The sequence below is a fragment of the Populus trichocarpa genome, chromosome 5, assembly GCF_000002775.5.
Source record: "Populus trichocarpa isolate Nisqually-1 chromosome 5, P.trichocarpa_v4.1, whole genome shotgun sequence".
Taxonomy (NCBI): Eukaryota; Viridiplantae; Streptophyta; class Magnoliopsida; order Malpighiales; family Salicaceae; genus Populus; species Populus trichocarpa.
In genome coordinates, this window is record NC_037289.2 from 6253187 (window position 1) to 6314201 (window position 61015).

At 32.2% G+C, this 61015-nt stretch overlaps 7 protein-coding genes and 1 non-coding gene across 15 annotated transcripts; 2 read left to right on the plus strand and 6 right to left on the minus strand.

Annotated features, from left to right (window-relative positions):
* Positions 1-4112: 4112 nt before the first annotated feature.
* On the minus strand, positions 4113-8099 carry LOC7456298 (protein PHYTOCHROME KINASE SUBSTRATE 4). The gene has a single exon (XM_002310604.4). The coding sequence runs from the start codon at positions 5944-5946 to the stop codon at positions 4291-4293; it is 1656 nt and encodes a 551-aa protein (XP_002310640.3). The 5' UTR covers positions 5947-8099; the 3' UTR covers positions 4113-4290.
* Positions 8100-8251: 152 nt separating this feature from the next.
* Positions 8252-10120, minus strand: LOC127903879 (prefoldin subunit 5). The gene is made up of 4 exons (XM_052453371.1): positions 9840-10120; positions 9602-9705; positions 9424-9501; positions 8252-8643 (listed from the first exon to the last, which is right to left on the minus strand). Exons 1-4 carry the CDS (start codon positions 10048-10050, stop codon positions 8560-8562), a joined length of 477 nt encoding a protein of 158 aa, XP_052309331.1. The 5' UTR covers positions 10051-10120; the 3' UTR covers positions 8252-8559.
* A 71-nt stretch (positions 10121-10191) lies between these two features.
* TRNAT-UGU (transfer RNA threonine (anticodon UGU)) lies at positions 10192-10263 on the plus strand. Its single transcript has one exon. It is a non-coding gene; the product is annotated as a tRNA-Thr (tRNA).
* A 6134-nt stretch (positions 10264-16397) lies between these two features.
* Positions 16398-18466, minus strand: LOC7457173 (transcription factor TCP21). The gene has a single exon (XM_002310606.4). It carries the CDS (start codon positions 18259-18261, stop codon positions 17443-17445), a length of 819 nt encoding a protein of 272 aa, XP_002310642.2. The 5' UTR covers positions 18262-18466; the 3' UTR covers positions 16398-17442.
* Positions 18467-31644: 13178 nt separating this feature from the next.
* On the minus strand, positions 31645-34501 carry LOC7486365 (uncharacterized). Its single transcript, XM_002307122.4, has 3 exons — positions 34230-34501; positions 33952-34117; positions 31645-32057 (listed from the first exon to the last, which is right to left on the minus strand). Exons 1-3 carry the CDS (start codon positions 34288-34290, stop codon positions 31805-31807), a joined length of 480 nt encoding a protein of 159 aa, XP_002307158.2. The 5' UTR covers positions 34291-34501; the 3' UTR covers positions 31645-31804.
* A 4136-nt stretch (positions 34502-38637) lies between these two features.
* Positions 38638-44325, minus strand: LOC7456300 (E3 ubiquitin-protein ligase RING1-like). 8 transcript variants are annotated; one of them, XR_008059358.1, is made up of 3 exons: positions 43314-44325; positions 43151-43214; positions 38638-38861 (listed from the first exon to the last, which is right to left on the minus strand). XR_008059358.1 is itself a non-coding variant. In XM_024600418.2 (2 exons), exon 1 carries the CDS (start codon positions 44225-44227, stop codon positions 43343-43345), a length of 885 nt encoding a protein of 294 aa, XP_024456186.2. In that variant the 5' UTR covers positions 44228-44324; the 3' UTR covers positions 38638-38861; positions 43314-43342. The 8 variants fall into 8 exon arrangements, 2 of the variants coding, with proteins under 2 accessions (XP_024456186.2, XP_024456187.2); XR_008059357.1 differs by having other exon boundaries at positions 38638-38885; XR_002981657.2 differs by having other exon boundaries at positions 43151-43223.
* Positions 44326-46866: 2541 nt separating this feature from the next.
* LOC7486367 (putative pentatricopeptide repeat-containing protein At5g08310, mitochondrial) lies at positions 46867-49868 on the minus strand. The gene has a single exon (XM_024601124.2). It carries the CDS (start codon positions 49785-49787, stop codon positions 47283-47285), a length of 2505 nt encoding a protein of 834 aa, XP_024456892.2. The 5' UTR covers positions 49788-49868; the 3' UTR covers positions 46867-47282.
* A 5213-nt stretch (positions 49869-55081) lies between these two features.
* LOC7486368 (sugar transport protein 10) lies at positions 55082-57314 on the plus strand. The gene is made up of 4 exons (XM_002306340.4): positions 55082-55305; positions 55414-55739; positions 55848-56477; positions 56593-57314. Exons 1-4 carry the CDS (start codon positions 55173-55175, stop codon positions 57040-57042), a joined length of 1539 nt encoding a protein of 512 aa, XP_002306376.1. The 5' UTR covers positions 55082-55172; the 3' UTR covers positions 57043-57314.
* Positions 57315-61015: the final 3701 nt, after the last annotated feature.

The window sequence follows — 61015 nt, forward strand, 5'->3', positions numbered from 1 at the left end:
AAAATAATTCTATTTATTGACGTGGCTCCCTATCATGATCAAGATAACAATCACAATCTTGTTTATAATCCTAATATATTTTACCATTATATGGGCCAAACAAGATTTAATAGTCTGTTGATATTAATTGTGTTACAAACAACAAATCTTTCTTCATACCTAAGACATGATAAATATCTTGAAGATGTACCTCATCAGAGTTATAATAAGGTGTAATTGTCATCTTACCAATATATAAGTTATTTGTAGTTTTGAGTTATTAGTTATCACCATCACATAAATTTTTTTGTGCCCTGTTAAATGTTGTGACTTTTGTTTATCATATATCATTTTCATAATTGATTTTATCTTTAATTATCATTGTCATTGCTAATTCTTCATCTTTTATGATAAATTATGATAAATGATGCTTTAACATCCCATTCATCTTCAATCTGCCTTTCTAAACTTGAAATAATATCTCTTTTTTTTTTTGTAGGCTTTTTGAACGAACAATCTCTCATCATATGACCACCAATAGCAGCATTGTTTTTTGTAGGTTTTTTGAACCAACAATCTCTCCTCATATGACCGCTATTCTCACATTTATAACATGTCTTCAAATCTTCTATCATTGCCATAATTCTTTGAAGCTCATCATTAATGAAAGCCTTCCTTTCTTGTCCTTGGATGTCCCAACTATGGATTCTATCCTTACAAGTATACCACTAATTGCTCTTGCCATTATTGGTGTTGAGTGCTTTCTCTTTACCCTTCAACAGGATCCTTACAAGTATACCACTAATTACTCTTGCCATTATTGGTGTAGAGTGCTTTCTCTTCACCCATCAACAAGATTCCCGCCATCTGTTTGGATATATTTTCTTGACCATCAAGTAGATTTTCAAACTCAACAAAATTGTGATATTAGAGTCTTAAACCATAACGATTATTCTTTTCATCATTATTTAACTAATAGATGCTTCAGGTTATAATTTAAATTTCTCGAGAAGTTTCAATATGATATCATTCTTCCTTGATAATCAAGAGGCTAGCAAGGGTGTGTTATGCCTCTTTTAATTTTGATGTTGTAGCATCCTGAATGTGCTCCGGCATATCTTCTTCAATTGTGGTCTTCAAGGTTCAAGGGAAACATTGTTTTACTAGCTTTCATCTTTCACTTGCGCAGGATAGATCTTAGCGTGTTGACCATGTATTGTCATTTTGATTGTTAAGCTTTTCGATCCCTTCAACAATCTAAAGATCTCCCATGTATGCTGCTGTAAAAATAAAGGAAAGAAAGAAAGCTAATGCTAGGTGTGACTGCTATTTTGGCTATTGGACGACCAAAAATTTTAATGTTGCTGTAATGTTTTATGCTGCTGCTGCTTTGTCTTGCGTCCAAGTTGTTGTGTTGCGAATTTGTTGCTGCTGGTCTTCTGCGTGTTGCTGCTAGAACTGGAGAACCATGGCTGCTGTGAACTACTGGACTGTTGTGGGAGGTCTACTGCTGCCACTTCTGAACACTACTATTGATTCTGATGTCAGGAACGTGATCTACAATTGGATCGTCCTGAGAGATCTATTGTTGCTACTGGTATTCTTCCAAGAAACAAACAGATGATGTGTTTGTTTTACTGATGCTACAAGATTTTGTTGCTGCAAATTAAGAAGGATGATAGTGCGTGGGGTTATTCTCCTTCAAGCTGTTGCTGGCTTGTTTTTGAGAGGTCTGTCAAAGACACTACTGCTTCGTGAGCGCCTTGTTTTTTTCCTCCACAGCAGCTATTATTAGACTCACAAATCCTACACTTGTATCTTTATCCAACTAAGAAGAGAAGTAAAGGAATGCTTGGCAAATCATCAAAGCTTATACAGATCAGGGCATTTCATGACGAAAATCATGTTTTGCTTTTTTAGTGTTTCCAAAATAAACTATACCTAAACCGTATAGGGAAATGGATGCCAGGCATGTCATGTAGTCATACTTCACCCCTGCCATCACGTTCAAAATTCAGAAATTGAGTTTCAAATTCCCTATCATATTGAACTTGAGTTTCACTTTCAAGGCCAAACATTCTGCAGTGAAATCAACTTCAAAATTAACAAATTCATGAAAAAAATGTATTTTATTAGATGTTTCGGCATAGAAAGAGAGGCTTACTCAAAAAAAAAAAGCTCGCTACTCCAATAATATATTCAAAAGGTAAAGAGTGTTACAACAAAATTAGAAAAGAGAAGGACCGGTCTCCTTTATCATACAAGTCCTTAAGGCCAAGCCAGCTGGTCTACACAAAACCTAGGCTCCTGCACTTGATCTTCAATCCCTGACTCATACTTGTTGCTATCCTTTGGCAATGGTTTCTGATTAGCAGTGGAAGACATAGCAGCAGCACAAGAAGTGGTAAAGGAAGAAGAAGCTAACGTGGACACAAAAGCCCGGTTTGTGTTTTGAGGACGAACAAGTTGTGACAACAAAAGCACAAGAGAAGCCATGGAACAATAAGCAAAGATTTTTCTTTTTGGTAAGGAAACGAATTCTGGGAATGAAGGTTTCATGGGTTTGTCACGTATTTTATACAACGATGAAACAACGTAGCCCCCTGGTTTTGGCCAGTCGTAACAGGCGTGTCTCTGTTTTAAAAACCGGGTATGGTTTCTGTGGATGGTTTTGCTTTTTGCCTCCACTCAAGGCTTTGAATAATGGGTCGGTTTCCAGTAAACCACAGAAGAAGTTTCTAATGTGTCCAAAACCATGGGCCTTCTAGTCCTCTGATAGTTGCTGTTTTGGAGTTTCGCATCATTGCTTGTGTCAGGTTCGCATTCACAGGTTCAGGGTCGAGCTGACACATAAGGCAATCTGCTTGGCCCAATAGTTGCCTTCGATTCGGGCAACAACGATGAAGTTTTAAGGAAAAATGGGTCTAACATGAAAAACTAGAGCAGGGTTGACCTAAATGGGATGGTTTGTCATCTTTAAAAGGCGTTTAATTACTATATGTAGAGATAAAAGTGATCTAACATAGAAGCCGAGATCCAATAAAAGATGGAGATGAAGTTGCTTTTGGTTATGTGTATAAATTAGAATAAATTTCTTTATATTTTGTTTTGTAATATTTAAAATAATAAATAATATCATTATTTTTTACTTTAGCTTATAACAAGCATTATTATTATTATTATTGAACTAACTTCAAATGAAAATTTCTTCACTCATCAAAATCATGTTAAAAAAATTATAATCATCATAAAAAAAAGATAATTCACTGTAAAAAAATGAAATTATAATTTATTCAGTCATTAAATTATTTCTTGAAATATTTTAATAATAAAATTAAACTAGCATAAATTTAAAATATAAAATAGTTGAAAATGAAAGATAATAATTTCTTCACAAATGCATATTTTTGTTATCTTTCAATCCCCACCTCTTCATCATTAAATCTAATTATTTTAATAGCATGATCAGTTTTTATTATATCAATTTCTCTATATTATATGTGTTTTGATTATTATATCAATTTCTCAATAATAATATTCATTATCTTTCATAATATTAAAAAAACTCACTCATTGGATAAAAACAAATTCTTCTTATAATTTTTAATCTAAATTCTTCTTTAATTAATTGATTTTACTCAATTCATAAAAAAACTAATTTACTAATAGACTCATTTTTTAATTATTATAAATTATTAAATTGTATAAAATAATTTATTTATTATTTATTGTTTTGATTTTTTTCATATCGATATTATGAAATAAAAAAATCAATTTTTTAATGCAATTACATTCTTAATAAATATTTTTTTTAAATATATATATGAAAATGAATACAAAAAAAAGAAACCCAGACACTTGGGCTTGAATATTGCCCCATTGTCTAGGCTGGAAAAAATTAACACACGAGTCATTCATCATTTTCATTGTGTTTTTCCGTCTCTCCTTGATTTATGGATTTCATTATCGGGTTTTAATCAACTTATCAATCATCTATGAAAATATTAATGTTTGGCATTATTTTTCATAATTTAATGATCGATGGTGTTGAATTAGGTTTTCTAAAAAAAATGTAGAAAACCACGAGAAAAATTGTTTCTATACGAACCTCTAATTAGTTATAGGCTGTAACGTTGTAATTGTTCGTTTATTTACTCAGAGAAAGTATGAACTCCCATCAACAATCAATCAAAAAAGGTCACAAAAAGAAAGAAAGAAAGAAAAGAGAAAAGGAGAAAGAAAGAGTATCTGCTTAGGGAACTGATGAACATGGAAGCAAGCAATTTACCATCACAGCTTGCTTCCTATGACCTATGTTGCAAAGGGTAAAGACAATCGAGCAGAGTGAAACCTAGCAAGTGGTGGCTTGTTCATCACAGCTGGCCTACTTCCCACATGCCTCACTGTGGAGCTTGCTACTCTTTGTCCCTCTTCAGGCACACATTTCACCGGATGTGGCCCTACACTAACCGCCTTCTCGCACCGACAACTCATCAACAACGCTCCATTCCCTCCTCTGTTCTTCCCACCGCCGCTATTCTTTTCATCCTCGCGGCCACGCATCATTGCCGTTTCATCAACTTCTGATGCACTGACTGAGAAGTTAGTAACACTTCCTCTGTCAAACCCTTCTGCTGTTGTCACACTCCAGTCTATGCTAGCCTCGCTTGGCGCATAACATTCTGTTGGTGCAATTGATGGTGTTCTAGGTTCATCAAGACTTCGTCTACAATACAAATCCCCTCCATTTGTTGCAGCTAATCGCCTTGTGTTAAAGCTAGGAGCATCATCAAGGGAATCGCGATGATTAGGATACATTGCATATGATGTTGTCTGAGTTGAGAAACTCTCAATCTCGAACAAGTCTGAACTTGCATCACTTGCCATATCGTCGTCCATGACTGTGAAGCTTTGACGTCGCTGAAGATCAGAAGTTGACTTTGTTGGAATAGGACCTTCAGCTGGCCGAAAAACTTCCAACGACTCGCGCGGTGGATCCTCAAGAGGAGGGTTATATGTAGTTGATGGCAACACCAGTTTCATGGGAGGTGGGGTTTGGCTCAGTATAGGAAAACTGAACCCAGCAGTAGTATCAGTACTAAATGGTCTTGCCGAGGCCACTACACGTTGGTGGCTTAAGCCTGAAGGAAATCGGCTGTTGTCTGCCAAGATTCGATGAGTATTAGGAATCGCATCACGCCTTTCGAGCTTGCCATCTGCCGACATTCTATGAGAACTGGGGATTACTTCACGTCTTTCGAGCCAGTCCGGTGTAGCCGAACTTTTTTCAATAGGATTTTCTACAGGGGTAGGAATCTGAATCTGCTTTTTGAGATCCACAGAGAGTCCTTTAGTGTGACTTATCCGTGATAGGGTTCTTGGTTCTGATAGCTTTTCCTCGATTTGAACAGATTTCTTACCTGAACATGGACATTTTCTCCTAAGAAGCCATTTTGTACCAGACCCTTTTCTCTTGTCATCATTTCGAGGTGGGTTTCGCATAGAGACAGCGATAGCACCTGGTGGATTAGACAATAAACCAGCCTGGCTATTCCAACTAGCTTCAGATGAAGCGGTTGGTGTTGCGTGGAAAGAACGAGCTCTATAATTCCTGCCATATCCATCAACCGAAGACGAGGCAGACGACAATCTAGGAAGCGAAGAGAAATCATATCGCTCGGATACGCGTTCAAGTTTAGCATTAACTGGAGAAACTCTCCTGCTCAATTTGGTGTCACCGCCACTTTCATTGAAGTACTTCTGTGCATCGAAAATGCTTATCTCAGAATCATCAACTTGAGTAATCTGTTCTGGCATCGGTCTGAGATAGGAAGAAAAGGATGCATCTCTAACAGTTGATTTCTGTGGATAAGAAATGCAAGGATGAGTAGATTCAATGATGCCAAAAATGGGCTGCGGAGCTATGTTTCCTGCAGTAATAGTTTTCATCACTTTCGATCTTTCCATACTAAAATTCACACGCTTTCAAGCAATATTCAGATCCAAAAGCACAGAAAAGTATGGGAGAGAAACAGAAATAATGATAGCACGGGCTGCCTCTGAAATTCCCTTAGTTCTACTATATGTAGAGAGAAACAACACCTACTTTGTCCACAACATGAATCAATGATGAAGCAGTAAAATGTTTCCACCTGTTCTTAAGTTACAAACGTACATTCCATCTACCCTTCTACAGGGGAGGGGGTATAATAAAATAGTGGTCTCCACACCCTCTTATGGAGCATTGCACCCGGTCCCACCCAACATATCTACAAAGTCTCTACATCCACGCCTATATCTAGCCGAAGCTCTAGAGACTCCACGCGGCATGAGAATCAGTCATAGATTCAGCACCAATCCTTGCCTATGACGATGCTCTAGCCTTAATACTTTCTTAAAAGAAAAAAAAACATGCATATGGAAAAAACATAAACATGTTTGGATTACCAAACGCTACCAGCAACGAGAACATTAACCGTCTTGACCATAACCCAAGCAGTTACTACAATCTTTTACGACAAAGGCCAGCCTATCTAGTCATCTACCAAGCACAAAATGTACAAAAACAAAAGGCATATCATGTTAGATTGAAGGTTTATCATGCCCTACATACACGGCTACCAAAATCAATCAACGTCTCTAGGGATTGGGTTTGAACCACAAGGACAGTGTGCAATAATGTCATCATAATGTCTTCCATCAACCCTTCTTCCTAAATGTCAAATAAACCTGACCCTCCACAGTTCATATCCACATTCCTCTACCGCTGGTGTCTACTGTCACTTGTGGAAATTGCCTCCAAGACCAGCAACAATAACTCCACCAAATGATCTAGTGTCCACATGATAAGAGAGACATAATTTACAGACACGCATACAAAAGAAGCAACGAAGAGGGGTGGTTTAACTATAATACTATAGGACAGAAATTGTTTTGGAAGTTTATTCAACCAGGGATTGTCCCAAATCTTTGTCTGTTTATCTAATCACTTCTTCATTTAACTGGGAAAGAAAAATGGATTCTTCCCCTGATTTGTAACTAGAAACTTCTCTTTTCTAAGATGCAATGGCTTTGAATTTAAAATGTCTGTCTTGATATTGTTTTGTTTCAGTACAATTAACTTCTCTTTTTCATTTCAACAGTTAAGAGGATGCCGTTTAGGGTCGGCTTTTAAAACTAAATCCTTTCTTAATCGAGGTCTTAACTTTGCAAATTCGAGTCCTAAACCTCATTTATTTGAGGGATTTAGTTTCTCTGGATGTAGAAGGAAAATCAAAACAAAAGGGGTCCATTGGTCAATCCATTGTTAAGGACCTTCGCTGTTGAGGTATTAGTGGGTGTATTCATGTCTCACTTTAGGGTTGCAAACAAGGTTGAACCTGAACTCACTTCTTTACTAAAGGAGCCAAACTTGAACATGGATTCTCATGTTAAACATGCCTAGACTTCGTACGGGATTGATTAGGGAACCAGGCTCGAGTTAATAAGAAATTTAAGGATATATGATAGAATGATCCCAAGTTCTGCACATATTGAGCCCTGTAATCAAGTGATTACAACCGAGTCACAATCTCTTTCAATCCAACATCAATTAGTTTAATGAAACAAAAAAAAACAAACAAAAAGAATAAAAGAAGCTGAGGCATGATCCAGATAACTGCACAACCAAGAAACAATGCTCCTACTGAGCATATAATTATTATTTATACACAAATTGTTGCATTAGGTTCTTGATTAGGTCAGATAAAGCAAAATTAACTTCGCAATTCCAATACATCACTTGTGGTCTTGTGGAACAGTCAAGATTCTGTTCTGAGATTGTCTGTTATAAATATTACTTTTTAAAATGCTTTTTATTTAGAGATATATTAAAATAATATTTTTTATTTTATTTTTACATTAACAAATTAAAAGAGTCCAAAGACACAAAAAAAAGAAGTAATTGAAGCTAACAAAAAATACTCAAAAAAATTTGAAAAGCACATCCAACACGGCGTAAGTTGCAAGTGTGAGGAGTTGAAATTTGGCCCCACTAAGGCAAAATATACATAGATCCAATAAAAGCTCTTGGACCACAACCTTTCTATTAGGCAAGCAGGATTAGTTAGAAGTTCAGCACATTAGTAAATTTCAAATAGATCAAAAAAGAAAGAAATCAATACAGTATGAAGCATTCATTTTTTGCCAGACAGAGAAAATCTGTGGAGAACTGGTCAATAAGGGAAATTAAACTAATGGCAAAGCAAAGTCATAAAAGTCATAACACACCATCTGAAATAAAAGATTCATTAAACAGATCAGCATGCCTTCAAATTATTGAACTGCGAGGATACCTCAATGACCTCCCTATTAACAAGATTGGATATTATCATCACTAACTTCATATTATTTTCAGCGTAATTGGTTAATCCAAGGTTGGTCTCATTTGAATTGAGAAAACTTCTCCTCACTCCTCAATGAGAAAGAAAAAAAATTGGTGAGCACTTACGTCACCTCTAATGCAGTTTTACAGAGCAGTACCTTTACACAACGCTGGAAATTCAACAACCTAACAAAAAGGGTGCAGAGATTCTGAAAATCTTAAGTTGTAGGAGCCAACTGCCTCAGTTTTGCCTGTAAGATTGCCCCTGCTTCATCTGCTACAGTCTTCTTTTTAGTTGCAAGCTGTAATTTAAGCATTTCAAATTTAGCAATCCCATCACTGAATGACTAGCAAGTAGCAGCGATGGTGATATCAAACCATTGAAAAAGATTGAAGCCTCAATTTCAAAGAAGAAAAGAAAATGCATTCTAAACCCTTGAATTAGTATTATTATGTTTAACTTGATGGACTACTTTCTTCCCAGCATGCTTATTTTGACACGGGATTAATGACAATCAAAATTTCTGCAAGTGTGGTCCTAAATAGAAAACTTGCCAGCTCTCCAATCTTATGCAAAATGCAACAGTGGCCAAATGCTGGTATGGTTTGGTGTCAGAAGACCAGTATACAGGGAGTTCGAATTCATTCCAATTTAAATCACATGACCGCAGCACAATCCTTCAAAATTGCTGCAATTCTTGTAAGTTGGGACATGAACTGACATTATAGAAGGGACATGAAGAAACATGGAGAAACCAGGAGTAGAAAGGTGCAACTAAATATGGTGAAAATGGATTTAAGCTGACAAATACTTTGGGAAAAGACTGGCAGGCAATTAGCATTGCATGGTTCAATCAACAGTTATGATGCGCTATGCAGGTATAGCACCATACCAACAATCAGTAAAGCACCCTATCAAACTGCTAAAAAGCAGTTCCTTCTAAAAGACTACTGCACTCCCCAAACACAATTAGCATCAAAAGAACAGGTTTAAAGAAACCAAATTAAGTGCCCAGTGCTACTATTTCCAAATGTGAACAATTCCGCAACATCCTTAACACAAAGATTGATTGAAAACATACCTCAATAAGCTGATCAAAATTAGACTTCAACAAGTTAATCTTGCGCTCGCAATAATCTTTCCCTTCATTCATTGTTTTCTGTTAACAAAACCAACAGGCAACCAATCAGTGAAGTTAAAACAATCCAATCCGATGCTAAACCACTAAAAAAAAAAGCAGCAAGCTGTAACCAACTAACCTCAACAAAATATCCAGTTCCAATATCAACAAGAACTTTATCAGCATCATCAAGTGTACCAGGTACATAAAGTGAAGCAGTTAATGGCACCAACATCTTCTTTCCTAATATTTCAAAAAAAAAAACCCACAACCCAAACCCACAAAAACAAATCATAAAGATTCAATCTTTGACTTATAAAACAAACAAAGATCCAAAGACCTCGAAGCTTTAAGTGAAAAGGAAATAAAGGGTTTACCTTGGGGACGGAGAGAGAGGTCATGAAGTGAAGTGGCGGTGATTTCAAGACGACCAGTGGCTGTCTTGATGTTGTTAAGGCTGTCTTGTAAGAGATTGACTTCAAGATCTGTTTGTTCTTTTAATGCTTTTAGTTGTTCTACACTCATTTTCTCCATCTCAGATGCTCTCAACACCGCTGGACTGGTAGCTCCTCCTTTGGATGATGCCATGGTGATGGTTGTTGCCTCCAATGTTTCTCCTGTTGCTTACTCCTTGTTGTGGTGATGCCACTTGTCCCTTGAGGCCCAGTTTTGACGGGGCCCAATTTAATATAATAACACAAATTTTTATTTGAAAAACAGTAGTCAGGTGCCCCTATAGCTCAGTGGTACAGCGTCAGTATTGTAAACTGAAGGTCTGTAGTTCGATCCTGCATGGGGGCATTGAGTATTTAGAAAGAGTTTTGTAGTTGTTGTTTTTAAAAATTTATTTATCTTACAAATATATTAAAATAATATTTTTTATTTTTTAAAAATAATAATTTTAAACAAAAAAATTTAAACTTATGAAAAACAAAATTTCAAACGCGTTCCCAGACAGCTCCTAAATTTTCCAGAAACAAAGACAATGAAAATGGAGAAGACAAAAAAGAATAACATTGCATTTGGTGGTGTTTTATAAGACACTGTAATTGTATTTGTATATTGATTAATGGTGGACAAGACAATAAAAAAATATTTTATCATTAATATGTATTATTCTCAAACTTACATATTTAAAAAAATAAAAAAAAAATTACTTTAGTTTATATTGTGTTGAAATTAATAATGGTATAATAACTCTAATTATAAAACTCAGATTGACCTGATTGTTCAACCCGAGACCCTACTGCTTTGGGTTTTGGACATGTTTAGATTTAAGAAAAAAATAGAGAAAAATTTAGCATGGCTTGACCGGATCAAAAACTTAGGTCGACCTATGATTTGGTTGACCTAGGATAAAAACTCAAATAAAACTCAGTCTTTTATTTCGAGAATATAATCTTTGATCAAAATAACATTATTTTGATCATTTTTAAAAGAATTTTTTTTAGTTAACCCGAGTTGACCCTCGTGACCCGTGACTTGTTCCAGATTGGGTTTTAAAACTATGATCATAATTATTTTTATTATTGCATGCCTTAGTTGAACAATTCTAAAATTAAGAGCTTTTTACATGGATATTTTAGAGATAAAATATAATAAATATTGTCCCTGAATACATGTTTTTTTTGCACTTATTGTTTTGAAAGTATAAAAATCTACTCCAAAATTATCCTAAAGACATATTTATTTTTATATTACAAATATAAAAATAAATATTTATCTCTTTAATCAAACATAATAATTATGAAGATCATAATACAATAATTTTTTATTTTTTTATTATTTAAAATCAGTTAAATCCTTCTTGATAATAAAGAATTGCAAATTGAGAATCCAATTGTTTCCCCTTGATTATTTATTTTCTATCTTAGAAAAGAATAAACGGGTTTTTAAATAGAGTTTGTATTTACTTAAAGATTTTTTCTAAGAATTCCAATCTAACTAATTGTTGCCTTTTTTAATTTGATAAAATAATAAATAGATTTTTTTTATCCAAATGCTTTTTTATTTAAAAAATAAATAGAGTTTGTGTATAAATAGGAAACTTAATTATGTTTTTTTTATTGTAGAAAAGAATAAACAGGTTTTGTAATAGAGTTTGTATTTAACTGAAATTTTTTAATTTAATTAAAAATCAATTAAATATGTTTTCATAAAAAAAACACTTACAAATTAATAAAAACATTTTTTTTATAAAATGTGTATACCAATAGAAAATGGCATAGATGTATTTTATCTACCACATTCATATTGCATACAAACATAATTTTATTTTACATGAACGAACAAAATATTTTCTTTTAAAGAGTCTATTTAATAACATTATAGATCAATATATATACCAACACAACAAGATTTTCCAACATCATTATTCCCTACGAACTTTTATCCTCTTACATTTTTACATGTAAGTTGAGCAACCATAGAATTCTAACATGCTAAAGTATTTTCTTAAAAGAAGAAAAAAAGACTTTTTATATATGTTAGGTATAAAACAAAAGGTGAGGAATTCTAATTTACGGCCTATTTTAAGTTAGTAAATTGCTATATATTTTGTAAATTTTATCAAAAGTTCCAGAATAAATGTGAAATTTATGATGGGAATTTCAAGGGAAATATTACCTTCCTTTAGAGATTTGTTTTTTGTTATAATCTCCAAGCCAACAATTGCTTATGTATAAAATTATACATATCTCTCATTGTTTATTTTTACTCCTTTTTTTTTATATTTGTTTATGTAATTATACATATTTCATTGTTGTTTTATATATATATATATATATATATATATATATATATATATATATATATATATATAATTCCAACTATAAAATTTATAGGTTTGTATAATCCATTTACATTCATAGTCACATTTAGTTGAGCCAAACATATCCTATTTTGTTCTATGAGTTGTTCACTTGTCTTTTCCATCTCAGCAACCATCTATTTTTGAACTCTTTTCAGCAAACTCTCGTCAAATTCATGTGATGAATAACTTCAACTAGAATCTGGCATGCCTAAAGTTGAAACCGTATGGTTTATCCTATGTTCTTAGATAGATACCGTAGGCAAACCAAAAACTCGATTTCTATCAAGTCCATCACTTACAACAATCTTTAACCATATTTGAGGATCATGAGGAGGGTGGGTGGAACCATATTTATCAACCATATTGATGTTATGTCTCTCTTATAAAACAAAAAAAATTATAATTCAAAATTCAATTACATTTTATATTATTGATGCTAATAAACAATCTTAACATCTTAAACCAATGCTAACTATCGAAACACTTATAATGAACAATTTCATTTTTTTATCGACAAACTTTGTTCTCCTTTTTTTCCTTATCTCTATTCTCTATATGAGTTTCATATAACTCTATTAGAGTCAGTTCTCATCCAAGTTGATTTTCCTATAAATTAAATAGTTTGTTAAAAGTCTCACTAATAAACATGTAATTAAAACTTCAAGAAAAGAAATAAAATATATAACAATGAGCTCTAACTAGGCGTTTTGCATGGTGGATAAATAGAATTTCTCCCTCGGTGTGTTTGCTTATCGAACCATGAGTTTTTTTATTTCTATTTTGTGCATCGGATCTTGAGCATTTTGTAAAATTTTCTGAAACTACAAATTCAAAATACGTTACTCAATCATGATCTATGATATACTTTGGTTTATATCTTTTTTACCTTTCCATGTCATCTGACTCGTCCTTCTTAATTATTTATTTGTGAGCATCATACAAATATTTATTATAAATAAATTATGTAAGAAAATAAATGAATATAAGTTTACAATAATATAACATTAATTGATTTAAATTTACCTAGTCACATTATGGTTTTTTCATACTCTCCTGACAAGCATTTCATAGCTCTTATGCCATCAAAATCTTTTATTAATTGATTCATACATGAATTAGTTTTAAAAAATTTAAAAACCAGTCACTCAAATTAGAGGTTATTTATCTAACCTTAAAATTTCGCCGCCAAGCATCTACCATATACATCCATTTAGGATGGTCATGAAGTTGAATCCATTAAAACAACAATTCTTCAAATGATCACTCTATCATAGAGGTAATGAAATGAGTAGCTTTAATATTAGTAAACCTGAAAATTATTTTAATAAAGCTATTTTCATACAGTTATAAAACTTAAAATAACTCTATAAAAATAAATAACATCATGAGACAAAACAACTACATTGAGAGGTTACCCTTTCATTCAGTTATTTATTTGCTTGAAATGGAATCTATCAAATAAGATATGCTTAATATGTTGTCTTTAGTAGTTGAGCCTTGATCGGTAACTTCTATATTAGGTACCTTTTCATAATCATTTCGTAGATTCATAGCATGATCACTGAAACTAATACTTGATGAAGCAGGAGCTCTCTTGTTTGACTTGGACTTGTTTTTTTCTTGAATACATGGTAACTAAAAGTAAACAATGAACACAATTCAAAAAATAAATCATACTATCAAACACAAATTCAATTATTTATTAACAATGAATAATAATTAACCTATACAAATCAACTAATAACTTTATAACCTATCATTTTTAAAATTTCAAAATAAATCTCCAACTTAACCATAAAATTGATACAAAATAATTGGTGCCCATTAAATTACCTATCATTTCTTCAATCTAGCACATCTAAGTTATAAAATCACACTCAATTTTATCAAATGACAAATTAAATTTATTTCCTCCAAATCTAAAACAAATCCTAAAAAAAAATCATACATTAATACAACAAAATTATCATTATAAACAAGTAAAATACTTAAATATACAAGCAAATTACAAATACTACAAACAAATTTCAATAAATTAACTTAAAACATAAGTGTGTTAAAACATGAATGAGTGGGTGTGCTTACTGGATGAAGTGAAGCTTTAAAAGAAATGAAGTCGGGGAGGGGGTGGGGGCTTAGGCTTTTGAAGAGATGTTGTGTTGATATCTTAATTCCTCTTAAAATCACTGATGAAATTTATGTTGGCAATTCTATCAGTAATTTGACATGTCAACAATGCCAACCTAATTACGGATTGAGGTTTTTGTTTTATTCCATTGTTGTTTTCATCTGAAATTATTGATGAGAATTTTTTTTCGCAATTCTTGTTGGTGTTTTTTTTTTTATTATTATTATTTTTCTGATTTCCAAGTAGTGGAATATACAGGGTTTATTAATCTTTGTTTAATTAATTGCAAAAAAAAAAAGATAGGTTAGGACTCCATATGATCACTTGTTATTAAAACAAAATACATCTATTAAAAACATTGTTTGTTCGTTGTTACAACTACGTTTGCATCAACTTCCAAAGCACACGGCGCTTGGAAAGGGCTTACTGTTTATAGGGTCTCTTCAAGCCATCATTTGATAATTTTGTATGAGCCCTCTGCCACCGGACTCAAACCTACTTATCCTCGATTTAACTTGTCTGAGGCCAAGCCGAGAAGAATTGAAGCAGAAGCATCAACCAAGAGAGAAACGAACAGATCTTTGAAGGTTGCCCATATTTGCAAAGGGATTGTGTTAGTTTGGTAGCTACTATGGGTCCATGATCATCAGCCGTTGGTTTTCTCTTGAGGCCCATCAACAATGGCCTTTGCCCTCTCAATTATAGTCTTGCTTGATGCTTGATGCATCTCACATGGACACTCATTGTCTTAGCTAAACCAGGTCTAATAAATTATATTCTGAGCTGGTTCAATGTGACAGGATCATACCATTTTTCTTCAAGCATTAAATATGTAGGACCCTCTCAATAATTAGTATATCTTATCATTCTAAGCCTTTTTGGTTTGCACTAATCCAAAACAACTAAGTACAGATATTGACATGACAAATGGATCTTGTTCTTCCCACCTTTTTAAAGTCTTCACTGTTCCCGCTAATTATTTTGTTGCATCTGCTAACCCATGATTTATTCTCCTCTTTTTGTCCTAAAATGCAACTACACGGAGTCTGATACTGTATCAACAGTTGTCCCTCATTTTAATATTCGATTGCTGCGCCCAACCTGAACCCACTACCTTAAAACCAGCCAAGCCATGGAATCCTTGGAAGCTGAAACTACATCAGAGAGACAACAGCATTGCCCCCTGACAGCATGGCTTCGAATGAAATGATCGCCAAGGGGGGTTTGCGAATAGGAGATGCCATTTAAGCGTATATTCATGACTGGGAAATGCAGATGGGTTTCGTCAGGCAAACCTCGAATAAATGGAGCAACATGGGATCCATTAACCAGGCATGTCACACACACCGAAACACACCCGTAATCCCAGACACCCAACTCCCCAACTGTTCTTCGTTAATAATGGTGATATGATGCTCCGAACAGAAATGCATTTGGTCAACAACTACCGGTTTTCATTAAGGATACATGAAAATGATGTGATGTAGCATCTTACAGTCGATACAAGAGATGGATCCGAGCAGTAAACAGTCAAGAAAACTTGGGATGATGATACATGGATGACTACTTGAACAGAAAAATGAAATCCTTGAAGAAAACCTGCCTCCCACAGCAAACAAACCAGTTGAACTTGTAAATGATATGATTCGACCTGTAACTCAAATCTATCACAACTGTCCACTAACAAAACTAGCTAGCATGAACTGTCCACCTCCTCGTTAATTAGTGCATGGTGTAACTCACTAGTTTCACACAAACTTTTCAAAATTGCTCACAATAATCGCTTCAAACGAGTTTCATGAATCGCTGGATTCCCTTTGGAAGAGTTCCATGAATCGTTGGATTGAAGGACATATCAAATACGAAGAAGAAAAAACGACCCGAGAAGGTCAAATTAAGGAATGCAGATTAAAATTATTGATAGCACAATCTGTTGATATATAAATTGCGCATAAGGCAATGGCACACAAGGGGGGAAGCGAGCGACAAATTGAATTGAGAGAAACAATTGGGTTTCTTATTCACACAACAGGCACCCCGAAAAACAATTCACTTACATACATGGAACACACATTATTCTCACACTAATTAATCTGAGAAATGGCTAAGATTACTGATAAAAAAAGTTTCAAAACAGAGGCCTTACAAAGACGCACAGGAGTTTTTCCCACGCACAGCAGTCTCCTTTGAGATCAGTACACCAACACATACCCTGAAAGTGGAAGGGAGCAAGAAACAGTTTCCAACCACCATGGCAAATCACAATCTACAGACCAAAACCATCACTGTTGTCATCTCACCGGAACACAAATTGCATCAATCAATATCAACTCTTTATCAACCATTGCAGCAAAGGGAAATTCAACAAATTTGGGGAGACTGAAGTCCAAATTCACACAGGCATCGTCAGATTAAATATAAAGCAAGCAGAATGACACATGGAAAACTCCACTTTCGATTGCAGTGATCAATTCAAGGTACATGCACCCATTTACTGAAACATAACATAACAATGCTTCCAACCCACATTTACAAGCATTGTGTCACACCAGAGAAAAGAAACCTACATGGTTTCCAAATTAGGAAGAACTTACTAATTGCATAAAGCACTCAAACTTCTCAAATTAGCCACAAACTTTGACAAGTTTTTCTCAACATAAGAACACAAAGCCTGATGTAGATTTGCAGCAGACTCCCTAAATCCATTAAGAAAAAAACACCTTTGCAGATTCAGCCACAGAATCTGAACCACAATTCTTCACTCCCTTCCTCCTCCAACAAACCCCCCCAAAAACTAAACAATTTGAACCCTAAAAACCCTAATTAATCTCCAAACAAACTTACTAAAAGAACCCCCTAATTAAATCATTCGTCCATTGCTTAAATTCTCCCAACTCCTAAACCCTAACCCTAATTTTCACTAAATTCTTCTCATCCTTCTTCACACACAAGCGAAAAAAAAAGGGCACAATTTAACATAACAACATACTCATAATATATACCATACAACAACACCACCAAGATCCAATTTTTTCCACCTTCAACGCTGATCCTCCTCTCTCCTTCCTGAACTCCCAGACCCACCCGACAATGAAGCCAACAAATTCAAATGACCAGGAAGATAATTCCCCAATCTAGCCGCCGACGCTTCTCCCATGGCAGCAGCGGCGGCAGCATGCTGCTGGTGCATAAACAGCGACGACTGCTGCACCGCCGTCGGCTGCACAACCATTTCCGGCGGTGCAGCAGCAAACCCCCAAAAATCAGCCCTTGCAGGCAAAGCCCAGAACCCGCCAGACCCCGCTGCGGCTGTTGCTGTGGGCCCCATTAAAGACCCGATAGTGGGGCCCACAGGAACCCCACCATCATCCTTCCCACCATTTCCATCCTCCTCTGGCCGCATCCTTTTTCCAAGTATAAAGGGCGCAGGGCCTAACAAAGGCTTATGGTCCAAAGAAGCAGCTGAATGAACATTATTGCTGGAAAGCGAAGATATTGAATTAGAATTACCACCAGCACGAACCGAAACAGAAACAGTAGAAAAACTAGCAGGAGTAGTTCCGGTCCCAGTAGCAGCAATAATCGAAGGCTCAGCTTGACGAAGAAGCCATTCGATAGTTTGTCCATCAGACTTGTGACCCAATTCACGAGTCAACTGAAAAACTCTAGCAGCACAAATGATCGGCATCCGAATCCTCCTTCCACGACCATCAACCTTGCTATGACGGTCTTTAGAAGGTGGTTTTTTAACAGCTAAAGCTCCATTAGTAGCTCCTCCTCCTCCACCACCTCCCGGCGGCTGGTTTCTTTGTGGGTCTATCAAAGCTCCGTTATTGACAGCACCACTGTTGTCTGACATGGTGAGAGAGTGTGGGAAGCAAAAATGGTGGGTTTTTGGAGAGAAAGGAGGGATTTTGAGGTGTTTAGAGAGAGAGAGAGGGTTTTTGGGGGAGGGAAAGAGAGCTAATCATTGAGCGGCAGGAGCTGGTGGAGACAGGAAGGAGGGCACATGGGTGGTGGGGTCCATTTGCATACACATACACAGCCTTCACAGCTCACACACACCCTCTAACCCCTTTGGTTTATTTCCTCTGCGGTGTGTTTGTTTGGTGGATTTTAAAACTTTTTTTAAAAACAAATTATTTACTTTAAATTATTATTTATATATATATTTTTAGTCCATTTTGATGTATTAATATCAAAAATAAAATTTAAAAATAAAAAAATAATTTTATATATCTTTAAATAAAAAATACTTTGAAAATAAACTACTATCACAATATCAAACATGCTCAAAAAAGTTACTTTGTCTCATTACTTAGACTATAGGTTTGACAAATTAAATCGATTAATTCAAGTTTTTTTTTTTTTTTACTCGTTAATTTTTTTCTTCAATTTCATCATTATATTGGTTGGAAGTTAGGTTTCGTGATTTGTTTCATTTTATTTTCTATGAGATTATTCTTGTCTTGTGACTTGGGTCACAAGTTTGACATGTTAAACCAGATTAACTCAAGTTTTTTTATGTTTTTTTTCTAATTGAATTTTTTTCTTCAATTACATCTTTCAACACCATGTTAATTAGGAATTGAGAATTGTAATTTTTTTAATTTTCTTTCTATTAGATTATCTTTATCTCATGACTTAGATCATGGGTTTGATATTTTAATCTGAGTTAAATAAGGTCATTTTTCTAAATTTATTTTTTAACTTTATCTTTCAATATTGAGTTTATTGAAAATTGAGTTTCAAAATTTATTTTTAATTGCTTTATATAGAGTTATCATGGTCTTATGACCCAACATATGGATTGACAGTTAACTTGGGTTGACCCAAATCGATCTAATATATTGTCGTCTCAATATTTATATAAAAAAATCTCATCTTAAATATTTATTTTGAGTCAGACTATATTTTTTTTCGGTTACCTGAGTTGCTTTTATACCTGCTAAATTGGCCTGGTCATATCAAGTCAATCCAAGTTTAAAAAATATTTGTACTAAAAAAACATTAGTAAAGCCTAAACATTTTTTTTATGTTAAGAAAAATATTTGATATGACCAATAACAAAGCAACAGGCTAAGGATCTAATTAACATATACTAAAAGACCTTGACATTTTACAGTAGTAATGAAAAATAAAATACTTTGGCCTTTTACAATTTGGTTACCAAGGTTTTTTTTTTCAATTTCATTCTTTAATGTTGGATTTAATGGGTATTGAACTTCATAATTTTTTTCAATTTACTTCCTATAGAATTATCCTGGTCTTAATACCCAAGTTTGGCAGGTTGACTCGGTTCACTTTTTTTGTTTTTTTTTAATTTATTTTTTTCAACTTCATCCTTCAACATTGAGTTGGTTAAGAATTCGACTTCATATTTTTTGTATTTTCTTTCTATAAGGTTATCACAGTCTTATAACTCAGGTCACGAGTTTGGCGAGTTAGCCAGGTTGGCTCACCTTTTCTTTTCATAAAAAAATGTCATCCACCATTTAAAAAAAAATAACATAGGGCCATCCACATGGTACTGACCTCGCAAACCCGTCTACCTCTAGCCCTCAGTCTATTGGGTCGGGCTCTTACCTCGACCCTTTTTTATTTTATTTTTCTTTTGATTTTTTTTCTTGTTTTGTGTAGATTTAAATGCATTACAAAAAAAAAAGAAGTTAACATTATATTTCACTTATCATTGAATTTTGTCATGTTTCTCAAATAATATTATAGGTTTTCATTGGAATGTTAACATTTTTCTCTAATTACTACGTGCCTAATATGAAAAGAAACTCATGGTATTCAATTAACATAAAATTTATATATTTTTTAAGATTTTTAATACATTTTTTTTATATAATTTTATCATATTTATATATATATAAAATATCTTCAATCATATATAAAATACTAAGACTTTATTTTATTATGTTTTTTAATTTTTCTTTAAGACTATGTTGGATTTTTGTTTAAAAAGCAGTGCTTGTGATTTACAAAGCGTCTCGGTTTTGTGTTAGTTCTTGGTTTTGAGAGTGTCTAACTTTTATCGTGTTATTAAATAAAATATTGTTTTAGAAAGATTATGTCATTAAGGTCGGTTTAGTTTATGACTCGAGTCACGAATTTGATATTTTAGCTTGGATTGACTCGGGTCGATTGAAGATATCGTTGTCTCGATATTTGAAAACAATTACTTTGTATACATTAAATGTTGAGTTCATAACCAAATTCTTTCTTGTACATAGAAAATACATTAGTAACATTTGCATATTTTTCTTATGTTTTAAAAAAATTATTCAACCTGCTACAAAACCCGTGGTGATTTTCAAGTTTTGGGAATGAAGAAAAGAACAAAAGAAATGAAGGGAGATATATGAGAATATATAATAAGTGACTAGTTTACATTGTCGCTGCTCAAATAGAAAAGAAATTGAATGTAAAAAAATTGTTCAGGTCATAGAAAATTGTTTGGTATTGTCATTAAACTGGGTCAACAGGTCAATTTTGAAACCTCCCATCTCGACTACCTGCCTAACTACTCGAGTTTGAAATTAAACCGTGTGAGAGTTTCTCCGAGTTAACCTAGTTGACTTGACAGATCCAAAAACAACATGAAAAACCAATAAAAACCATGGTTTAGTTTTTAAAAAAATTCAATGTGACTTTTAAAAAAAATATTAAGATGTCAACATATTGGATTCACCGGGCTTCACTGCTTGAGCAGCTAGATTCGCGATTTAGGTGATGGACTCCACCATATGCTTTTTATGATAACATAACAAAAATAAAAACTTACAAAAATTCAGGATATTTGTTTGAGTGTATGATAATTTTATAGAAAATAAACCGAAATAATTTATGAAGACAAATTCAAAAATATGTTATGAAATTAAAAAAAAATGATAAAAACAAAAGAACAAAAAAAGAGGGAAAATGCAAAAAAATAAATAAAAATCATCTCTTTCTATTTATCATATGAACAATGAAGGAGGTGAGTAGACACCCATCTCTTTTAGATGAATTAAATAATAAGCATGACTTTTATTCAAAAACAAAAGAGCAATAAGTGCGATTTTTCTCCTACAAATCTAATATATATGTTTTAAATTATAGATTGAGTCGATCATATAAAATTAAATAAAAAAAAAAGTGAATCTCTTGGACTTTGTTTTAGCAAACTAGTACTTGCTCCTTGTCCTCTTAATACTCAAATTACGAAAAAATAGCGGTGAAATTTCTCTCCTTTTTCTTCCATGCAAAGACAATCAACCCTAAATTTTATTTTCCTCAATTTCCTTTATTTGCAAATTACATTGCTCTGTTTCCTCTCATGGTCTATCTACCCAAACAATCCCTAGCTTCATCCATCCGAAGAGGGTACAGCCCACGCGTTAAACAGTGAGGTCCCAAATCTAGCAGAGGAATTTAAGTGGGGGTGTGTTTCAGAGTAGGACCCACTCTTTTTAATTTTTCTTTTCCGTACTTTTTATTATTTTGGATTGAAGGTTCCAGCTACGAGCTGTTAAATTCTCATTATTCAATCATAGCTTGCCACGTAATAGTAAACCAGGAAAATATTTGAAACCGAAGATTTAATGGGGTCTTGTTTGGTGGTGTATCATTATAGTTGTACTACTACCATTTGCATTGCCAACTTGAGGAGTGTTACTTTCATTACTGTGATTTTATTTTATTTTAAAATATTTTTTTATTTTTAACATTATCTTATCAAAAAGATAAAATATAAAAAATCATTTAAAACAAAAAATAAAAAAAATTAAATATTTTTAAATATTTTTCAAATACAAAAACAAACAAATCAAATCCTAATAGATCTCCTTTGCATTATAATAGCTTATGTCATGGGGCTTTATGAAGATTTAGTTCCCTTTGTTGGGATCAAACCAGCGAATGTTGTGGTACATTTCAAATCAAATAGTAGTTTTATTTATTTATTTATTTATCTTAGATGTCTAGACTAATTTGTGTATATCTCGACTAATCCTCACGGATCCTAAAATTAACAATTAGATAAACCTCTAGTGACAATCAATATTAATAATCATATAACTCAAACCTGAAACTACAAGAGGAGTTAAGTTCTTGATCCCAAATTCTTACCAACTTGATGATTAAATAATAGCTTTCTTTACCCCGTAAGTTTTTCACATTCTTCAAAAAATTTTATTAGAAAATCTTTTCATTTAACTAAACATTGAGATTTAAAAATAAAAAAATGTCAAAAATTAACCAATAACTAAAATATATCAACGTGGCAAAAACAGTAATATAAACGTTGAATCAAATAAGAAAAAAACTTACGCTATAAGAAATGATAAGAACATGTCCTTGCTATATAAAGTAAACCCCATCTAGAATAAATAAATAAATAAATAAATCCATCGAATATAATACACAAAACAAACAACAACGTGTCACTATAAAAACAAAAGAATGCAATAAAACAGCAAAACGTGATGCGCGTTGGAGCGTGTCAGAAACGCTCTAAGAATAGACGCGTAAGACTAGCCTGTCTTTTGCTTCAGTGAAGTCAGTCAGTGAGTCAGTCAGTCTTTGGAAATGGCACCTGACATACATCTTATTTACTATTTTGCCAACAAGCCTAAGATTTTGAAGAAATTGATTCTGGATCCTTGGATTGGGGATCTATTAATCGTGTGGACGAGGTTTGTGGTTTTAGGTTAGTCATATAGGTCTATGTTGTAGCTTGTATTTGTCTCCAAGCTACCATCTACCTATTGCATGATTGGAAGTGAACAAGACAATAATGTCTTCGTAGTCAATTTTTTAAATTTAGATTCTTTTTTGCCCTTTTATTTTATAAATTTGTTATTACTGTTTTTAAGAATGGCTGGTATAATATTTTTAAGCCCTTTGGCATTTAGGTCTAACGGTTTTTTTTTAAAGAAATTATGAGTTTTAAATAAAAGGAAAAACAATATCAAAATAAAATAAAAATTATTTGACAAAATAAAGTTCAAGCGTTGTTGGGCCTGGCAGGCCGAGCCAACCCGCCTAACCCATTTTGTTAGGACCCTGTGCATAGGCTCTTATTTTTTTATAGCGTCATGTTGTTCACTTTATTTTTTTGAAAAAAAGATCACACTACGCATCGTCTGATTTTACCCAGATTCCAGCCACTATATTGACTGAAAAATCAGGGCTTAAGGTTTTTGACTCAGAAACTCGTTTCTCAACCCATTTCGACTCAAAACACCGTAGGAGACATGATAAACTTATTTATGACATAACACAACCATTTCAAAAATTAAAATTAACTCGAAATAAAATTTTTTCCCGAACTTATATCTATTTTTTCCTGATCTTTAAAGGTAAAAAGACACATAATATGAACCCCCTTATCAAATGAAATCATTTGACATAAATATTGACCATTTTGATGCCCTAAATCGATGTAAATAACATTTTTTTTTCTCTATCGTCGAAATCTGACAATCTCTCTCCTCTCTCAAATCGAAAACTAAAAAGAACACTCAAGAAATTTAATTGAAAAAATATTAATATATTAAATATGTATAATTTTTAAAATATGAGAACTTAATTAAATTTTTTATATAAACTTTAAAACGATCACGTACTGTGGTACAATTTTTATTTATTTTATTCTTACTTAACAAATTTAATTTAACTGTACTTCAATCTGGAAAAAAGAAGAAGAAGCAATCAAAGTAAGAAAGATCAATATATAGTTTTTTTTATAGGAACCCTTGACAGCCCAGTACAGGCTAGTCGAGAAGGCGTACTATCTAGAACATATTAAAGAGAGGTGCGCGAATGATTGTTTAAGTTTTTGCCATTTTAGTCATTGTTTCGGACAAGGAGACAAATAGCGGAATGCTGGTCACAGAGAACCATCCTGGAATATGCTGCAGACAGGCAAATAGGAGCGAGAAGTTGATCAAGTCTTCAAAAACATTTGACTAAAAAACTGGCAAGGCTAGCTAAAAGAGTAGCTCCTCGAATCAGAAAGAAAGAAGAAGAAGCTAGCCCTGTGCTTGAGACATGTCAAACCCATACATGCCCTGGACGGACGTTGACCGACTAAAACCAATGACGCAGCCACCTCCATTGCATGGTTAGCTGCAGGCCGTGCTTTAATTATCTCGTAGCATGCTGGAGCTGGAATGGCTCGGAAAATGCACCCGGCCAACAGGGAGGAATGATCTCTATCTGCTCGCCACAGCACATCGGAAAAGGAAATCTCTAAACCCTAGCTAGCAATTTTTTAATTAAACGTGCACAAGGGGGGGTGGCTGTCGTCCTATATTATTTAGTTGTGACAAACAAATCATTATGGGATGTACAAAATAATCAAAAAATCCCATGCATGGTCCTAACTCATGGGTCATGGTCTCAAGGACCTAAACCCTAAGATTAAGCCAAAGATCTTCCTTTTTAGTGGGGGTCTACCATAGGTCATACAAATCACAATGGCACATTGCAAGAAAGTGCAACATTGTCTGCAAATTAGCTAGCTAATTAAGCTATATCTTCGAGTCGAAATCAATGACCCCATTGCCGCATTAGCACACCATTCTCGCAGCAGAAATCCCTTGCATTACGTACCTTGTCTTAGTTTCGTGGACCAACATGGACCACCTAGCTATAACTATATAAGGTTGTCAAGTTAAGTCAAGATCTTACTCATTAAGTGATCTATTACCACACCTCAGTGCTTATCGCCAGTAAATTAACGTAATCGTATTCATTAATAATTAGTGTTAGTGATTCATCAATAACTTATTTTTCTATTGATATTTTTTTTGACCTTATAATGGTGGGCATTGATTATCTGGCCCACATGGGCCCATTGCATCGCTGTTTCTATTACAAAATAATAATAAAAATTTAGGGTTTGAACAGGGTGATTTTATAGGCACACGAAGGTATATATTCCGTATCCTCATTGCGGGTCATATGGCCTCCTTTGATTATCTAAGCCCTGTTTATTTTTACTATTGATATATATACTGGTACTATATATCATTTAATTTCATTGTTTTAATTAATTAAATGAATTTCCTATCTAATCAATCACATGCAAGCTCTCTTTAACTATATATATATATATATTATTATTATTATTATTTTCCCCTCAGACTAGTTGAGGGGCCATGTACACTAATTCTTTACACAAAAATGATGGAACATTCTTTCGAGAGCTCATTATAATAATCGATCATCATCTTATACATATATATGGAAGCAGTTGTATTTAAATTATATATATAGTAAACAACGAGGACCCCCAAACCCCCAAACTAAGGTCATGCATGGCCATTCCCGATGGTTCAGTCTGATGTTTTGCATTTGGTGTTCTTTCTCTATAATTTAATGTATTTTTTATGCACTTTCTATTGCTTGCTAAGCAAGAATATTCAGCAAAGTAAATGAAAAGTAGTGTTCAAACCATCATAGAAGCTGCAATAGATTAATTAATAAAAAAGAAGAAGAAGGAATCCAGACACCAACTGCCTTGAACCCTGTGATTTAATTAATTTTGTTGGAAATATTAAATATTCCTTTTCAACTATTTATGATATTGAATCATAAAGGCATGCATATATATGGTAACTCAGCTTAAAGGAACGCAGGAAGTTGATGATATCAAACTCAAGGACCAATTTGAAATTGAGATCAAGGTTTAGAACATGATGAGGATGCATGCAATTACCTAAACATCCTAAAAAAACATTTAGTAAATGAATAGTTAATAATTATCTAGGTTATCTTTGGATTTGACAAATCAACTGAATTATGTTGGGTCAACTCCCATATGGTTTGACTTTAAATCTGAACTAGGGAAAGATTCGTATCATAAGGTTTTTTTTTTTTTTTGTCAATTTCACTCATTTTCTTCTCTCAATTTTATCCTCAAGCTTTTTTTACTGATCGATCAAGTTGTTATTAGACCGATCAGGTCGACAACATCACCTTAAGAAAACTCAAATAGTTGGACTGAGAGATTTTTTTCTTCAATGTCATTCTTTTTTTTTCAATTTTATCCTCATATCTTTTTTATTGGTTGGTTGAATTTGTCTTTGGATCGACCAAGTCATCTGGGTCATATTAAGGTAACTCCCATATAATTTAATTTTAAACTCGGTCTAGATAAGGAGTTGTGTTTAGATGTTTTAAAGTTGACGTGCTGAGTCGATCGGCTTTAATAACAATGTCAAATAATTCTCTATAGCTTTATATTTTTTGTTATGTTTAAATCTTTTTAGATCCAATCCTCAGCGTAGCACGGGTATGCAAACTAATTTACTTCAATACAAAGAATCAAATATAAAAAAATACTAGATAGGTGGCCCGTGCTATGTCACAGGTCGAACCAATTTGTTTCTAACATAAAAAATATGTTAAAGCGATGCAAGCGGTCTTGAAAAAGCGAAAACAAAACCAAGACTCGGGTCATTGACTCGAGGGTTTAACAAGATCGATAAACTTAATAACATGAATAAAAAAACACAACGACAATAAATAAATAGAGAAAAATCAACAACTAAAAAAAGGTAAAAACAAGTCTGACCCGAGCTCATCTAGGTTTGCACACAAAATATATAACCTGGTCGTGACATCGAGGTACCCCTGTCAAAAGCAAATTGAATAAAATCATGAAACTCAATTATTAAATAAACCAATCTTGAAGGCGAAACTGAAAAAAATTGTTTTTTTTTTAAGAAAAAAAAAGGTCAAATCATGTTAACCTACTAACCTCACGATAATGGGCATAAGATTGGGATAATTCTAATTCAATCAAATGCTAAAGGATGAAATTGAAATAAAAAATCATTTTTTTTAAATCAAATGTTGAAGGATCTTATTTGATAACAAAGATAAAATTAAACATGAACACAATAACCCCATAGAAAGTAAAATGAAAAAAAATTGAAACTCAATTTCTAGCAAACAAAATATTAAAGGATGAAATTGAAGAAAAAAAATATTATCCAAAATGGGTTGAAAAAACCCAACCCAAGCCCACCCGTGTCAACATGTAAAATATGAGACTTGATTGTGATACCGGGGTAACCCCGTCAAGAATAAATTAAATATAACTATGAAGCTTAATTATCAAACAGTCCAATATTAAAGGACGAGATAATCCAGATCATTTTAAAAAACAATACAAAAATCAAATAGAATACAAATAAAAAAATAACAAATCCTAATATATAATTAAATAAATGTTGAAAAATGAATCTGAAAAAAAAATATAAGCTTAAAAAAAAACCAAGAAAACCGAGGTGAATTTTTTAAACCCGAGTTAATCTTTAAAATTCACAACTAGTGAAATCTTAAACATGGACTCAATCAAGAAGCTCACTTCCCAACCAATTTAATGTTGAAGGATGAAACTGAAAAAAAAATCAATTTAAAGAATTTCTCAAAGTAAAAGAAAAAAATTTGAAGGTGAATGAAATCTACAAATAAAAATTCAATTTTAAAATCATCTCAAATAAAAAAATAAATAGAAAACAAGATAATAGAAACCAAATTTGAAAGAAAAATAAATTGAAGAGCCTCTTTAAAAAATTAAAGGGTTAGAAGTTGAAACCAAGGAGGAGAGTGAAAAAAAGAAAAAGAAAAAAAATCATCGACGATACTAGAGATCTATTGGCCACACGCGCAATCCAAATGATATTGACACATCCTTCATAGAAACTAAATTGAATGCGTCAATCACTTCTTTTTAAATAATATTTAATATTTATTAAAATATAAAATTATCATCTATTCTACTTGATTATAGCAAAAATACTAAATTGAAAATACAAAAAAACCCTTGGACTCAAACTTGAGATTCTTTTGTTTTTAAAGATAATTCAGTTATTTTACCGTGCTTAGAAAAGAAAAGGTAAAAAAACTCATTTAAGCAAGTTTAGCATTTTTTATTTTAAAAATAATTAAATTATTTTACTATACTAAAAAAATAATATGAAAAGATAAATTTATTCGAATTAATTAAATAATAACCAATAAATCATATTTAAAAAATCATATCACCTCAAGTCAGCTGATTTTATTTGAAAAAATCAAAAAAATCATTATATTATCTGAATCTACAGAGGAACGAGTCTAGAAGCTCGATGGTCTGTTGGCACATTTTTTTTAAAATTTTTTATTTTAATCAATAACATGAAGAACGGCTAGGAATAACATCTTATAGATGATTGGGTGTGTAGGACACACACACAAGTGGATCCAATGAGGACCCCCCAAAAAGAAAGAAAATACCATTGCAGATAATATAATAAGTTGTGATGGAATTGGAGGCTTATTCAGAGCCATAAAATTGTCAACTGGCAGAGCCCACCTCACCTGTTCCTGGAGTTATTGATGAAAGGGACTCCAATGGATATCTATCATCCTCTCGAATGCAAATGCCAGAAGATTTGCTTCTTTTCTATTGTCATATAACAACGCGACACATCACCTGAGCCACGCCAATCTGCCACCCTCCCTCCCTCCCTCCCTGTTTTCACCGTCTCCTTAGTCTATACCTGGTAGGTAACTCATGCCCCAACAATCTGGGAGTGGTAACCCATGCTTCTTCAGCAAGTGTGGATTCCTGAGGATACTGCAGAGCCCCCACTGATCTTCTATGTTCTTGAGGGTCCTGAAGCATGGACCCATGCCCCCAGGACTAAGATGGATGAGATAACTTGGGTTTTGGTATTGGACCACAAGCTTACTTTTTGGTGGGGAAAATTGCGCAATCAACACAGTAAATGTAAAAAGAAATGAAGGAATAACACTATTTGAAAAATATTAGGTGAAATAACATGCTTTTATTTTGTAGCGTTTTCGAAATGTGGCAAGGTAAAAACAAGATTTTAGATATTTAAATTTAAATATCCAACTACTAACACAACGATACGGTTGTTATTATAAAAAAAATAACATCTAGAAATTTCTTGAATAATAATCTTTTAAGATTTTAAATGAGATTTATTTTTAAGTCTATAAATTAAATAAAAATATATATTTCAACTCATAAAACATATTTAAAAGAAAAACTTCATAAAATTATGGTTTTTATATGAAACAATTAACCGGTTAATATAACTGGACTGGATCCAACCAATTGACTAGTTGAGCTAGATGATTGGATTTTCATCTTATCATATTTTAAAAGCGCTACATTTACTAAATATCATTTTTCTAAAAAGTGATAAAAAAAAATATTATTTTACCAAATTCTTTTCAAACAATATTTTTCCAGTGGGAGTCCAGGCATATCTATAATGTAAGAGTATCGTACCATTAGGAGTCTTGTGAACCTGCACTAAAAAAATAATATTTATGCAAACCACCAAGATCCTGATTGCAATTTCTTTCCAAACAACTTTGATAGTTGTTCGGACAACAACTCTATTATTGCCGATCACAGTAATGTTATCTACATAAATAAGAATAAAACTCTCACAGCTTTCTGTTTCTAATGAATAATTAAGTGTCAGTTTTGGATCCCAGAAAGCCAAATGTGCAAAGAAAATTGGGGTCTCTAAAACCAAGCTCGTGAAAGCTTGTTTAAGTCCATAAATCTTATATACAAGATTCATGGAGCTCACAGACAAAATATGTAGTAATATGATTTGTAGCAGCCGTATAGTTGAAGGACAGATTGACATGTTGTCATTTTGCTGACTTTGAAAATCAGAATAGTGAGCAGCTGATGGATTTGGAAGTAAAGGAGCTGAATTGTTGCACGATCTGGTTTGCCTCGGTTCATACCTCTTTCTGCAAGTTGCTGCTGTGTGATTGTTCCAATTACAGATTTGACAAGGACCCCTTTTCCTATTGAACCTGCTGTTCCTGTTAGTATTCTGTCATGGTCCTTGATATCCACCCGAGTGTTGATTACCGGAAAAACCATGGCCATAGAGTTGACATGAGAATAGTTGCCACCAGAAGAGACTTGCTGACAAGGACCACCGGTAATATTGGATTTCTGCACAATATCAGCAGGACTTCTGTTCTTCGAGATGTTGATCAAAATCTCGTGAGCCAAAAGCTGTACATGTAAATCATAGAATGAAACTTGCTTACCTTGCATTGAAAATGCAGCATTAATATTATGATATTCACTGCCAAGATTCCGATAAATAATAGCACTGAATTCAGATGGAGAGAGTGCATGACCCGAAGCAGCTAGTTAATCATAAATATACTTGGCCTCCTTAAAAAATCGAGCAACAGTCTAGTCTTCAGCTGTGAGGTCCTGAAGTTGGAGCTGTCTATTTTCGGAAACAAAACCAAAGGCCTTTTCTAGGGACTGCCAAGCTTCAAAAGAAGTCTTTAATCCAACCACATAAGTAAATACTTCCTCAGAAATAGAAGAAAGAATCCAAGAGAGCAAATGTTGATCCTTCCTGAACCAGTCATCATAGGCCCGATTTGACTCAAGTGTTGAGGTGCTGGAGTTTGAAATAAGAGGAGGAGCCGCAAGGCTAGTTCCATCAATGAATCCTTTCAATTTATCACAGTTAAGCAATGGCTCAAACTGAGTCTTCCAGACAACATAATTTCTTTGGTTTAATTTGACAGTGAAGGAGAAGCTTGGTTGAGAACAATTATCAAAGAATTATGAGAAAAAAAGATTATTGTCGGAGATAATTCCTGTATTGCTTGTGTATAATTCTGTTATAGTACACTTGTATATGGGTAACATACGTATTGCCTATCCACTATTGTATTTGAATTTAAATTAGACACCAAGTATACTAGAAAATAGGAGTTGTTGGTTACTGCTAGAATAACTCTAACAAGATTTGCTCAGGGAGCTCAAAAAACCTAGCAAAGGAGAAAGCATTATTATAGAAGACAAGAAAGAACATGATACAGCTAAGGCTACCAAGACAGAAACAATAGACAATTTATGCTCAAGGAACTAAAAAAACCCTAGCAACAATTTATGCTCAAGGAACTTAAAAACCCTAGCAACGGCTGCAAACTTCGTTTTTGATCTTGGAAGTCCTTGTATGCAAAAGATGAATGGAATGCTTATCGAGGTGTTCCATAATGTTTTCTTGCAAAGGAGAGAAGGTAAGACTCATGTTCAAATCTTGGCACATAAATACGATAATGGCTAAATACGATAATGGCTAAAATGGTTTATTTCGATCAGTCATTGAAGGCATGCTATAGGTATATGGTAGACCTTGTAGGCAAAGACCAACGTAATTGAGAACACTGGGTGTTGTACATGAAAAGGCATATGTCCAAGTCAGAAAGCTTTCATGTCAAAAGTTACAAAATCCCTGTCAGTAGAGTTAACAGACTCACAACCGTCAAGATAAAACTGAACTGCAAAATTCATGTGTGTGAGAGAGTACACGATAGACCCAGTGTGTCAAGAATCAAGATTCACTAGGAAGAGCATTGAAGAAATGATAAACATCATCTTCATCAATGACACCAACTTCTGTTGAGCAAACCGAACAGCATACTGCCTTGAATGTTTCACCATCAGCAAGATCGGCCTCATTCTCACCAGCTTCTCTACTCCTTTTGTTTCGCTTTGGTTTTTGACGGCTATGCTGTACTTTGTTACTGTCAACTTTACAGTTCACGACAAAGATTGCTCTGTACTGGGTCACAAATCTTTCATGCCTGCAACACAACAATCAAAAGTATTAAGCTAAATGCAAAAACTCAGCTGAAAAAAAAAAAAACTTCTGCGTGATGCAATCAGTGCAAAACCAAGGATAAAAAACATACATCGGCTTCATAATTAGTATTATGGGAACCAGTTTAAAAGAGTGCAAAAAAGACTACACTATTCCTCTGGAAAGATTAAATATCTGTGTCCTGCTATTGATGCAAGTATAGCTTTGTAAAAAACAATTAAACTGAAGTGTTCTCTACTATGCAGACAAGGAAGGGGCACAGAACACTCACACCAAACTTTTATCAAGACTCAGAATATCAGAAAAAGCCAATTGACATGTGGTGGTGATTAATGCAGTATCACATGCTACTCTGTACTTGTAATCAATCAAATGCAAGAAAGAATTCACAACACACTTTAGAACTTGGGAATCATCTTACTTGAGCAAAATTCCTGTCCTTGCATCCCAAATCAAAATCCTCTTCCAAATACTTAACATTAAGTGCTGGACCAGCTTCATGTCCCAATCATACATTCATGAACTACAAACATGGTATTGACATAATATGCATCAAATTGAATCAGCATGAACACAGAACCAAATACTAGATGCATGCTTATTTTATTTTTTTTTCATTTTAAAGAAGTAAATATGTTAGTGCTCAAATACTACTTGTCACTGACATGGTTCATCCACATAGTTTACAGGATACATGCTCTTACTGCTATTCTCAACAGTCGAGAAAAACAGGTTTCTAATATGTTTTAAGTACTTGCGCTTGCCAGCATGTTCTAGCACAAGTTTAGATCAGACTCCAAGATGGAAATTCAGAATTCAATCAGTAGTTCTATCTATCTTTATTCTATGACAGATGATATTATTTCATGGGAAAACTCAGTCCAGATGGGTTTATCTCCTATGGTGCTTGGAACTTTGTCAGGTAAAAGAAAAGCAAAATGGTGTACTGGTTCAAGTTACTATGGAGACCCCTTCATATTTCCAAGTTATTTCATAGTCTCTTTACTTGGAAGTCTATTCTGAACATGCCAAAGTTTGTAGGAAATCGATGCTGACATAACAGTATAGTCTTTCGTAGTTTATTCTTGATTGCTGTTCAACTTTGTTTGTAGCATATATTCTTGGTTTGTAAGAGGCTAATTTCTGTTTTAATTGATCAACGATAAATTCATATATATATATAAAGAAAGATACAAGTTACATAGTGATGTTCCTACTTTAGGCTGAACTTGCTTCTATAACTTCCACAAAAGTCCACTCTAACGCCACTTGTCTATTTCAAAAGAAAACAAACCCCTTGTTCCTTGCAATATAAAGAAACCCCATTTCAATGCAGAGAAGGTAGGTGCATCTTCATAGTCAGAACCTTTTAAGATTAGAAAGATACGACACCTATAAGCTACCATATCCATGGAGTAAATTCTTAGTTGCCTTATAAAAACCAAAGGCATTGAAAGGGCACAGAAACAGCACTGAAGCGGATGTTTCGAACATCCAGACTTGCAGCAGGGTGTTGTGAAACATCTGCTTTAACACTGTTTGCACTTCTCAATGCCTTTGAAGGCACCCCAAAATATTGTCTCCAATGGCCGACCACTTCATCTCATGTATAGGATTCACACAGCCAACTACAACCAAGCACCACATTCCAAGCATCATCTATCCTGAATGGTACAATCCACACACAAAAAAACATAGATAATTACACTTGGTATAATTAATTTATATCAACTGATGCACAGGCAAGCTAGTGAACAAGTCTAAGCCATAATTTAGTGACAACATCAATCAAAACATCTCTCTTTACCATCTAAATCAAGTAAACCATTCAATAAACAAAATCCCAATTCAAGCAAAGACTTAAAATACATGCATACCTTTGACAATCAAGGCAAAGAGTGGTAAAACAAGCAGGACAACTAAGAACAGCATCAGAATTACTTCCTTTCCTTTTCTTTTGAACCCATAATTCATCTTTATCATCAAGTTCTGGATCATAAAATTCTGGCTTTACAGAATAATCTATTTCATCATCATCAGAAACTGAAAGACACAAACACATACACAAAAAACAAAGCTTTTCAATATTAGAAAGACTAAACCTTCAATTTCACATAATTTAGAAAGAAGAGAGAGAGAGAGAGATATGCTATACTTGTCTGCTGTGAATTTGATGGGGAACCCATGTTGGTGTCTCCTTTGCTATCTCCTTCCATGGTGTTAAAACTTGAAACTAAGTTGTGTTCAGCTCGGGCCGAGTCGGCGAAGCGCTTTGAGTTGAGTCGGTGCACGCGTGTTCGAATGGAGTAGGATCCTAAACTCAAGCTGTGAAATGTGAAGCTGACACTAATTATGTCGAAAGCTAAAGAGAAGAAGAGCTAACGGAGAAATTTTTTACAAGCACTAGCAGATAGTTATTGAACTAATCATTCAATACTTACTAGTAGTCTTTGATTTTTTTTAGGGTTTTAAGTACATCTTTGGCTAACTAAAACTAAGTTTCAATTAATTGTTGTTAATTTTGTTTTTGAAAATAAAACTAGTAGATTTATTTATTTAAAATATTAATTATCTTTGCTTTAATAAAAAAAGCACCATTTTTTTTTTGTCAATAGATAAAAAATTTCAATCAACGATCGATAAAAGTTTTGAAGGTTGATACATTAATAAAAAGATGACATTAAATTTTTTATTCTGTTTAATAACTACTAATTACACGCTCTGCTGCTACGGGTATAGTTATTAAACTCGGATTAGAAGTTAACTCGACTAAGAAACTAGGTCACAAGTTATCTAGGTTAATTAGGGTCAACCCGAGAAAATAAAAAAAAAATACTACAAATCATTCATTATCGTCATTGGAAGTATCTTTAATAGTCGTCATTAATAGATCACTATGAAAATATCCACTTTTTCCGTTGCTAAGATTGATGAATTATCTTTTACATCCAAATTTTCAGTGTAATAAAATGTCACAAAATTAATTAGATTATAATTTCATCCTTTTAAATAATTTCTAAATAGTCAAAATGAAGACAAACACAATATAAGTATCAATGTAACTTAATAAGATAAAATAATATTTGAAAAATTAGAAAAAATAAAATAATTTTTTTAATCTCAAATTATAATGAATGTAAAAAATGTTACTCCAATCTATTTTTTTTCTTGGAGTGGATATGTAAAAAAAAATTACTCAAATTTCTCTTATAACTTGAAGTGTTACAAATTTGATTTAAAAATCATATAGCCAACATTTATAAACCTGGAGCACAAGTTTCATATGTCATGCACCATTTATTTATATGCAAAAAATAATAAGTAAGACTATTTCAAAAACAATATTTTAAATCACTTTGAATATGAAAATAATAATGTACTTAGAGTCAAATGGTGCGATTATTTCTTGCAGATACTCAATCAAAATCATGTTCTACATTATTGAACAACTCCATATCTCTAATAAGCATGCTTTACAAAATTAGATTTTCATATGCAAATTTCTCAATGACATCTAGAAGTATAAATATGGTATTTATATATTTATCCATTGCATTGGCATCATATTGTGCATCTCATTGCTTATTGATAATGTCAATGAAAAGTTACACCCTAGTCTTTCTCCTTTGAAATCTCCTCGTCATTCCATTTTTTACATAATGAATAACCTCATATAAATATCATATTGAAAATCTATTAGCTATTTGTAGAAATCAAAATAAAAGTTTAGTCATTTGTTATTATATTTAACAAATGTTATATCTATTTCATATTTTTTAAATAAAAATAACATTAACAACATAATTTAAACAAAGATTTAATAACCAATGATAAAATATTTAATATATACAAAAACTCCATAAACCATGCTTGTATAAAACACAATTAGATTTGTGACTATGCACCTAAAACATGCTAATGAACTTAATGACTGTTGAAGTCTTAATTTTAAACATAGTTTAATCAAATACTTCGTTGGCTTCTAATGGTATACTCACATTTAACATTTATAATAAATAAGATGTTGATTCACATAAAAAAACAAAACTTCGAAAACTCTTCATTTGAGCTTTTCACTCAAGAAAAACTTTATATAATCTAGAACATCATATACCATCTATTATTTTTATGGATCGTGCAAGTCACATTTTCTATATAACTTTTACAATGATCACCATGTTATTTTTATTAAATACACTTAAAAACAACTCAATTTTAGAATGTTATCTGAAAACGATAATAACAAAAATAAAAAAGTATGAAATTATTCTAAAACAAGACATTGTTAGATGAAATTCACGTTAAATACATGATTTATCCTATGATTTGGGTTTTTAACTACAATACACTTCTGGTATTGATTCGGTTATAATAATCTTTGTATTTACAATTCTTGATCTAATTTGATCTTCGTCTAAATTTATTTTGATAGTATTTGATATGCTGGATAATATTGATTGGACTAGACTGGACTTGACAAAACTAAAATGAAGTGGATAAATAACTTTTTTATCTTGTGTTTGGTGTACTTTGGATTGGACTGGACAATTTATCTTATTTTGTGTTTAGTAAACATTGGATAAGACACAATCGACTTGAGACCTGGACCAGTTTAAGTTTAAGAAAAAAAAATAGAGGAATGATTGATTCAATCTGATATAGTAAAAAACCTGGGTCGGCCCGAGATAAAACACAAGTAAAAAATTCATTGATTTTTTCTTTATCTTTTTTTTTGGTAAAAAAGAGGTTGCTTTGATTTTGTTTTTTAATTTGAGTCAACTCGAGTTGACCTTCTTGATCTATGACTCAGGTCTTGTCCTTGATCGACCCCTGAGTCGTGTTTTAAAACTATAATAATAATAATTTTTATCCTTACGTTGATTTGGATCAATAATCAACTTTATTTGTGACTCGGATCAACCTCCAAGTCGGGTTTTAAGTTTATGATAATAACTATTTTTATCCATACATTAACCCAGATCAACTCTGGTTAATCTTTGTGTAAAGAATTGAACAAGTTTATCCTATTTTTTTAATGGAATAATTTTTTTACGAGAATAACTTTTGACATGATAAAAATTAATTCTTATACTGGCCAAATACACCAAACCGCTTCAAAAAATTGTTATCTTGTACAGTGAACATAGAAATGGATAGTTAGATTAAGTACTTGTAGACAACCCAGATTTATTATAAATATTTTTCTGGAAAAAAAATCAATTTCATGGAATAAAAAATAGAAAACAATATTAAATTATGGGGGGGAAAAATTGTGTCATTGGTTTGTAGATCATGGTATTGGATCGAGACTTTTAATCCAATTCGCTTTGTTTGTCGGTAACTACTACGTAGAGTCTTCCGTATCCGATCGGTAAGGTTTACTTTTACTAGCCTTTTGTTTTTGACTAATTATTACTAGAGAAAATTACATTAATCTCTTATAGTTTCTATAGTTTACTCTCTTTTTTTTTTATCTTAATTATTTGAAAAAAAAATTACGTTTAACATATTTAATTAATTAAAAAAATTTAAATTAAATTATTAAATTATCTCGCATGTAATATGTCATAAATATATAATAAATTATAATGTTCTAACATGAGAACTTTTTAATTATTAAAAAAATATAATAACAATTCTATAAGTAATTTGATATTTTTTATTATTTTTTTAATAACAACTGTATAAGAATTTAAAGTGTTACAAATAAATAAATTTTACAATATAAAATATAATTTTTAAAATAATAAAAATAAAATGAAAAAAATATCAAATGATATAAAATTCAATGTAATTTCCCCTTATTACTATCAATCCGCCTCAGCCATTTTATTAGAGTGATATTATTCCAAAAATATTTTGTGAAACAATAAATACTATCTCATAAATAGTTCTCTCTCTCCATAGAAACTTGCCTATTTAATGGACCGCCCATGTCTTTTTCATATATGATTATGATTCCTAATTAAAATAATTGTGAAATAAAGAATAGAAATATTCTGATACACGCTACCCCTAGAGGAAACATGGACGGAAACACGAAATACTTAATCCAAAATAATTAATTAGAGTAACTATCAAATATTTGCTACAATAAAATGATTGCTTTTTATTAGAAAATATATTAAAATAATATTTTTTATTTTTTAAAAATTATTTTAAATATTAGTATATTATAATAATCTAAGAACACCAAAAAAGAAAAAACTACTATTTTAAAACTTACGCTTTCTGTGCATGCAATAAATCCTTCACCAGCAGCAAGAGGCTGCTTTCTAAATTTAAAATATTCGAGACCTAAATCACAATCTGTGATTTCAATGATCAAACCCCTTTTACCACCTTACTCCACTAATCATTCTCTCCTTACTCATCATCCACCATCCCCTTCTCCACTCAATCCTAGTGTTATTTTCTGTCTAGGCATCAATGGTCCTTCTTGTTCAATAAAGTCACCACTACAATATGCAATGACAAGGAAGAGATAACCTGCCAGTTGCCAGAGCCTGGTTGGCCCATCCCTAGTATATTAAATTTAATTCAATGGACAAGGAAAAGAATAGTAACAAGGGAAAAAAGGGCATTTCAAGATGCAGAACCTATAAAAGTTACTATACAACATAGAAAAACAATTTTGAATATACCATGTTCAGTAACTTGCAAAATGTAAATATATGAAAATCTTAAATACATTCAATCATTTCTACACACAGGAACTTGCTTTCCAGTTTCCAGCTTCCATACTCACCTGAAGAGAATCCTTTTCGGAGTGAAATTCTTTCCACACCTACAAAAGCAGGTTACCAAGAGCCTGTCAAGAAGATGGAGGCAAAATATTCCAAAATGGTATTATAACCACGGAAAAAAAAATCATTACTAGTAAAAAATCAACACTCAATTGAAAAAGAAAAAGAAAAAAGAGGACTGCTTAACAATGACTGTAGTTAACATTGCCATCCAACGAATTTCACATGATGGAATTTTAAAGCAGGAAAACAACCATTACTTCAAACAATGGGACTCACATGATAGAGAAGTAGGCTATGTTTCAAGCAAGATATGTCACTCAAAATACGATCATGAACCAGCATTTTGGTACGTTTGCACCTTGATGCAATTTTAAATGATTCCACAAAACAAGAATTGAACAACATTTACACCCCATAAACAATCCCTATCTTGGTTCCGTCTCCAAAAACAAGCACCCTCCTGTTACACATTTTCCCCTAACTCTTTCTCAGAAGTCATCATTACATGACAAAATGTCTAACATCATGCTGGTTCAGTAAAAATTTTCTCCAGTAACCCAACATCCATGCAGCAGTCTCTTCCCCTCACCAAACTGCTCTAAGTTCAGAGATCGCCTTCTCATTGAATTTTCTTTCTATACAGGTACTAGTCCAATGCAATCTATGGCATTGTATTAGTGATTATAACTCAAGAATTACAAATGGCATATAGGATTAATGTTCTCAATTTGATGACCAAACGGTTACGAGTTCGGATTTCACCACCCGCATTCTAACTAATTAAACTAATAAAATGAAGCACAAGGTAAGGTGGTGGTGGATCCATACAAATTTCAATCCCAAATAACTTTCACTTTGAAGGATGTATTAGAGAGTAATATAAAATCATTCTTGGAGCCTCATCAAACTGCTTAAATTTATGGGTTGAGATGGTTTTTCGACAACACATGCTATCCTTAACTGAAATCAATCAGCATTCCATAGTGCACAACTAATTCACAAATTACACAACATTAAACACTATTCTAATATTAAAGTCCATTATCCATCAAAAGAGTATCATTTTTTTATACAAAAATCATGCTTCCTCCAACTGATGTTTCCTAATATATCATAAAGGACCTCATCCTATAATGATACTCATTGTTCTCTCTAGCCCATATGCACGTGCGTGCACACACATAAAACAAACAAACAAACATGAAATCCTCTATACTTTATGAAGGAAAGGACCAACTCAATTCTCCAACTTTCAAATTCTGATTTCCAAAAATATTCTTCACATAGCCCCTTGATCTCTCAATCTCAATTTAACCAGAGCAAGAAATTGATGACAAATAAACAACTCTAAAAAACATGAACAAAAAAAGCAAGCAACACTTACCAACAATTTCTCCAATCCACAAAAAATCTTCACACGCTGGTTTGCACAACTCCAATGATGCAGTGGCTAGAATTGCAGAAGCTTTCATATAATTAAGGTTTTTCTTTTAATAGTGTATTTAAGTAAAATTTAAGCTGATAGTTTGAACGACTAAATTTAATTATTTTTAAAGGCAAGGATTTATTTTACTTAGGGTTTTGCAAATATTTAAAGGGTTGCTACTCCTGTAATAAACAACTTTGATATTTTAATAATTTTATAAGAAGTTTGTTCTCTTTTTCTGGTTGTTTATCCTAGACAACCAGCCTTTGACTATGTTAGCTATCTTTTGCTGCTTCTTTTTTTCTACATCAATCGGCAATAGAACCCAAAATCAATCCCAATTTTGGTGATGACAACCAAGTGATTGAGAGTTCCAATGTTCAATCAAAACCTTGATATGTTGGTGTTGCAAAGGATGCTAGACCAACTCAAGCAAGAAGTATTAACCATGCTTGGAAGTAAGAGTGGAAGCCCTACAAGAGACTTTGGAAGTGACCACAACCCCTTACATATCCTGAAAAATAGCCATAAGGGTAAATACTCTTCTCATGATGCTGGAGCCATGAACCATGTGGTGCGAGGTGAATTGGAGAGAAAAAACACTATACTTCAATGGAGGGAGAAGAGAGTTGAAGAGCAGGGAACACTATTTGTTAAGAAGAAGTTATGGATTTGAGTTCTTTGCCAATCTATGATAAGATAAATGTTGATTGAGATTCTCCACCAATCTACAATGTCTATTATGATGATGAACTTGATGAGAAGGTGGTAACAACAACAATGAAAAACTAGCAACTGAATGCAAAGGTTGCATAGTTGTAGTTGCTTTAGAAAAAGAATTCATCCGCTTAAACTATGATGATCCTTTTGATTGCGTGCATGATACATGTTCAAAAATAAGCTTTTACAGAGATTATATGTCAGTTGTGCAAGTTGATAATACAAAGAGGTCTATACTGCTTGTTGTCCAAGACAAGAATTGGGAGGAAATGAATTGCAAGTACAAGTTTGTCATGCTAAACATGAAATAAAACTACTATTCACTATTGATATGTATTTGAAATGAAAAAAGGGTTGGTGATTTTTAATTGGTCACTCTTATGATTGAGGCAAGATCAGTTCCAAGTTCCAACTCGATGAAAAGTTTTTTCCAACCTGATGAGAATGATGCAGGAGATAGAACTGCAAAAGCTTTCATATAATCACATTTTTTTCAATAGTTATTGATGTAAAATTTATGGTGGTAGTTTAGACAGCTAAGATTTATTTATTTTTAAGGGCAAGGATTTATTTTAATTAAGGTTTTGAAAATATTTAAAAGGATTCTACTACTATACCCTTGTTTCCCTCCAAACAATCATGGGAATCAAATAGTAAAACTTCACTTCATTGTCCAACTCTCCACCTTACTCCCTCAATTTCCATGTGCCATGTGCACTCTATTCTTATAATAAGCATCATAGTAGGCAGCTTATACAACACACACTTCTTCTCACTAGAGCCTCTAAAGAATCGTAAAACACCTCACCTTACAAGCACAAACTAATAAACCCTTAATCTCTTCGGTTCAATTCCATGAAAAGGCAGCAAAGTATGACATAAAATCAAAATACCAAAACAACAATTTGTAATTAAGGTCATTGGAATGAGCATGTACCACAAAACAAACACCTAAATCTTCAAGAAGAAAAGTTAAAAGAACTAAAGGAAGATTCTCTTCAATGGCATCAAGATAGCAAATTGGGAAACAACAAAGGTCATGAAAACAAGAAAACCCAAAAACTCATACTAAAATAAAATATCATACTTAAGAAATCAGGAAATGAGAAAGCCATATAGCCTGCAAAAACTCATTTCATATCATAACATGCTACCAACATTATGTAACTATTGTAAAAGATACCATGTAACTCAATAAGTATTCTACAATCATCTAATATTCCTCAGCACTCTCTTCACCTAGCAACTGCTCTAATTTCAAAGATCAAATTCCATTGAAATTGCCTTCCACTATAATAATAAGCTTAAATATGATCCTTGGCCACATATCACTGAAATAAATCAGGAACTTAGACCACCATACAGCATAACTAGCCAAACTTAAGCAAATTGCCTAGTTAACCGACACCATATAGCTAAATGAAATTAGCCACATTCTACAAACCAAAAATGCTTATCATAACCATCTCCTACTTGAATTCATCAATCCATCAAAATTCCCCAAAACATGCTTTTTCTAACTAACTCTTCCTAAACTATCCTCAAAAAGACACCTCGCATCACAAAGCTCAATTCCACAAAAAAAAACAAATCAACAAAATTTACAACAAAACACCTAAACATGATAAACCATGTTAAAACCCTCTGCGCTTTTTAGAAGCAAAAAAAAAAAACACTCATTCTTCAATTTATAAATTCTAACCTCATAACAACCCTAACTCATAACCCTTTAATTGCTCAATTTAAATTCAACAAAGGAACAATTTACAAAAGAAACAATTTACAAAACATAAACACAAACAAAACCTACAATTCCTCCAATACAAGCATTCAAACTTATGAATGGTGCTACTCCAAACAATTGCAAACAAAATAGTCCTTGAATCTCTTAATCAATATTCAAAGAAATCAACACATCCAAAAAACAGTTCATAAAACACAAAATAAACATGATCATAAACAAAATAAATAAACATATACAGAAAAACCTGCTCATTCTCAAGTTTATGAAATCTAATTCCTAATGTAATCTTCTCAAAAATCGTAATTACTCAAATATCAATTTAATCAAAGCAAAAATATTTACAAGATACAACTCACGAAATAAGCATAAAGCAGTACACTTTTTACAACAAAATCACCTATTAAAACAGAACTACAAACAAAAGCAACACCACTCACCAAAAGACCATGCCAAATTCCTTGATATCCGGTCTATTCATTCTAACTCCACAAAACTACTCCTCTAACAACACTAAACCAGAAACACCTTAAGCAATCGATCCAAATTTTATAAAAGTAACAACATTTACACCAAAAAACAAAAACAAGAAAAAACACTCACCAAAAGTCTCCACTCCAAAATCCAATCTTTCAAGAACTGCTTTGTCCACCTCCACCAGACGCCCAAGGAATCGAAATAGTAAACCTTCTCTCCACACCTCCACCACTACCACCACCACTCCCTTGCCCTCCAGTGGCTCTATTCTCATAATCAGGATCATCAGCAGGCAACTCATATCGACAAACAGGACATGAATTATGCATCTTCAACCAAGGCATTATACAATCCTCATGAAACACATGTTTACAAGGCATTCCCTTGACTTCTTCTCCACTCTCAAACTCATCTTTACACACAGCACATTGATTATTCATCTCTGATTTCATCATCTCCTCGGTAACTTTCATCGTGGGCAACGCCTCAATCGCCGTCTTCGACGCGGGTGGTGTCCCATACCTATTCGGATCATTTTCAGCCAACTGTTGGATCAGTTGCTCCAAACCCGACCCAATAAAATAATCACCAAAATTACCACCTGGGAATCGAAGTCCTCCCTGTTCGCCCCCATTGTTCTCAATCACGAACTGGACCCGAGCACCACCAGAATGGAGGTTTTGGAGGTGAGAACGTAGGAAATCAAATGGGTTAAACGCATTCTGGTCAGATAATTCGGGTCGGATTTGAAATTCAGGATGAGAGAAATTGCCAGAGATTTGAAAGAGGGGAGGAAAAAGAGAAGAGAAGGGGTCAAAAGGGTCGTTTAAAACCGATTCGGATAATGGATTCGGGTTTTGAGGGTTTCGGGCCTCGAGTTCTTCTATGAAGCTATCGTGGCAAATTGGGCAAAACGGGTCATTAGAGGGAGAGACAGTTATCGAGACTGCAAGGTTGCATTGGTAACAGAAGTATTGTTTCGGTGTGGTCGTTGTTGCAGCGGTCACGCCGGGTGGTGGCGGAGCTCCGGTGAAGGACATGATTGGGATTTTTCTATAAAAGGGAAAGTTTTTCCCCCCCACCTTTTTCCCTCTTTTTCCTGAAGAGACAAAAGAAAGCAGTAAGAATAGTTCGAGCAAAATAAGGATTAGATATTTACTTAGCCCATTTGTTTTTGCTGGGAAAGTAAAATTTTTTTTTTGGAAAAGTAGTTTATATTAAAAGAAATTTTTTAAAATAAAATTATTTTTTAATATTTGATGAAAACAATTTCTATTGGTTAAATATGTCGTGAAAAATAAACGGTAACATAATTTGTTATTTTTTCAAGTTTATTAAAAAAATATGGATTAAATTTGATAAATAAAAAAGTTAAAAGAAAGTAAAATTAAAAAAATATTATTTTAGAAATTATTTCAAATAAAAAAATAGTAATTAAAAGAATAAAGGATAAAACAATTGAAAGAGCATGAAATTAAAAAAAATTCATAAATTATTTTAAATAAAATAAATAACAATTAAAAGAATGAGAAACAAATATAATAAATGAAAAATTTCAGTTAAAAAAAGGATAAGAAAAAAAAATAACAATCAAAATGATGAAGATTAAAGAAAATAAAAATCAAAATAAATCAAATTCTAAGGAAATAAATTGAAAAATAAAAATTAAAAAGGATTCAAAACAAAAAATATAACAATCAAAAGTTTAAGGATCAAATTTAATATAATAAAAAACAATAAGATGTTTTTGAATTTTTCATAATTTCTAGAAAGTGTTTTCCATTCAAAATAAAAGAAAAACACTTTTCTAAAAAACAAAACTAAATTTTTCTTTTTCCATAAAGTGTTTTTTTTTTACTATCTTTTTTAATGAAAAAAAAACAAAAAAGTTTGAAAAATACTAAGTAATGTGAGTGTTCTTAAAAAGAAAAAAATTTTAAAAATTAAGATTTGAATTATTGACTTACTCGGATTTGATAAACTCGACTAATTTAAATACCATGAATAAAAAATAACATAACAATAATAAATAAATTGAAAAAAATTGACAGAGAAAAAAAGATATTCAAGCAACGCCAACATTTTAAAGAAATAAAAAAGAAAAAGAAGAGAGTTTTAGCTCATTGATTTGAATAAGTTCAATAAACTTAGTTAATTTAATAATAAAATTAAAAAAAAAAGAATTGAAAATAATCAAAGCAATTTTTTTTTTGCGCAATAATTAGCTATAAAAAATGAGTTCCCAATATAAGACTCCAGAGGAGAAAAAAAAACACATTAGAGATTCATTGTGACTCCACCATGAACACCGCTTGACCATCAGAAATAATTCACCTTGAGGATTCTAGCTCCAGTATAAAAGGTTGTACGATGACATTGAAAGAGGTTGCATGCGTCATTAGAGTAATGATCCGGGAAACAAATTAAATAAAGTATTATGAAGTAAATATCTCATTCTTATATGTAATCAATTAATTTAATTTAATTCAAAAATAAAATAAAGTTAGCCTTCATATTATGATTCTTGATATAAATTCGATATAATTCATCTTTGATTTTTTTTTTTCCATTTCATCTAGTATACAATCAATGTTATTAACATCTTCTCTCCCTTCAATAGCTAATTTAATGTCATTAATAGATTTGCACAAATCAATGAATGTATACTTGCATGACTTGTCATCGCATATATAGAATAACTTGTTTTTACCTGTATTTGTTTCCTATATCTTCACAGCTAATCCTTTTCTATCTCTTTCTTTTTATATTTCATGCACTTTTTATTTTTGAACTTTAATCCATCCAAGATATTGCAAGTTTTTAAGCTATTAATATTTGATGAATGTGAAAACATGTATTCAAATGTGTGCAGCAAATTTTAGGTTGTTGTTGGCAATGTGTGTTATTGGTTGTCGTTAGTTGTAGATGCGTTGGATTTTGTGTTGGTGTGTTGTGGAAAGTATAATGTATTTTGTGTGTTAGATTGCAACAATATGATAGTGAGTTTTGTGCCCTAATAGTAAAATGATGAAGAATTGTAGAGAAAAACTTGTGTAGGTGAGCACTAGAATTTGATATTTAGCATTTGTTAAAAACATGAATATAATGATATTTTTGTAAATATAAAGCTATTCGCAATGACTATTTTTTCAAAATACAACGGTAACTTAGTGATAATTTTGTTATTTTTAAGAAATAAAAGCTTTTTAATTATTAAATTGAATATAATGACAAACCTATAAATAATCTAATGTTTTTTGTTGATTTTTTTTGTGCTAGAATTGTAAAGTATTATAAAATTATTAATTTTAGAAACTAAAATGTAATTCCCCAAATAATATTGACAAAGTGAAAAAATAACCAAATTATAGGAGCCTTGATGCAATTTTCTCTTCTTTTTATCCATGGAAAGACATGAAAAACCTAGCAAAAAAATAAATAAATCAACCATCAATTCAGATTTAAAATACAATTTAGTTATTGTCTTGAAATAAAAGAGATAAAAAAAACACATCTCTATATATTTTGAAAATATAAAATTTCATTAAAAAATAATATTAAAAAAAGATATATTTTATATCTTCGTTTTTGTCTCTTCAACTAAACAAATTTTTATCTCTTTAATATTTTTCTCTTCTATCCTACAACACTAACCAAACCAAAATGATTTCTTTAGAGGTAAACAAGAAATCTAGAATTGATGGTTCAATTACAAGTATTCACGAACAATGCTACTCCAATCGATTCAATTAAACATGGATAACAAACTAGCTGCTATTGGCTATTTGCTTTGTTCAGTTCTATTCAATTCCATGGAAATACACGTGAACTATTCTTCTTTATGTACAATGCTGCAGACAGATTAATCAAGTTCGTATACGAGTAAAAAGAATGGCTCAAAAGTCTCAACTCTCAAGACATCTCATTGATGCAGTCTGCAGACACCAGCATAAAACCAGATGTTTGATGGCATGAATAATGGCAGGATTTTAGCCTCATTCTGGCAAGTATGATATCGCATGCAAGACGTGTTCTTCAACCCAACATTTCATTATACATACAGCAGTTTGATTAAAGGTTATCGATCAGTTCCCATTAAATAGCAGGCTCAACTCCATCTGTAATTCCGGTGACTGAAAGGCTCGCTGATGGAATGCTGCCCTTTGCAAGGAGATTTTTAATGCTCGAAGAAGTCCTGGCATCTTCTGAGAATTTGAGTATTGCATTTCTCACACTAATATGGTTCTTATCATGCAGATCAGGGAATTTTCCCTTGTCAACCATCTCTTGTAATATCTCAAAAGCCAAGGGTTGGTTTGAGTCCACAAGAAAAGCATTTAATAATCCTACATAAACATATGTGTCAGGTTTCATCTCTCTCTCTTCCATCTCACGGAGATAAACCAGAGCCTCATTTGGCCTACCACAATTACTAAGACCATGGATGAAGGCCATGTAAGCAATACTACTAGGAGTGCACCCTTTTCTCCCCATTTCATTCCAAAGCACAAGAGCATCATCAGGTCTTCCAGCATTGCATAACCCATTTATTAGAGTAGAGTACGTAATGACATTGGGCTCCCTTTCTTTTTCAATCATCATGGAGAGAAAAAGCATAGCTTCTTCAAGATGATCAGTTTTGCACAATCCATCTATAAGCGTGTTGTAGGTAACGGCTGAGGGAACAAGACCCTTCTCCTCCATCTCATGCAAAAGATTTTGAGCTTCTGCAATTCTTTGGGTCTTACAAAGCCCCTTTATCAATATGTTATAAGCAATCACATCAGGACAGTAACCCTGAGCACATATGTCCTGAAATAGCTTCAAAGCTTGATCAACTTCTTGAATCTTGATCAATCCATCTAAGCATGCAGAATAAGCAACTATATCAGGTTGGAAACCTTCTTCAGCCATATCCACAAGAAATTTGCAAGCTTCTACTTCCTTTCCATGCTTGCACAATTCTTTTACCAGAGAGGTAGAATGTTTTATCCATGGCACGTGGCCATGAATACGCATCTTCTTTAATAGATGAAGGGCTCCAGAAATGTCATGTCTTCTGCATAGGCACCCAAATATACAGTTGTTAGTGAATGAGGTTGGTTCAATCCCTGACTCCTCCATCTCTTGCAGAAGCCCACAGCTTTCCTGCAATCTATTTGAAGTGCAAAGTCCATCAATTAAATTATTATACAGTAGCAAATCAGGTTTACAACCAATTCGAGCCATATCTCGAAATAGACCGACAGCTAAGTCCAAATCACCAGTCTTGATCAGGCCATTAATAACAATAGAAAATGTGGTACTATTAGGGGGGACCATTGCTTTACCCCTGAACAGCTTACCTATCTCACCATCACCAATGCAGTTACCTATCGTAATTGCCTGAAGAAGATGGTATGCTTTATGTACAGAACCGTTATCCACAAGAGAATTCAGAACAGAATTGTAAAGCAAAGTCGAAGCTTTTGGATCCATATCTTCATGCATTTCCTCAAAAAAGCACGTTAATTCTTCTTCTTTAGAAAAAGAAGATATGAGCTTAGTAACAATTTTCACATCAGGCTGGATTTTAAATCCCTTCATTTCAGAATACAAACACAAAGCTTTCTTAACATCTTTATTCACACAAAGCCCTCCAATTATCACATCATAAAGTGAAATATCAGGAGTAAAACCAGATTTCTTCATCTTATCAAATAAATGCAGGGCCTTATCCACTCTAGACTCCTTCACAAATCCATAAATCAAAGAACAAAAAGTCTTCTTATTCAATCTTACATTTTTTTCTTCCATTGTTTCAATCAACTCACATGCCTTATCCACCTTACCCCACTTGCTAAAAGCCAACACCAAGATGGAAAACACATACTCATCAACCCAACCTCGATCGTGAATCTCATTAAAAACATCTAAAGCTTTATCAAACTCGGCCATGTTACAATACACCTGCAGCACCGGCGTCAAAGTATACTTATCAAAACCCCATCCATGATCATGCATTTCTTTCAATCTCATCTCAAGCAAATCAATACAAATGGACTTAGAAAGAACCTCCAACAAACAAGTATAACTATAGCTATTCGGCACGCAAAGACCCATCTTTTGAACTTGATCAAACAACAAATTAGCTTCAACAACCAACCCCGCATTACCTAAACACCTAATCAAGAACCCCAAGGCTCCAGGACTCATCAAGCACCTGGAATTCACAACATCCATAGATAAAGCTCTCAGTGGGGCTTTTTGTCGAGCACGTGATAGAATTGAAGCCATGGCATTATATGCATACACATTGTGCTTATATGGACCTTGATTTGATGCCCAAGTAAAGAAATGTAGAGCTATTTTCCAGTTCTTTAAACCATTCAAAACGGTTTCAACAACTTTAGTGTTTAGTAATGGTGCAAGACTCTCCAATTCAGGGTTGTTTGGGGAAAAGGGCTGTTTTGTGAAGATGGAAATGAGGTCGTTTGTGATGTTTCTGGAGTCTAAGGGAAAGCCACACAGGTTCTTAGTGAAAATGGAAAATGGGTTGTTGGCTTTTATTGATTTGGAGAGGTTTTGGAAGGGTTTCATGGTGAGTTTTGATAAGGCCATGAGCGTTCAAGGTTTTTCAATTTTCAACGGCTAGCTTGAGAGGAGGCAACTTTCTCTATATAGGATGCTTTCAGGGTAACCTATATTTCGGACCTTAAAGATTCACCATTATTTTATTTCTACCCATATACTTTAAAATTTACAACATTGGAACATTTCGAAATTAAAAGGGTAGCTTTAGAGAATCTTAAACTATAAGGGTGTACATGTAAACTTATAAATATACAGGGGCAAATGAAGTTTACCCATGCTTTTATACGCTGCGAAACACTGCGTGCCACTTAATTCTATTCTATTCTACTATACTTAAAAAATTTAGGATAAAAATAATGTCTATATGAACAGTAAATCATTTATTTATTTTTTATTTGCATCCTTCGAGAAAATTTTTCCACCTCAAATAATTTTTTTTATTCGATCCTTTAGATTTTTTTTTTCATTTGAATTTTTTTTATTGAGTTATTTTTAATTCTCTTTAATAATTATAGTTTAATTTTGCAAAATCAATCATCGGTAAACCATAAAACGGTGTTTGGAATCAACAACATATAAGATAACATGAGATTAAATAAATATTAAAAAATAAATAATGAAAATCCAGATTGTAATAATTATCCATAATGTTTTCTTTATTTTTTTATTTTTATTTTTTGGTACTTAATTTTTTTATTTTAAATTTAATCATTTTACATTAAATTAATTTGAGATAGATTTTAATGTTTTATTTTTGTTATCTTTATATGAGGCTCTCGTTATGTTCAAGATAGATTTTGATGTTGAATTAATATTCAAATTGACAAAATAATATTCAATTTTAATGATTCAAATCAATTAAAAGTTTAGGAACTCAATTTCAAACTAAAATAAATATTTAATTTTTTTTTTCTAAGAAATATCATTTTTATCTCAACTTTGTAACTCAATCTTTGATTAAAATCAATAAATTTAATTTGTTATTATTTATTAGCATATATAATTCTTGATTTTTTATATTAAATATATGTATAAATTTTTTAGTTTGCAATTAAATTTTTTTAAATGATAAAAAAACATTAACAACCCGTTCACCCTTTTTTTGACATTGAGAGAAAAAACTTCATCCTCTGGAGTAGCGCAAAAAGTCAAACTAGTTTCATGATAGAGTGAATCGGGAATGGCTTTGGGATTATTTATAACAAAACTAGTTGTCTAGTACTCTAGCTAGTTCATCATTTGAAAGTAAGTTGTAGAATATGAGAGAATCTGAATTTAAACAACATTACTAGTTGAAACTAGATTATTGCTTGCGTTTCATTGCCGGTTGAATCAATTTTTTTTAGTATAAAAAAATATTTAAATATTATTAATATGTTTTTTAGAGAAAAAAAATTAATTATACAAGAATTGACTTGATGTGACCTAGTTGACTTGACAAATTCAAAAATAACCCCTGGACATGATATCTTTTTTAAATATTAAAACGACAACATATTAGATCGACTCGGATCAACACAGGTTAACCTGCTAAATCTGCTAGTCAGGTCATGAGACATCAATAACCCAATAAAAAAAATTATTAAACTCAATTCTCAATTAATCTAATATTAAAGGATATAATTAAAATAAAATTCAACTAAAATAATGAGCCAAGTTAACCTAGTTTAACCTGTCAAACATGGGTTATGAGACTGAGATAACACCACAGAAAATAAATGAAAACAAATTATGAAGCTCAATTCTCTGAAGAATAAAATTAAAAAAAGAACAAAAAAAAACACTTGAGTCAACCGACCAAACTAGTGAACCAGATCATGAGACCGGGATAACATCATAGAATTTAACTTGAAATAAATTATGAAGCTATAATTCTTAATCAATCTAATATTGAAGGATGAAATTGAAAAAAAAAATTCAACTAAAAAAGAGAAGAAAACTTAAGTTAACCAGCCTAATCCACGACCTGGGTTATAGATAATGATAACTCCATAAAAAGAAAATGAATTTTTTTTTTATAAAACTCAATTCTCAATCAACCCAATGTTGAAAGATTAAATTGAAATAAATAATATAAAAGATAAAAAAATTACCCGAGTCAACTCAGGTTAACCTGTCAAATTCGAGTCAAGAGACCAAAATAACTCCACAGAAAGCAATTAATTTTTTTTATAAAGTCTAATTCCTAATCAACTTAATGTTGAAGGATAAAATTAAAACAAATATTCAATTAAAAAAAAGACAAAAGAATACTCGAGTCAACATGGCTAACCCATAAAACTCGCGAGTCGGGTCATGAGATTATGATAACCCCATGAAAAGCAAAACAAAAAATAATTATAAAGCCCAATTCAAGCAACTTAATAATGAAGGATGAAATTAAGAAAAATTAATTAAAAATAACAAAAAAATTGACCTGATTTAACATAGCTAACCCGCAAAACTTGGAACTTGGATCATATGGCTATGAAACTCTATAGAAAGAAAATAAAAACAAATTATAAAGTCCAATACTGAGTAAACCTAATTTTAAAAGGTGAAATTGAAAAAAATAAAAACTAAATTTGAAATAAAATGAAAAAGAAAAAAAAGAAAAAAAGAATCCTTACAAATGTGAGGGTCAAAGTGAAAAAAAGCTTTGCTTTTTATTGTTCATTACTGCAATGAAAATCCAAACCTTTTTTAGCATATACTATCTTTTTCTACAAATGCTACGTTGTGGGTTATAAAATTTTGTTTATAACCTTATAAAAAATGTAAAAATAATAGGAATTCAAAAGTTTGATGTATAAAAGATAAAATTATTTTTAAAATATTGAAATTATGACACATTAGATGATACTTTTTTATATAAAAAAATATTAAAACGCTAATATATTGAATGGATTAGGACCAACAATTTTTAATCTGTGAAATTCTTGATCTAGGACAAGAACCCATGACAACACCATGGAACCCAAATCAAAATAAATTAGGAACCACCATTCAAATTAACCAATACTAAAGGCTCAAAATGAAAAAAAAATCAATAAAAAAATAAAAAAAAATGACTCGAGCAAACTAGAATGGTGTCTTGTACTATGACACAGTTCGGACCAGTATTTTTAAAGAAGAAAGAAAAATTCAAGAATCGAGTAATTGACCTGACTGGATCCATTAAGTCAAGTTAATTTAATAATATGATTAAAAAATAACAATGAATGATAAATAAAAAGACACGAGATAACCCATGTCATTTTCAAAATTAGTGAAAAATCATATAGAAACCAAAAAAGAGAGCTCAATCTTCAAATAAATCAAATGCTGGGAGATAAAAACGAAAAAACATGAGTTTAAAAAAAATAAATGATTTAATACCTTACACTACGTTGCGGGTTAAATATTTTTTTTCTAACCTTAAGAAAATGTTAAAATGAATAGAGATGGTGACGTAATGGATGATATATTTTAAAAATAAATATTGAGAAATTAATTAAAAAAAACTCTTTAAAAAAATCTAAATCTTAAAAATAATATAAAAGACCCCGAGATAACCTAAGTCATTTTTAAAGTAATGAAAAATCCTATACAAAGAAAAAAATTTACGGAGCCCAATGTTCAATTAAATCAAATACTAAATGATGAAATTGAAAAACATGAGTTTAAAAAAGAAAAAAACAACAACAAATGAACATGAGTGATTCTCCTAAATCTAAGTTAATTTCTCAAATTCACAACACATTAAATCTTAAACTGAAGGGTCAATCAACAAGCTCAATTTATGGTTGAATGATAAAATAAAAAAAATCAATTTTAAAAACTTGCCAATGTTAAAATAGTAATAAAAAAATAAGGATAAAATATGATATATATAATAGTAATTTTTTTAATTTTTTTAGGGTAATATAATTATTTTACTATTTTTTATATAAAAAAATTATTTTATCTCTGTAAAATCAATAATAACTAGTAAATTTCTATGAAAAAACTACTCTATCCTAAATTCTAAACTTAATATTTTCAGTGAAGAATCAAAAGGGTGATTTCACTTAGCAATCTACAGTAATTAATTTCTAGTGGTACAGTAAAAATCCCACAGCCCATAGATTTTGTTAATTGAAAGAAAGTTTAATTAAGATTACAGAAGATTGTCAAAAACTTAGAATAATGAACAAGCATGAACCTTCAATACCTACCCCAAACTCTGGTGTTTGAATGCAATGCATGCTATATATATATATATATATATATATATATATATATATTCTTGAAGAACAAAGAGGAGCCAAGTCCCGAGTTAGAATGATAGGCTTAAACACATGCATTGCATGACATTTACAATCAAGCCTACTTGAGTTTGGAGGCAAGCATAGTCATGAACTCCGTATAAGAATCTGTGAAGTTGGAAAAGCTTCTTCTTCTTTTAATCTCGGCCACCTTCTTAAAACTCTTAGACATTGTTGGATCCCTTTTTTTTGTTGTTCGATTCTCCATCCATACTGTCTCACCAGGATCTTCTTCAATAGTCTCAAGCTTGGATTTGAGTATTTCTTGAAGATCTTTCCTGGATTCTGTCCTCAACCTTCTCTTGCTAGAACAAAACATCACCCCCAACACATTGCGATACCTTTTCTTCATTTTCACATGATTTCTATGATTTTCTTCGTTTTTGTTTGTTCCTGTTCTTCAAGAATTGGTTTATTAAATATAGTTATATGGCTTGGCAACGCCTTTAATCTTTGAGGTCTCTGAAAACTTGATACTTGTAGAGCTTTGACAAAGTCAAGAACCTAGTTTTTAGCCTAATTTTGCACTGGTTCAAGCAAGCAATATCCAAGCTAATGAGCTGTAGAACAAGACACAAATATTTCCCATGTAAATTGTAATGAAACTGAGTGTTCGTATTATTATTCTTGCACTTTGAAATCCTTAAGTAAACAAAAGGGCTGTTCCAAGCTGGAGTTACTAACAAAAGTAAGTTTGTCTCAAAATAACAGTCTCTCTTATCACCACTCAACCTCTATCCCGTAAAAGATTAAGCACCATGCGCGCCAAATATAGCCCACAACAATTAATTAATTGTTTTAAATATTGTAATTAGACGTTGTTTTTATTTTATTTTATTAGAGATTGTTGTTGGTTGTCATCCATTGGCTATAATTTTGCGCTGGTAAAGACTCTTTTCCACAATTGAACCTATCATTTAACAACATGACATGGCACAAGGAAAGCCAAAATAAATGGAGGTCAACTAGAATTTATCCTGTTTCTATGACCATTACTCCGATGTCTTCTCCACCTTTTCTGCTGGCCTTAAAGCACTATAAAGCTAGCTTCATTCATCATTAGGATCTCAAGCATCTGAGAAAAATTATTTCTTTTGTCAAACCCAAGGGCAAAAGATCATATACATCAGACTCAGATTGCTGAGAGATGGCCGGGGGAGCTTTTGTGGCGCATGGTTCTGGGAGGAAATATGAGGGTGGGGTCACATGCTTTGTTATCATCACCTGTTTGGTGGCTGCCATGGGTGGTCTCATTTTCGGTTATGACATTGGTATCTCAGGTAATAAATGGAAGACCTTCTATCTCATTGGAGTGACAAAGATTGCTGTATACTGTATATTATCTCTTTAAGGTGCTAATAATTGGATGATTTTGCACAACGTTGCAGGTGGTGTTACTTCTATGGACTCGTTTCTAAAACGATTCTTCCCATCTGTGTACAACAAAGAGCATGAAACTCGTGATGATAACAATATGTACTGCAAATTTGATAGCCATTTGTTGACATTGTTCACATCTTCCCTCTACCTTGCGGCTTTGGTAGCTTCCTTCTTTTCATCTACAGTGACAAGATTATTCGGCCGTAAAATCTCAATGTTGTTTGGAGGCCTGGTTTTCCTTGTTGGTGCCATTTTTAATGGTGCTGCGACCAATATAGCAATGCTTATCATTGGTCGTTTGTTGCTTGGTGTTGGTGTTGGCTTTGCTAATCAGGTACTTGCATTATTTACACTCTCTTTCTCTCTCGACATTGGCTTTGTCTCTTTGATATGGTTATAAATCCTGCTTGACATTGATTTTCATTTTCTCGGTTCTGTACAGTCTGTTCCAATTTATCTATCTGAAATGGCACCAGCCCAAATTAGAGGAGCACTTAACATTGGTTTCCAAATGGCCATTACAATTGGTATCCTGGCTGCAAATCTCATTAACTACGGAACAGCCCAAATCAAGGAGGGATATGGCTGGAGAATTTCTTTGGGTCTTGCGGCTGTCCCTGCTTTGATGATCACTATTGGATCGTTCTTCCTTCCAGACACTCCCAATTCTATACTTGAGAGAGGCCACCCCGAGCAGGCAAAGAGAATGTTGCAAAAGATTCGTGGCACAGACAACGTTGAAGTAGAATTCCAAGACCTTGTGGACGCAACCGAGGCTGCAAAGAAAGTGGAACACCCATGGAAAAACATCTTGCAGCCAAAATACAGGCCTCAACTTGTCATTTGCACAATGATCCCATTCTTCCAGCAACTCACTGGAATTAATGTCATCATGTTTTATGCACCTGTTCTCTTTAAGACCTTGGGTTTCGGCGATGATGCTGCGCTTATGTCTGCAGTTATTACAGGCTTAGTAAATCTCGTCTGTACACTTGTTTCCGTCTACTCAGCTGATAGGTTCGGGAGAAGAATTTTGTTCCTAGAAGGAGGGGTTCAAATGATTATTAGCCAGGTACATAATTACAACCTTAACCAAGTTTCTCGGTATACAAATTAAGACTCCTGTAATTAATAGGGATGCACGTTAGATTGCTGCTGATTCTATGAATATGTACACATGATTGCAGATACTTGTTGGAATCATGATAGCCATCAACTTTGGGACACGAGGTGTAGGAGAATTGTCAAAGGGATCGGCCAACTTAGTTTTGTTCTTCATCTGTGCTTATGTTGCAGCATTTGCCTGGTCTTGGGGTCCATTGGGATGGCTGGTGCCTAGTGAAATCTGCCCTCTTGAGATCAGATCAGCAGGGCAAGCCATCAATGTCTCAGTTAACATGTTCTTCACTTTCTTAATTGGCCAGTTCTTCCTAAGCATGCTTTGCCACATGAAGTTTGGTCTCTTCTTGTTCTTTGCTGGCTTTGTTGTTCTCATGACCATCTGCGTTTTCTTCTTCTTGCCCGAGACAAAGAATGTCCCAATTGAAGAAATGAACAGAGTGTGGAAGGCACATTGGTTCTGGGGCAAGTATATCCCTGATGATGCTGTCATTGGAAGCCAAACATATACTGCGTGAAATGACCATCACGAGAACAATTGTCCTGCATCTACATTTGCACAAAGAGAGACAGCACGCATGCTTTACTGTATACATGAGATCTGATGTGCAATACTTCGAACAAAACAATAAATAAAAAAAAAAAAATTCAAATACAGTCGCTAATGTTTATTAACTTGCAATTGTTAGTATATCTTCTTGAAGAACTGTATGCAGAATCATCAAAACAATATGGAAAAACGTCCCAAACTCTATATATAGTTAACATTTCAAAATTCATACGGTTATAATTTGCCTTATTATTTTCTTCATTTAATCTAAATTATGAAATATCTATTTAACAACGAGATTTAAAGCCAACATGCATGATGATCGAGTTATATATTTTGAAAGGGTTCAAATCTGTTACTATAAAACCCTATTTGATGATCGCAGTGATGTGATCAGAGATTAGAAAAGGAAAAAAGAAAGAAGCGACAAGAAAATCTCTCTGATCACAGTTTCTTTCCTCTCATTATGCATATAGCAGAAAAATGACGCGTTTAAAAACATCTGACTTATAAAAATCAGTTTGAATTTTTTATATAGAAAAATATATAAAAAATATTTGTACAATAAAAAAAATAGCATGAGAAAATATTTATAAAAATATGCAAAATAAAATAAAACATGCACACAAAAAGTCCGGATTTTTCCGTAGCCGAGTCACGTCTGACAGTATGCCCAATTGCCCAGCTGACCCAGATGAGCAAACTCCCTGCTCGCTCAGGCTAGCCTAGGCGGTCGAGCTGGATCAAGACTTTTGGCTTTTTTTCTTCTTTTTTTCCTTGGCATATTAGTAGCAGTCCTTGAAAATGAAAGACGGTACCCATACAAGGAACCTCTCATGCCGACAATAAAGTTCTTCAAATACCTCTCACCAGATACTCCATAGTCCTCTCATTTCCTATACCGTATATTTGGTATTGTGATAATAATTATTTTTTAAATAATTTTTTGTGCTAAAATATATGTCAATAATATTTTTTTATTTTTTAAAAATTATTTTTAACATCAACACATCAAAACAATTTAAAACATACAAATGATATTAAATTTTAGTAAAAACAAAATTGAATTTTTTAAAAACATGACGTTTCCAAACGGTTAAGTAACCTTCGCCACCTCCAAACCCTTCCCCCTTCTCTATAAGGTTGATGAAGGAGGAGTCACCATCGGAAGCACAAGTAGTTGTTTATGAAAGATAGAAGTAAAAAGGTTGTCAGTACATCTTGATTATACAGAAAGAGAAATGAAGAAAATATAGCCTAATTTCTATAGTTTTATATTTTATACGAATAGCAATAGCAATATATTATTGTGCAGAAAATTGAATAAGTTTGTCCTGCACTTTAAACAATATAAAAATTGATTTTTATATTATTCAAAGGTATACCAAACAATTTCATAAAAAAATTATAATGTTCAGTACATTTTTATTTATCATTCCAAACATTTTTTTAACGGTGTTTATTATCACTTCTGCAAAGATATACGGACTTGCCTATAATAATATTTTTTATTATTACTAAAAATCTAAAAGGCATAACATTTTTCATTGTACACACCACATTGTTCACTCTCTCACGTTTTATTATTAAAAATTTTGTTTAGTTTTCAATTTGATTCGCAAACTCTTTTTTTTCTTATTGCATTCTTTTTTGGCCAAATTAAATTGGATCAATTTTTTTTTACTAAGAACAAAAATTAAAAGACAGGAGACAAAATAGAAAAGTTTAGTTTAGTCCTCAAACTTTACAAATTATACATGTTCAGTCCCTTAACGTTTTTAAATTCAATTTTGGTATAAAAAGTTCATTTTTGTTATTTTTTCCCCTAATTTGAGAGATGAAAGAGAGAGGTCACTGGATTCCAGCGATAGAAAGAGAAAATGATGTTGACACCAATTTCAGCCACCAAAATGGTTGATCTTTGATGTTAAAATATTTCATTTGGTGAGAGAAGTTTCACTCAGGTGTTTTTGTGCCTTGAAATTGCCTTAAAAACTATATATGAGCCTGAGAAGATTTTTTATTTCAAGTTTTGCTTTTTGTGTTTTTTTGTTTGTTTTTGTTATTAAAGGTCATTTATGAGTTTGTCAAACTGTTTAGGCTATTTTATAGGTGTTTTGGATAAAAAATAAGTTGAGAAATAGATTTTGGGTAAAAAAAACATAGAACATGTTTTTCTGACCACCTTAGTAGCTAGAATTAGGAGAATACCTGATAACTCGTCATTTATCTCAGTTAACAACATGTTTTCTAGCTTTTTAAAAAACAAATAATAGGGTAGACAACTGCCTCAATTACATTAAAAAAAATTAGGGCCTGCACTCAAGCCCTTTCTAGATGGGCCAAGCTTAGTGATACTTAACCTCTGTTTTTTTGTTATTTTATCTTTAAGAAAACATATCTATTTTTTAAAATATTTTTTTAATTTATATTAAAATTAATTCCCTTTCTCACTCATTTTTTTTGTTGTATTTAGCTTTTTTTAAATAGTGATTTTTTAATTATTTTGTTTATATTTAGTTTTTGAAGAAATTATTCTAATTCATCCATATTTTTTTTATGTTTTATATAATTGAACTTTATTTTTAAAAATAAAAAGATTAGATGGTATTTCTAATAAGTACAACTTTATAAGATATTTTTTCTCTTTTATTTTATTCAATCAATTTTGTGTGTGCGTGTCTATTTCCATTATCATTTGATTAAATAAAAAATTAATTTTAACAAAAAAAGTTATTAAATATAATCGGGTAAATGAACCATATTACAAGATCAAATATCTTAATATATATTTATCTATTGACTTTTCCAGATTTTTTTATTTATTAACACAAATAGTTTTTAATTTATTTAATTAGATATATATATAAACTTTTTAATTTAAAATTGATATTTTTATGTAAAACAAATTGAAAACGTGGCTTATAAAGACAAACAACAGAACCCAGAAAAACGTGGGCCTCACAAGCTGTATTCGGTCCACAGGCAACTTGACGACGCTCTACTTGAGCGGTACGTCAATTTGTTTTTCTATTCTTTCTTTTTCAAAACGTTTTCCATTTTGTCGTTGATAAACAGTTTTTTTATTATTTTAAATTGACTTCATGAATGTAGTACGAATAATGATACACGTAAAGAATCTAGTAGGCTGTTCCAATCATTTTTTTTTAAATACAATTATTTAAAATTATTTTTTATTATTCTACTATGTTAATATTAAAAATAAATATACCATTTAAATCATTTTGACCATTTTTATCATTCAATATGGACATTTTTTTTCCCATAACCTAACAATAGCATATCAAGTCATGTATTATTAATTTGATCAAATTTATTTTTAAATTATCATATTTTAGATAAATATTGTTCATCTATTTAATTTGATTGTTATTATTGATAATTTTTTTTTGATATTTTGAGTAAACAATTTTCATATATGCTAATAAAAAATAAATTTACTTTAAAAAATAATTTCAAAAATTTTTAAGGTCAAGAAATATTTTATAATTTTTCTTAAATATTACATATTAATAAAATAGAAAGATTGGAAAATAATTTGAAATGATCTCAAAATTTGCTGGGTACCCTAAAAAATCATATAAATTTATCTTCTTAATCCTAATGTTATCCTCCAAATATTCACATGATTGAATGTGTAGCATCAAATCAAGTTTAAAAATGCTTAATTTTAGAAATCACACATACAAAAATTATTGAACAAATAACTCGAATATAATATATTAAAATATAAGTTAAATAACTCTATTTATATTAGTTTATGTTTACTTGGAAGAGGAAAAGAATCCCAATAAATAATTATAGAGATATTTTAGAAATTCTTGAACTAAAAAAAATTATCAATTTCAATATTTGATCTTCTAAACTAAATAAGAAAAAAAAACACAATAAAAAATATTTTTTCAAAATAAATATAAAAT

What these genes read in the sequence shown, in the direction of transcription:
- LOC7456298 (XM_002310604.4), bottom strand. Translation starts at nt 5,946, where the DNA reads ATGGAAAGATCGAAAGTGATGAAAACTATTACTGCAGGAAACATAGCT.
- LOC127903879 (XM_052453371.1), bottom strand. Translation starts at nt 10,050, where the DNA reads ATGGCATCATCCAAAGGAGGAGCTACCAGTCCAGCGGTGTTGAGAGCA. An exon ending in CCTCTCTCTCCGTCCCCAAG is followed by an intron (nt 9,706 to 9,839) that starts GTAAACCCTTTA and finishes TTGAAATATTAG; the next exon opens with GAAAGAAGATGTTGGTGCCA. An exon ending in GAACTGGATATTTTGTTGAG is followed by an intron (nt 9,502 to 9,601) that starts GTTAGTTGGTTA and finishes TTTTGTTAACAG; the next exon opens with AAAACAATGAATGAAGGGAA.
- LOC7457173 (XM_002310606.4), bottom strand. Translation starts at nt 18,261, where the DNA reads ATGTCAGACAACAGTGGTGCTGTCAATAACGGAGCTTTGATAGACCCA.
- LOC7486365 (XM_002307122.4), bottom strand. Translation starts at nt 34,290, where the DNA reads ATGGAAGGAGATAGCAAAGGAGACACCAACATGGGTTCCCCATCAAAT. An exon ending in ATCAAATTCACAGCAGACAA is followed by an intron (nt 34,118 to 34,229) that starts GTATAGCATATC and finishes TGTGTCTTTCAG; the next exon opens with TTTCTGATGATGATGAAATA. An exon ending in CTTTGCCTTGATTGTCAAAG is followed by an intron (nt 32,058 to 33,951) that starts GTATGCATGTAT and finishes GTTGTGTTGCAG; the next exon opens with GCATGAAAGATTTGTGACCC.
- LOC7456300 (XM_024600418.2), bottom strand. Translation starts at nt 44,227, where the DNA reads ATGTCCTTCACCGGAGCTCCGCCACCACCCGGCGTGACCGCTGCAACA.
- LOC7486367 (XM_024601124.2), bottom strand. Translation starts at nt 49,787, where the DNA reads ATGGCCTTATCAAAACTCACCATGAAACCCTTCCAAAACCTCTCCAAA.
- LOC7486368 (XM_002306340.4), top strand. Translation starts at nt 55,173, where the DNA reads ATGGCCGGGGGAGCTTTTGTGGCGCATGGTTCTGGGAGGAAATATGAG. An exon ending in TTATGACATTGGTATCTCAG is followed by an intron (nt 55,306 to 55,413) that starts GTAATAAATGGA and finishes ACAACGTTGCAG; the next exon opens with GTGGTGTTACTTCTATGGAC. An exon ending in TTCAAATGATTATTAGCCAG is followed by an intron (nt 56,478 to 56,592) that starts GTACATAATTAC and finishes ACATGATTGCAG; the next exon opens with ATACTTGTTGGAATCATGAT.